Source organism: Thamnophis sirtalis, unplaced genomic scaffold, assembly GCF_051295495.1.
Source record: "Thamnophis sirtalis isolate CommonGarterSnake01/CBP01778 unplaced genomic scaffold, rThaSir2_p1.2 scaffold_13, whole genome shotgun sequence".
Lineage (NCBI taxonomy): Eukaryota > Metazoa > Chordata > Lepidosauria > Squamata > Natricidae > Thamnophis > Thamnophis sirtalis.
Window position 1 is genome coordinate 15,777,063 of NW_028261393.1, and position 71,467 is coordinate 15,848,529.

Below are 71,467 nucleotides of genomic sequence, written 5' to 3' on the forward strand. Positions count from 1 at the left end.
TGAAGAGTCAGCGCTTTCCGAAGACGTCTCCGTGGTCATGTGGCTGGCATGACTAAACACCGAAGTTGCACAGAGCGCTGTTACCTTCCCACCAAAGGTGGTTCCTATTTTTCTACTTGCATTTTTACATACTTCTGAACTGCTAGGTTGGCAGAAGCTGGGACAAGCAACAAGAGCTCACTTTGTTGCGGTTCTAGAGATTCAAACTGCTGATCTTTCTGATCGACAAGCTCAGCGTCTTAGCCACTGAGCCACCATGTCCCTTTAAAGTGACAATAAAGTTATTCTATTTATCATTGTTTAAACCAGAAGTATTCAACCTTGCAATTTCATCAGAAGCATAGTTTCTTTATGGTTTGCATGCTTTGTTGTGTATTCAAAGCGGTTGACTTGTTTTAACTACTCTTGGTTTTATGGTAGGTAATAGATTGTAGCACTTTTGTTTTGCTTTTCTAAACATGTTTTTTATAGGCATGTTTCTACTATAAACCAATTTGTAACTCAATGTTCACTCCATTTATTTCATTCCTCAACTTGAAATTTAACCAACTTTTGGTAAATCTCTGCATGTAGCACATTCAGTCACTACCCTCAACATCTTTGGCTGATTATTATAATCAACCCTTTAATTATTAGCATGAATCAGCCAAAGGAAGACAGTTTGTGTGAAACACTCTGTTTAATTTTGGTGAAGAACAGAGAACTATAGTGAGGTTTGGACAGTTTGGTGTAATGGTTAAAGTGCTGACCTATCAAACCAAGAAACAGCAAATTGTGGGCCCACTTTAGGCATGAAAGCCAGATGGGTGACTTTCAATCCAATCCCACATGGTTTTTGTTGTGGGGACAAACAAGGGGTGGGGGGATACTACAAAATCTGCTTTGAGCTCCTGTACAAAAAGACAGGATATATATCTCTAATAAATAAAGTGTTGATTTCTTTGGAAATGTATTCATTCTAATGTATTAAACTATAGTTTAGAACTACATAAATCTGGTTTTAGGTTTATCCTTGATGAATTTACTATGCTATGGGGGACTGCCAATATATAAACTTCTACCCTCAAAATGACGTTATTGGGCATTGCATACCAGAACAACTAGACACAAGGACTATGATGATATGACTATCACTAAGTGTTATATCTTATGACTTATGTCTTTTTATGATGACTATGATCATGATTTATCACTTATAGTTTTTATGTGCACTGAAAGCTTATGCACCAAAGACAAATTTCTAGTGTGTCCAATCACACTTGGCCAATGAAGAATTCTACATCAAACAATCTTTATTTTTCCCCAAGACCCCAGGTTGGTAATTAATTTGGTGATGATGGGGGAAATCATTTAATTATTGGCAAAGGGGCGGTTGCATTCTAGTATCTGTCCAATGGCACCTTAATAACAGCAAACTAAGCCTGTTCCAACGTTTGTTAACCTCAGCTACCCCTTTAAGATGTGTGGACTTCAACTCCCAGAATTCCCCAGCCCAACTAGGGAATTCTGAGAGTTGAAGTCCACACATCTTAAAGAGGTTGACAAATGTGCCTCTGCTGCCACCAATCAGAAGGCGACTGGCGCCATCAGCTGGGCATAACATTCATTTACTGAAAGTGGCATAAGAAGGGGTTCTTGTCTCCTTCCGGATTTGGCAGTTTCCATCAAATTCATGAAATGTAGTGTGATGGGATTAGGGCTGAAAATATCCAGAGGGCAGCATCTGGCAGCCAAATTCTCTGTATCTCTAGCAGTGGTGGATTAAGGCTCCCTGGTGCCCTAAGCACTGACAAATCTTGGTGCCCCCCCCACCTCCTCCTTTGTACATACTGTACAAATCTTCGTTGCATTTTTTTTCCTTTCTCAACTTTGTGGTGCCCCCTTTGGGCCTGGTCCTCTAAGCATGTGTTTGGTCTACTTAATGATTAATACACCACTGATCTCTAGCCTGCCATCTAGCAGCTATCTGGATTTCTGGTAGCTTTATAAGTGATAAGTGTGAAATTTCCCGAGCAGCAAATATTTGCAGCAACAAAATCGTTATTTGGATTAGAATGACACAGGGTGTGCTTTGAACTGGAGAAGGAAACTTTTAACGACTCGTGCATGCAATTAATTAATGAGGCCATTTCTGAGCATGTTTTCTTCGCAATTCCACTGCCTATTTGGAGCAAGTTAACTATATTGGGGGCAATATGCTGACTCTGTAAACAGCTTAGAGGGCTGTAAAGCACTGTGAAGCGGTATATAAGTCTAAGTGCTATTGCTACATATCCAACAACTGCAAAGCATGCAGATGCTATTAATACAGCAGCAGCAGCAGCGGCTCTGGCAGTCGGCAGATCCGTTGGGAAGAGCCGATCCTCGCTCGGCCAGAAACCGGCCTACCCAAAGGCTGCAAATGCAACCCTTTCCCCGCTCCCCAAAAGACGCACCAAACGCGGGAGCGCAAAAAATTGCTCTGCCTCTCGCGGCCCCTTTAAGAGAGAGGAGGCGGCCGGAAGTCCTGGCAGGCGAGCCGCTGCAGCTTCTGCGCATGCTCCCTCCCTCCTCCCTAGCCCCCCCTAACCCGGACTCGGCCGCTCGGAGACGGTAAACGGAGGGGGAGGGAAACGCAGGACGACGTTCTTGTTGCCGCTGCGCTACGGGAGCCGGGACGCAGAGTGCGTGGAGATGAGGGAGGGGGTTGCGTTGGGAGAGCGCACGGCCGCTACCCCGCCGTACGTGCCGCCGCCGGGAGAGCGGACGTCGCAGCGCCGCTGCGGGGGGGGGAAGTGGAGGGTGGGGAAAAGAGGAGGGGGAGGAGGCTGCGCCTGGCCTGGAGCGAGGGAAGAGGGGCGGGGCCACGGAGGGCTGAGGGGCTCGCGGGGCAGGCGAGGGGGCGGGGCCCGCGGGGGGGGGAGGCGGGCTTTCCCCTCAGCCGCGCGGGCGCGGTCGAACTCGCCCTCAGTGGCCAGTGTGCAAAGCCGTCCACGGGCGGCCCGCGCGCAGTTGTTCCTCCTCGTTCTCCTCCTCACGCCGCCGTCACCAACTCTCATTATCCCCAGCGGCCGGGCGAGCTGGGGATGATGGCAGTTGGAGTCTCCGGCCGTGAAGTTGGGCCCCGCGCTGAAAAAAAGAAACGCGCGGGCCGCTTTTGCTCTCCCCACCCCCCCCCCCCGGGCGTGGGGAGAAGCGGGGAGTGGAGCGAGTTTCGCCCGTAGAACTCGCTTCACCGGTTGAACTCGCCGCCTTTGATCCTCGGGGTTCTGAGGGACGGTTTGGCACTCGCGGTTTCCCGAGCCTCCCGGTCTAAAGCCCCGACTTCCTTCTTCCTCAGGCGGCCGGATTGAGGGGGTTCCTTCCCTGGCCGAACTACAAGCCCATCCCCGTTCAGTGACAAAATCGTCCCGGGTTAAAATCAAGCTCCTGTTCCCGGGACTGTTTAAACTCCGTCAAAACTCAAAAAAAGAGAAAATGAAATGATACTATATAGGTGGTGGTGGTGGCGGCGGCTGGACTAGAACACCCCCAAAGTCCCTTCCAGCTCTATTCAGATTGATTGATAACAGATAATAGATAAACAGGGTTGGAAGGGACCTTGTAGGTCATCCAGTCCAACCTCCCAAGCAGGAGACCCTGCCTTTACCATTTCTGTCAAGATGGCAGTCCAGTCTCTTCTTGAAAGCCTCCAGTGATGAAGCTCCCACAACTTCCGAAGGCAACTTCTGTTCCAATGGTTGATTGCTCTCACTGTCAGAAAGTTCCTCCTCATTCCTAGGTTGAATCTCTCCTTGGTCAGTTTCCATCCATTATTCCTTGTCTGGCCTTCAATGTGCTTTGGAGAATAGCTTTACCCCCTCCTCTCTGTGGCAGCCCCTCAAATATTGGAAGACTACTATCATGTCTCCCCGCGTTCTTCTTTTCACTAGACTAGCCATGCCCAGTTCCTGCAACCGTTCTTCATATGCTTTGGTCTCGAGTCCCCTAATCATGTTGGTTTGTCTTCTCAGCACTCTTTCTAGAGTTTCAACATCTTTTTTATAGTGTGATAACTAAAACTGGATGCAGTACTCTTAAGTGTGGTCTTTATAGATTGGTATTAGTACCGCACTTGATCTTAAATGTATCCCTCTGTTAATGCAATTTAGGATTGCATTGGCTTTTTTGGCTGCAAAATTGGTTAAAAGAGAAGCCCACCACCGGTTTTAAGTAGGATCCATAAGAAAAAAATAAAAATAGGATTACTGTATGTTAACAGCCTAGCTAGCTTCTCTCTGAGTGGCATTTCAATTTAATACATTTTTAGAGCAGGAGTCTCCCTATGATTTATGATACAGAATATTCATTACACTGACTGAGATGGCTTTAGATAACACACTTTGATGGTGGTTGGAGTTCGATGTAGGATAAATGGGTTTGAACAACTTGTTGTAATAGTGGAGATCAAAGTGGCTTTACCAAGATTTGGCATTTTTTAAATAAATGACAAATTATGATTTTAAAAGGCTGCCTTGATTTATATAGCAGAAAGCAATAAAAAGCAACTGCCTTCCATGCTCCCCTCTCTTTTTATGTCAATGCTAATGTGGCACAATGATGGGCTTGGGGTGGAATTTCTGGAAAACAATGCTTTTCCCAAAACAAAACAAATCACAGCTGAAATGCCCCTTAAATGTCCCTCTTCTATCACCCATTCTCTATTCAGTGTTAAGGGTTTTTTCTGTTTGACTTTTTAAAATAATGACAAAATTGATGACCTGGCACCATTATTTGAAGGATATCATTGTTGATTGAACAACTCTGTTTCACATGAACAAAGCTACTAAACCCTATTTACAAAAAATTATAATAAAGATGCAAATAATGTTCTTGTTTGCCTCAATTTTTGTTTTCCCATAATAATAAGCAGCTAAGGCAATTCTGAGCCTTCTGTTATATCCCTGCCAATATTTATGACACTACTGTAACTAATCTAAAATAATGCCTGTGATTTGCCTACTAAGCTTATAGAGTGCTGAATTCATTTGGACTTACCTAAAAGTTAATTAGGAAAGTTGTGATGATGTTTCTGCTTTTGTAAAAGTAAATTTCATTAACATCCAGGGGAATTTATTTGAGGCAGATACATAACATTCCTCTATAAAATAATTCTAGCTGATAACCATTGAATTAATGAGCAGTCTCTCATGCAATTTATCCTGAATTCAGACATGACTTAAAGAACTATTCAAACACGGGTCAAGTCATTTCAACCTTGCCTTTAAGAGACACAATAACATTTTCACATACTGAATACTTTTTAAAAATATAGTAGAATGACAAGTAAGAGAGGTTTAGAACAGCTCTAGAAAAGGTTATTAGACAGCAAGGTCATTAGACTTATATCTAACCTTCAGATTCAACACCACCACAGTGTATTTCTCTGGGTATCCTCTGAGGCAAAATGAGACTTACGTTTGTGTATTGCTAATGAGTTTTGTGCAGCCAGCAGGAGGGGCTGGTTTGTAGCAACCAGTAAGTTGAATTTGTTAGACTGATCATCTGATCCAGCAGTAACAATGGCCTGTGATTTTGAATCTAAAAACAAGGAAACTCATACACTCTCACTTATGAAATGGGGTTTTGTGTTAAAGTTCTTATTTCCAAAGAATCACGTGTATGATCATTCTTACTGAAAATCCCATAAATCCTTGCTTTCCCAGCTCATCTGCTGATTTGGGAGCAACCAATAGACAAAATTGAATTTGGGGGTTCTTTTGGTCATTAGTTTACAACCAATGTATTGTGGGAGGGGGTTTGATCCTGGTGTTCTGCTGGCAAAGGAACAAAGAGAAAGCAAAAGCAACTCCCACAATCTTAAATCATTTAAAAAGCAGCAAATGCCTCCCACCAAGCTCCAAGCCACCCATTACATACTTTTCAAACCCTTTGGATACCACATTAATCATTGCAACGTGGCTTTCCAGCTTTCTCTGTCTATTGAGTGACACTGCCCAGTGTTTCAGCCTAATTGGTTGGTTTAAACCAGTGTTTTTCAACTACTGTGCCGCGGCACACTAGTGTGCCATGACATAGTGTAAGGTGTGCCGTGGGAAAAACACTTTATATATAGTCAGTATAGGCACAGAGTTAAATTTTTTTAACATTTTCTATTGGTGGTGTGCCTCGTGGTTTTTTTTCATGAAAAAAGTGTGCCTTTGCACAAAAAGGTTGAAAAACACTGGTTTAAACAACCCCCCTCAAAAAAAAAAAACTGCCTGGGAACTCAGAAGCAAATTACCTAGATACTAGACTGTACTAGGTACAGTCTAAGCCAATTGTATATAGGACTGCATCCTTCACTTTCTAATGAATCCAAGTTTCCATTTAAAAAAATACCCTTTTTGTTTTCAGTTGGCTCATGCTTCTGCTGTAGTAGTTGCAGCCCAGAATATAGAAAGGGAATGAATGCCTGAGCATCTTTAATTGCTGTCACAATAACCTCTTAAACCTTACAAGAAAGCTAACAAGGCCAAGTCACTTTTGAATTCCCAAGGCAATAGTGGTAGATAGATTAGTCAATTAGCCTGAGAACAATCTTCGGTTGTGTGGAAAGGTTAAAACTATTAAGAGATGCCGCAAAGGTGCTGAGGATGTTTCTATCACATATGTGTTCCCTTTTGTCCTACTATTATAGAATATGATAATTGTGTATAATTAGAAATGACGGTTCTCCTCAACTCCCAAATCAAGATTGCCTCGGTTGTTTTGTTGTCCACTACAGCATACTTGTCACCCGGTCGCTCAGACTTCATGTGAACAAATGGCAAATGCTGAAGTAAGCATTCCTGTAGGAGATGTGGTTGTTGTGCCAACCGAAGGAACGGAGGGGGGAAACCCAGAAGATACCAAAACCCAGGTTATATTACAACTACAGCCCGTTCAACAAGGGTGAGTGACATGCCAGTAGCAAAATGAAATATCCCCAAGCAATTTTGCCCAAATTGAGGGTTTAGTGGACTGCTACAAGGAGAGTTGAAAATACAGGCATAAAAGAAGATGAAACTCTTGTGATTTAGTAGTTGTGCAGAAGACAGGAATTTTAACAAGAGTTTGAGGTATTGGGAGATTCTAAATATGCTTAAAAATATGAAGGAACACATGTTATAGATGCCTTCTCCATCATTAATTTTATGGCTGGATTTTATGGCTGGACAGAACCATAAAGTTAAGGACAATTTGGTCAACCCCACAGCTGGTGTAGCATTCCTAATAAAGAAGAGGTCACCCCTCCCACCCAATCAGTTCATTCCACTGTGAAGCAAGTTGTATCAAAACAAGTTTGACTGTTTAATAACAATTTCCTTTCTTGTATGAAGACTCGAGTCCTTTCAGCTGCAGACAGAGAACTTGATTATCATGATATTAACTTTCCTTGGAGATACAAATTACAGTATCCCTTATGAAATTGGTGGGAAAAAATACTGCTATGAATATTACTTTTTATATAATCAAAATAAACTACTATGCAAGGAAATTTGCATAATATTAATAAGTCCAATATATCAAACTAATATCGATAGGCCTAAAACAGCAGGTTATTTCCATATAAACCGATGGCAGTAGAATAACCAAAAGCTGAACCATTAAAATTAAAATTCTGGGTTGCTGCTGAAAAGTGCCAAATTCCATAAATACGGAATTACTAATGGAAAATCCCATAAATAAGTGTTACCCCTACTGATGTGAGGATCACATAGATTGATAGCGGGGAGATGTTCTTTCATGTCACCAGTTTTCAAATGACTGCATCTTTTGTGTACTTGCTATTTTTTACAGCAGAATTTATCAAGAGAGCGCTGAAACGAATGCGGCCGTGATGGCTGTAGAAACACATACCATACACAAACTTGAAGATGGCATCGGTGAGTTCTCAAGTGATAGCGATACATTAGTTTCATGTTTAGCTCAACTGTATTGCAGCATAATAGGGGTGCTTTGGATGAAGCCTGCAGGCAGCATGTGCAGTGGGTTAGTGCGCTGAAGCAGAACTAGGAACACATGATGAACTCAAGACACAATGAATGGCTTTAATGCAGCCACTGATTCTTAATCCATTGTACACCCCTGGCTTAATATTAGGAGGACAACATTGAAGAAGAAATACTACATCCACCATCTTTCCTCCAAACCAAAACTTTGCTCAGCAGAAGCGGAAATGGGCTGATCCTGAAGCATAACAGTTTCTGCAATAGTTATTTGCATGGATGATGGCTCCCCCCCCTCCCCCGCTCCATATCATTAAAGGAAATACCAACCTTTCTACATATTTGCATAAGGTGGAATAAAGCCTGTAGCACTGAGAAAAACTAGAATCCTTGGGAAAAGAGTTCTTGAGCTAAGAGGCCTTAAGAGCTTTATTTCATTGTCTCTTCTTGTGAAGGTGTTGCCTAAAGATTCACATTTCTGAAGCTCAACTACAGACACAAGGCAGTCCTTGTCAGGCTACTGTCCAAATTTCACTTCCTATATTCATCACGGGACGCGGTGGCTCAGTGGCTAAGACACAGCTTGTCGATCAGAAAGGTCAGCAGTTCAGCTGTTCAGTTCAGTTCGAATCTCTAGCACCGCGTATCAGAGTGAGCTCCCGTTATTTGTCCCAGCTTCTGCCAACCTAGCAGTTTGAAAGCACGTAAAAAATGCAAGTAGAAAAATAGGAACCACCTTTGGTGGGAAGGTAACAGCATTCTATGCTCCTTTGGCGTTGAGTCATGCCGGCCACATGGCCATGGAGACGCCTTCGGACAGCGCTGGCTCTTAGGCTTTGAAATGGAGATGAGCACCGTCCCCTTAGAGTCAGGAATGACTAGCACATATGTGCGAGGGGAACCTTTTCCTTTATCTTCATCACTTCAGAATGGCTGGAAATTTGCATATTATATTGGACATTCAAGAGTGTGAGAATGTGAGGCTAGTATCCCAAAGAACTGTATTTTCCCAAAAAATATTTTCTAGGTAAAAGCTAGCACTTTGCCCTTACATTGTAGTTTAATTTTGGCTTGGTGTATAATATGAGTATAGCCATTGAGATTTACAGTACATTATCCCATGATTTATAGCTGAGTTGTGAGTTGTATATCATGATTTATGGGTGTTAAACAAATCGGACTATGTATTAGTATAGTAACCCAGTCCATAAGAAACCCTGCCTTGTTAATGGCAATGAATCATATTGTCTTCTTTCATACTCTGAACTCTTCTGGCTGTTATGAAACTGTACTCTGATGCTTGTCGAAATACTATACATTATTTATGGATCCATCGTAAGTTGTAAAGATGAAACAAACTATATAATTTTATCAGTGTCTTTAAGAGAGAAGTGATGACTTAGAATGTGGCTTTCATGCAAGAGTATCCCAGGTTCAGATTTGGAATCTCCAGTTTAAAGATACACGATGAGAAAATGCTTTTTACAGTCCTTTTCAGTCTTTGGGTTAGATCAGGCAACTTTAAGACTTGTGGACTTCAACTCCCAGAATTCCCTAGCCAGCCATGGGGAATGCTGGCTGGGGAATTCTGGGTATTGAAGTCCACAGGTCTTAAAGTTGCCAAGTCTGGACACTTAGGGTGAAATGAGTCAGCATGGAGATCTCTACGTGTCTCTCAAACGTCTCCCTGTTTCTATCTGTAGATGCCAGTGTCCTTGAAAGCAGTGAGGAAATTGAGATTGTTTACCCCATTACCTGTGGAGATAGCAAGGCCATCTTGCTCTGGAAGAAGTTTGTGTGCCCAGGAATCAATGTCAAGTGTGTTAAGGTAAATAGCATGGTGAAAGTGACTTTGCCAGCTCTCTTCACTTTATTCTGTGTTGCTGGGTTTTCGGACAGTGAGGAGGTTGGGGAGAAACATGGGCCAGTCCTGAATTCTGAGGAAGGCTCTGATGAGGGCTCTGTGTCGGAGGCAGAGAGGGGGCCAGAGCCATATGCCAGTTATCAGTTGCCTTCAGTCAGACATCAATGAGGCAGATGAAAAGCTGGAGCCTGTTCCCAGTGTACGCATGTGCAGAGTTGCCAGATGAAGGGAACAGCTAAAGAACAGGAGTCGACTTGGGAGTAAGGCCATAGGTGGACGATGAATGGCCCTTCCCAGAGGAAATAAAAGAGTAGCGAAAGAGGAGTGGAGTTTGCAGGAGACAATTAGTTCGCTTAATTGGTTTGTGACTCTCCAAGAGTCCTTGCCAAGTTTTGCAGGTATCAGTCAGTCAGCTCTCCAAGCCAGATAAGGTCTGTAACTGTAAATCCTCCCTTGAAAGACTTTGGTGGATGTGAATGAGCAGAATTCACAGTAAACTAATAAAAGGGGTTTTTGTCGGGACAAGGAGTTTGCTTCATGCTCTTGGGAAACTTTGGTCTACATGGGGCTGCCCTTGAAGAGTATTCGGCAACTTCAGCTTGTCCAGAATGCAGCCGCGCGAGCGATCGTGGGTGCGCCTCGGTTCACCCACGTAATACCTATCCTCCGCGAGCTGCACTGGCTGCCTGTTGATCTCCGGGTACGCTTCAAGGTGCTAGTTGTCACCTACAAAGCCCTTCATGGTATTGGATCTGGGTACTTGAGAGACCGCCTACTGCCAATTACCTCCACTAGACCAATTAGATCCCACAGACTAGGCCTCCTCCGAATTCCATCAGCCGGCCAGTGTCGACTGGCGACTACCCGGAGGAGGGCCTTCTCTGTGGCTGCTCCAACCCTCTGGAACGAACTCCCCGTGGAGATTCGTACCCTCACCACCCTCCAGGCCTTCCGCACAGCCCTTAAAACCTGGCTGTTCCGACAGGCCTGGGGCTAAAGACTCGCTGCTCCACTTCGAATGGTATGATTGTTGTGCTTTTTTTTTTTTTTTAACTATGTATGGTTTTATGTTTTCTGTAACTTTGTTTGTTTTTCCCTCCCTTTGAGTTGTGAGCCGCCCTGAGTCCCCTTAGGGAAAAGGGCGGCATACAAATAAATTAAAATGAAATGAAATGAAAATGGTCAGAACAGAGGCATCCATCCCCCTGCCACAAGGACTTGGACACCACCATAGGAAGAACATTAGGTTATGTCTGCCATAATAGATATTTTTCTTGTGAGAGTCCCGTTCTACAATATATAATTGGATGGTAAAAAAATTCCCACTTATCCACCTCATTTTTATCCCGAAGCAGTTCTACATATTGCACAGTGTCAGCCTGGAATCACAAAGCCTAGGTTGTATTAACAAAGTCCTAGTGTGTCTTGATCACATATATCCATGAATCGTGGGTGCTGCCTTGAAGACTGAATGGTTGCATTATGTCCTTACCATGAGAAAAATAATTGGTTCCTTCCTCTTTTGATAGTTCAACGATCAGCTTATCAGCCCCAAGCACTTTGTTCACCTGGCTGGCAAGTCCACCCTGAAGGACTGGAAGCGAGCCATCCGCCTAGGAGGAATCATGCTGAGGTAACCTTGCCATGTACAGGTAGTCCTCAACTTACAACTACAATTAAGCCTCGAATTTCTGTTGCTAAGCAAGACATTTAAGTGAGTTTTGCCCCATTTTTCTAACTTTCTTGCCAAAGTCATTAAATCAATCATTGCAGTTATTATTCCTTTCCATATTCTATTGCTAGAATACATTTGGATGGAAATAAAGATATTTTTTTATGACACAGAACATGCACTTCATATTAAACCTTCCATTAAATTCAGTGGTGGGTTTTCAAATAATTTAACAACCGGTTCCCTGCCCTAATGATTTCTTCCAACAACCAGTTCACCAAACTGCTCAGAAAGTTCACAACCGGTTCTCCTGAAGTGCTGCGAACTTGCTGAATCCCACCACTGATTGAACTATATAACTGCTGTTGTGCATAAGCTAAATGGGACTGAGCATCATTTGATGCATTGCCACCAAAGGCTTTGTTTTTTTACATTTTCCTCTTAAGACAATTCTTTGAACTGATTTTCATCCCCCTCAGATGACTGTTCTGTTTTCCATTCATTGTGTAGGAAGATGATGGACTCTGGGCAAATTGATTTCTATCAGCATGACAAAGTGTGCACCAACACCTGCCGAAGCACCAAGTTTGATCTCCTGTTCAGCAGTGCCAGGGCCCCAGTACCAGGACAAACAAGCCTGGTACAGACTCCCACTTCTGCTGATGGTAGGTCTCTTTCTTATTAAAACCCTGCCTTCATTAAATTAAGTGTAAGTTGAAATAGAGTGGGGGGCAGATTTACATATCATCTTACTTCCCACTGCACATTTTGTTTCTTTTTGTGAGAAAGTTTTTTTTTTTTAGTTCAGCTACTTCAATTAATTAGAGCAGGGGTGTCAAACTCGATTTCATTGAGGGCTGCCTCAGGGTTGTGCTTGTCCTCAGTGTCCGTCCGTCCGTCCATCCATCTGTCCAGGGTGGGGGTGGCCAGTTTGATGTCTGTTTTTGCCTGTGACGGCCTCCTGCAGCCTTCTGCCAGGGAAAATGGAACCGGGAGTGGGGGCTGCGCATGGCCTTCCCCAGCTCTGCTTTCGTTAGTAGAGGCACCATGGGCTGGTTCTTTGCTGTTTCTAGGGTCTCCCTATGGCCAGATCTAAGCACCCTGAGGGCTGGATCCGGCCCGTGGGCCTTCAGTTTGACACCCCTGATTTAGAGCATACGTTTAATGTATAAGGCGAAGCCACACATGACAAATATTGGCATAAGTCAGGTGTGGCTTTTGAACATTAAAAGGAAAAAGACAATTTCTATAAAGCAGGGACTTTCAACCTCAACCACTTTAAGATGGTTGGACTTGAAACTCTCAGAATTCCCCAGGCAGGATTGAATTGAAGGACACAAATGTATAGTGTACCAATGTGGTAGTTACACCCAAATGTTTCTTCATTCATTGCAGCAGCTACAGAGTTTACGTAACATTTCAAAAGCAATGGCTTTATTGTGCCAGTCCCCAAGGATACGTTGATCAGTCCAAAGCAACCTTGCTTCACCTGCCCAATGTGGCACCTTGAAAGAGCAATTCTCAAAATGTCCAGCCAGCATTGAGACCATGCTGGCTGAGAATCTGATGTCCCCACATAAGAGTGTCAAATGAGCAAAGCTGTTAACTGGAAGGCCTGAATTCACACACAGTGCTAAGACCTAATGTGCTTTGTTTGCTTTCAGCTGCATTTTGTATGTCCCAGCCATTGCGATTTGGAAATTATGGTGTATGGCTTAACATAGGGTGTAAACCCTATCATCATGTCATATCATAGACTTACAGATGAATAGTTGGCTTAACAGGACTTATCCTGATATATCATCTAGATGTGTGGGTGGGTGAGGAAGTACTGTGGCAGCAGAGTATCAGACTGGTCTCCTCTTGTGCAGGAAGCATCACCCAAATTGCAGTGTCTGAGGAAAGTGTAGAAGAAGGGATTGAATGGAATTCTGCTATGACAGCAGCAGTCACTATGGCAACCGATGAGGGAATCAAGAAAGACCCAGAGGAGATATCAGGTTGGTCCTTCCCGTTTCTCTGTACAGCTTGCATACTTTTTTTTCATTTCCTCTGCACACTTTGGAAAGGAGAGGAAGTGGAGTAAGAGAAGCAAACTTTTGTCAGCAATGGTTGCATCCTTAGTCTTTCTGTAGGGTGCCAATTTGGGGGAAAACTGGTTCTAAACTTGACTCATCAGCAATGGCATGTACCTTCCTTGAACGATCCTTTGATTGTTTACACATGACAAAAGACAAAAGGCTTCTAGTGTTTTACTTGACATGCTCTGGAAGCTGTTTTCAGCCTGTTGCAACTGTTTGTGAGCACACATGTGCTGCAAGCATAATTTTTTAAGTGGTCAATGAACAGTCTACATCAGTGTTCTCTTCCATGACTCCATGGCGATGTACTGATTTCAATTCTCAGAATTCTAGCTGGGGAATTCTGGGGGTTGAAGTCTACACACCTTCAGTTAGCCAAGGTTGAGAAACACTGGTCTAGGTTATGTCTCGAGTGGGTGCCTTTTAGTTCAATGATACTTCCAAGTAAGAGTGTATAGGTTGGATCAACAAGTTAGCAATCCATTCCTTAAAGTGCTTGATCAAGTATAGTAGTTTGCTGGTCCCAGGAGTAGATATGTTGCTGTATAATTGCCAAACAGTTTTTTTTCTTTAAAAATGTTTTATCTTTCCATGGCAGAGGAGATGCTGATGTTTTGGAAAGGCATTGCTGATGTGGGCTTGATGGAAGAAGTGGTCTGTAATATTCAGAAGGAGATAGAGGAGGTGCTAAGAGGGGTACAGCAAAGGCTTGCCCAATCCCCTTTCCAGATTACCGGTGGGTAAGAGGTCAGCAGTCTCCATGTTGATATGAAATGATAACCACTAGGGCAGGCTTCCTGCCTTACAAGTAGTCCTTGACTTATAACAGTTCATTGAATGTCTGTTCAAAGTTATAACATCACTGAAAAAAGTGACATGTGCGTTTTTCACACTTACGATCATTGCAACATCCCCACGGTCATGTGATCAGAGTTTGGATGCTTGACAACTGGTTCATATTTATGACAGTTGCAGTGTCCCAGGATCATGTGATCACCTTTTGCAACCTTCTGGCAAGCAAGGTCAATGGGGAAGTCAGATTCATTTAACAACTGGGCTACTAACTTATTAACTGCAATGATCCACTTAACAACTGTGGCAAAAAAAAGTTGTAAAGAGGGACATTCACTCAACCAAAGTTTCATTGAGCAAAAAAAAAAAGGCTGGGCTCAATTGTGGTCATAAGTCAAGAACTACTTGTATTTATGCTTTGTGAATTATATGTCTCAATAGTACTTGTTTTGTCATTTTATTAACTACTCTCCAATGATAGCTTTCTTATGAGTAGCAATCTCAAAATGCAATGCAATCCTAAAATAATCAAAAATAGTGAACGTTAACAGGAAAACGCCAAAACCAATTAAAATCCATCGAAGTTGTAAATTATCTTTTTCCAGAAATGTTTTCATTGTCTAAATGTTTATCATAGCTCCTTTAGTTTCCAATCAGCTTCAGGGATGAATAAAACTAGAAGTATTGGAAAAATAAACTTCTATAAAGCATAAAGGAGAATATTTGTAGCTCAGAGTTGACATGCAGGGTCTTTGGTACTCTCTGAGCTTGCTTGTTTTCTTGCAGACCTTTCACGACCCAAACTAGGTAATATCATCAGTGCTAGGGGTAGTTTGGGTCGCGAACTGTCTGCAAGAAAGCAGACTAGACTAGTCAGATGACAAAGCTGCTGATGATATAACAACAACAACAACAGTAATAGAAATAATTATAAGAGAAAGGGGGGTCTTCCTGATCCTGAAAATATATCACTAGTGATGACAGGATGGTCTACCCCTGAGGCTAAAGGGGAAAAATATACTTCAGCGTGTTCTATATGTATTATTTTCTGCAAAATTTCTCATGCATTTTACATAATAATACATTTGGCACTTGTCGACTATAAAACTTCTGAGGCAGTCTCACGTACACTGTCATTTGCAAACTAAATTGGATAGAACAATTCCTGCTTTGGAATTCTTGAGCAAGTAGGTTGCTTAAAATTCAGGGAAATAATATTATTTTCTTAATCTTTTTTTTCAATTGTTAAATACTTTCTTCTTCATGTCAGTTTCCATGGCTGTTGTAGGTGCATCTTGCATAATCAAGAGAGCAAGTGCTACCAAAGTGTTAAGTAATCCTGCATGGGCAAACAAGGAATAGCTCAGGTCGTCCTGCCTGGGAGTTGGATCCCATTTAGAATATTAGTCAATATCTGTGAATGTCTTCCTGTAGATGCTGCTGTTCTAAATAATGTCGCTCACACTTTTGGTCTGATGGACACAGTGAAGAGGGTGCTGGATAACAGGAAGAGTCAAACAGACCAGGGAGAGGAGCAATTTCTTAACACTTTGGCAGGTAATTTTGAAATTGGAACTTTCTTAACTCATCAATTAATTGTGCAAGAAATACGCCTTGGTTGCTGTAGTACAGTGTTTCCCAAACTTGGCAACTTGAAGATGTCTGAATGCTGGCTGGGGAATTCTGGGAGTTGAAGTCCGGACATCTTCAAGTTGCCAAGTTTGGGAAACACTGCTGTAGTACATTCATATTCCCTCTAGTTTGCTATTTTCAGGAGGGTAAACACTCCAGACTTCATTAAGATTAAAGCTCATACATTGTACTCCTGCAGGTAATGGTCAGTTGGCCCTAAATCATGGGTGTCAAACTCGCCATGTCACGCCGTCACATGACATTCTCCCCATTCGCGGAGCTAGGGTGGGCGTGGCCTGTGCATGATGCATCTGGCCTGCGGACCACCAGTTTGACACCCCTGTCTAAATTAAGCATTTTTGTATAACATGCGTTCTCCTCCTCCTCATTTTTCCTCTTTTTCTTCCTCTTCCTCTCCCCCCTCCCATCCTCCGCCTCTTGTATTTTCCTTATCTTAAATACAGCAAATTCCTTACAATTACCAAAAAGTATGATTTAAGTCGCATTGAATACACTTTTATGTCTGTGGCGATTCTCAATCATCCAGGTGATGGTTGTCCCAATGGTGCAACCATCAAATGGTCCAAAAGAAAAGCACCTTTGGGACAATACATTTTTCCCTCTTCCCAAGAGGCATTAACTATATTCTGACCAGCATTTTTGCTGTAATATTTTTGCCGTTTTTAGTATACGTTGGAGGTTTGAAAACTTGCAAATGATGCCGTTTTAATTTTAAAGCTGCTGTTGTCTGCAGCTCTGAGATGGGGTTAAGCAGTACTTGGAGAGGTAAATTAGTTTCTCCTCTGCATCCCAGGTTTTTTTTTGTGTGTGTGTTCTCTAAATAATTGGAGTTATCCTCACGAGACAGCTATGAGCTGTGGTGGCGCTGTGGTTGGAGTGCAGTACTGCAGGCTACTTCTGCTGACTGCCACCTGACTGCAATTTGGTGGTTCGAATCTCCCCAGGCTCAAGAGTTACACTAACATTGAAGAAATGGAGGAATAGATTCATTAATCACCAGGCTCAAGGTTGACTCAACCTTCCATCCTTCGGAGGTTGGTAAAATAAGGACCCAGGTTGTTGGGGGCAACAGGCTGACTCTGTAAACCACTTAGAGAGGGCTGTAAAGCACTGTGAAGAGGTATTTAAGTCTGGGTGCTCTTTCTATTCCCATCCATTGTTCTGTTCTTTTGGCACAGGAGAAACAACTGAATGTTATACCTAGAAATTGTTTTCCTGCCTCTTGTCTTTTGTGCTGCTTGTGTGATAATTTCCAAAGCATTTCCTTGACTAGACTATGCCATAAATCCTTGCAGCACTAGATCGCCAGCTAGAAGACCAGAAGAAGATTGCCAGGGACCCATCCATTCAGAATGTGATCCTGATGCCCGTCAACACTCCAAAGCCTCCCAAAAGGCCCCGGTTAAAACGTCCAGCTTCAGCCACAGTTCTAAGCCCCTCGGCTCCCATCCAGCAACCTCAATTCACCGTCATCTCGCCCATCACCCTCGCACCCATGGGACAGCAGTTTTCCGTTAGCAACATTCCAATGGCCACGATCAGCCAGGGCTCCAGCCCGGTGACTGTCCACACATTGCCCTCCGGTTCCCAGCTTTTCCGCTACGCCACCGTGGTTTCTTCCTCCAAAACCAGCTCAACCGATACCGTGACACTTCACCCCTCCTCGAGCTTAGCCCTGCTGAGCTCGGCAGCGATGCAGGACAGCGGGACACTTGCTAATGTGGCCACCATGGTCAACCCCGTGGAACTGGTGGCCATGGAGTCTGGCCTGACTTCGACCATCCAGGCAGTCGAAGGCACTTCAGAGGACGGACAGACAATCATAGAAATAGACCCAGCGCCTGATCCAGAAGCCGATCCTGAAGAATCAGGGGGGAAAGCTGTGATTTTGGGGACAGAGTTGAGGACTGAGGAGAAGGTGGTGGCTGAGGTTGATGAACATCAGCATCAGGTCCATAATGTGGAGATCGTAGTCTTGGAGGACTAAGTCAGCAAGCCATCCGGCCTTGCTAAAAATGATTGTTCACCTCTTACTTTTTATATTGGTTTGACCCTCCCCCCCTTTTTCTTTTCTTTTCTACAGCCTTGCAGGTAAGTTCACAGGAATGCTGATCATCACTTTTAAACAGTCATTTTCTTTAGCGGGGAAAGAGCAGGCAGGCTGGGATGATGGTTTGTGGGAAAAGGAGAGAGGTCAGGATTTTACCCTGCCTGGTTTTATGGGGAAACAAGCCATTGCTGTTATCCCTCTGTGAGGAAGGATAGCAAATCCGTAGACCCAGATTGGAAGCTATCCTTCTTGGGATTGTCTGTCTCAAAAACAAAGTAAGACGGCTCCTGGAAATGTAACGACTGGATGAGTAATGACCTTAAAAACAAGAGCTTCCATCTTCCCCCTAGGAAGGGAGATTCCGTGTCCGTTTCAGACTTTTCAAGCATTTTTGGGGGGGGGAAGTCGCGGAAGAAACACAGCAACCTGATTGATCAGGTCACCAACCCTTCTTTGTGTTCGTTTTTCTAAAAAAAAAAAAAAAAAAATTCCGTAAGCTGTTTGCCCATTTGTGGCTTCAAAAATTGGATTCTCGGCTCTTCCTCTTTTGTACTTTCTCCAGCGGTTTTTCTTTTCCACTTGGTTGTTACATGATTTCTAGGAAATGCTTACGCTTTATGCCCATGCAGGCACATACAGGGAGAAACTAGGAACTGATACGGCGGGCAGACGCAGCGCCCAATGACCCCCCTGCTCTCTCAAGTACAGAACCAATAAGCCTGGATGTCTGTATACGGTGGGAGAATTGGGCTCAGCAAACAGGGCATGCCTGCCGTTTACTCAGCACTTTGGGAAACCATACCATGCTGGCTTAGGTGTGTGTGCGTGTGTGTCTGTGTGTCTGTGTGTGTATGTTTGATGGTCATCATTTTTTTTGTGGGGGGAAGAAATGATTACAGGAGTCTCTTCAGCAATGTGGCTGCCTGGTCTCCGTTTCTGTCGGGCTGGATGTGTGTGTGGGTTGTTTGAGTGTCTTCCTTAAGGGAAGAGAAAGGAGTGGGGGGGGAAGAGGGGGAAAGATTCCCTTCCCCATCTCCCTACTGGCCGTAACACAGTGCTTACGGTCTCCCTCTCCATATTTTAAGAAGTTAGAATTCAGAGTTGGAAGATTTGAAGGGTAAACCAGTTGAATTGTTTTAAAACAGCAGTTTAAAAAAAAAATACCCTACAGGAGTCGGGTAGCGCCATTTGTTTTATTTGGGTTTTCTTTGCATTAAAAAGATAAGCAAAAACAAAAGCTTAAAAGGACTGCTCGTTATGTTGAACATGGTCTCTGTTCACTTCTCTTGTTTTTATTCTCACTCACGGAGGGACTTTGGGAGTCCCCTTTGGAGCTGGACTGGCCAAAGGTTACCAGAAGGGCTACTCGGAGATCAGAATTCAAAGAAGGGTAAATGTGAGGAGAACATGTGGGACTGAGCACTTACAGGGAAGGGAGGGCCTGAAGCCACAAAAGACTCCCTGCTTTTCAGAATAAACAAGTCTTGCAAAAAAGGAAGTCCGTCTGTCTGCATCCATCAGCAATTACAGCGTCTAGGACCCTGTTCTCCCTGCAGAAAAGAAACCAAGCAGGGCTGAGCCCCTGCTATAAAGAAGGACTGCAGTGTCCTTGATTTATGATTATTTGTTTAGTGACTGTTGGAAGTTACAACAGCATTGAAAAAAAGTGACTTATGACCAGTTTTCACACTTATACTGTATACTTACACTTGCAATGTAGCATCCCTATAGTCACCTGATCAAATTTGGCTGCTTGACAACTGGCATGTATTTATGACAGCTGCACGGTCCCAGGGTCATGTGATTTTGTGACCTGCCCAGCCGGCTTCTGACAAGTAAAGTCAACAAGGGTATCCAGATTTGCTTAACAACCACACAATTCACTTAACAACTGCAGTGAATCACTTTAACAAATGGGGCAAAAAGGTCATAAAAGGGGGCACAACTTACTTAACAACTGTCTTGCTTAGCAATGGAAATTTTGGGTGCATTCGTAAGTTGAGGACTACCTGTACGCTATTCTCCTTTGGGTCATTAAAATCAAGTCAAAAGTCAGTGGGATATAATTAGTCTCGCTATATTTTTTTTTAAAGAATGTAGATAGTTAAAAAGAACCAGCAAAGTCAGCCCACTTTTTGATCATGTCAAAGCGAAATCATTTTCCTCCCTTTCTTTGGAAAGCTGAGATCACATATATACCAGAAAACCAAAGGGGAACTCCTATACCAAATGTTGAAATGGCATCTCTTGACAAGAAGGTGGTTACTGGCTTGTCCACTGCAGTGTTTGTTCCTGGCTGGGGAATTCTAGGAGTTGAAGTCCACGTTTCTTGAAGTTCCCAGAGCAAAAACACCAACTATGTTCCCTTTCTTGTGTGAAGTGAATGTGCCCCTTTCACACATTCACTTTCTAAAGCTAAAGAAAGTAGTACAGTGTATTGGAGTCGTCACTATCAAAAGCAGGAATAAAAAAAGGTAGATTTAGTGGGGGAAGGATTTAGTGTCGAAGATCTTCAACCCATTGTGTTGGGGGTTCAATCTGATCTCTTTTTGCTTTAGTACAAGGCTTGAACTCTACCAAGTGTGGGTTATTTAACAAAGCATGATTAAAATATGATTAAGCATAGTGTATGGATCTGATCGGAGTCCTTGTGCAAATGAAAAATGGCAGAAATTTGCATACCATCTTTGAGAACCCAGAACTTTTCACTTGTCCAAAGCTGGTCCATATTCTTCTTTTTACATATATATATATATATATATATATATATATATATATATATATATATATATATATATATATATATATATATATATATATATATATATATATATATATATATATTTTCCTTTTTATTACATAGACAGCACATACACACAACAATGAAAGAACAAAAACAAAAAAGAAAAACACACACACACACAAAAAACCCATCATCACATACAGCATGTCGTTTGGTTACAGGTGTTTTAACATTTATCATTCTTATACATTTATTATTTCATTTCCTAGGTTATAATATGCAGTTTGGGTTGCTTTGTTTACCATCCCTTCCTCCTATTGTAACACCACCTTATTTTCCCTTTCTTTTCTCTCTCCCTCCCTTCTCTACTTTCTTCCTTCTTCCTCTCCTTTCCCTTCCTTCTTCCTGTACCTTTCTCCTACTCCTGCTCTTCCCCTTCCTACCCTCTCCCCTCCTCTTTCTCTCCTTTCCATCCTCCTCTCCTTACCTCTTTCTTTCCACCCTCTCTCCCTTTTCTACTTTCTTCCATCCTCCTCTCCTTCCCCTTCCTTCTTCCCTTACCTCTCATTTGCTCCTGCTCTTCCTCTTTCCCTTCCTACCCTCTCTCCTTCCTTTTCTCTCCCTTCTATCCTCCTTTCCTTTCCCTTTCCTTTCTCCCTCCCTCCCTTCTCTACTTTCCTCCTTCCTCCTCTCCTTCCCCTTCCTTCTTCCCGTACCTTTCTCCTACTCCTGCTCTTCCTCTTCCCCTTTCTACCTTCTCTCCTCCTCTTTCTCTCCTTTTCATCCTCCTCTCCTTACCTCTTTCTTCTTTCCCCCGTCTTCCTTTCATTCTCTCCTCCTCTCTCCCTTTCTTTTTCTATTGTTGTTGGTGTGTCTATTTTAAATCTCAGTTTATGTTTCCTTGGAATGGTTTTTCCGCCAACTCAGACATAATTTGGTATCATTTCTTATTCCCTTACCTGTGCTAATCTATCCTAACTATATATATATACACTTATATAATTCTTCTTTAGTTATCACAGTTAATAAAAGTGTCTGCTCTAAGCCTTAAACTCAGCAGCACATTTCAGTGCAAAGGTCCCTAAACAAAAAATGTCTTTTTTCTCAACCAAGTTTTGTTTACTAAAAACAATACATTTGTAATGCTGCAAAATGATTTAATTACTTTAAGTAAGTATAAATGTTCAATATAGTGTTCATAGCACAGCACAACATGTAAACTAACATGGTTTAATAAGCACTATGTCTTATTTGGCTCAACAGGTCCAGGTTTTCATGTACCAGCTTTATACACTCGGGCACTCAAAGTATCACGCACCTAAAGCACATAAGAGCCAGTATGACTTGTGATGAAGGTGTGTAGGATCAGAGAGACACAGATTCAAGTCTGCCATCAGTCACAAGCACCCTGGGCTACCACTCTCAGCCCAGTCTATCACAAGCGTCTTGTGGAGAAAACAAAAGGAAGTTAAGAGTTGAAAGGGACCTTGGAGGCCTTCTAGTCCAACCCCCTGTTCAAGCAGACCATGTGTACCAATCCAACAATATTTTACAAGTCACAGTGACTGTGTTCCTGTAACGTGACAAACCAAAACAAAGCCCATCATGGCTTATGATATTATACACAATTATCAGCCAACTTTGGCAGATATAGAAAGCTAAACAGGCAAGCCAGTTTCTTCTTGGTTTAATCAGTTTTTTCCTGGTTTATACCTGGATCTTGAAGTCAGGAATTCAAGACTGGATGCTAGACGGTGAAGTCAGCAAAAGAGGAAGAAGGGGAAAGCTGCAAATTACACTTTGAGCTTGCCATGAGCGTCAAACTCAACTCCAGGACAACGTTCCCTTTCCCTCCCTTCCCCACTTGGGATCCTTCAGGTGGGGGCGATTTATTTGCAGACGCTAAATTAGGAATTAGGGCTCACTGACGCAATATCTTTAAATATAAAGAGTCGCTCGCACCGTTCCCAACTTCCTTCCCCAGGGCATTTCCTTTCCTTGCATTTCCAGACCTCCCCAAAGGGGGCGCTGCCGGCACCCTTTATTCCAACAACCCCACAAGCGCCATCGGCCATTTTACCCGTCGTGCTTTTCTCCCACCAATGCTAATCGCGGCTGCCGACACCGCCTCCTACTCTTTCCTTCCCCTCCCCTCCCTTTTTTTTTTCCGCCTGCCTTCGCGCCTGCTCCCTTAGAGAGAGAGCGCGCGCGCCTCTCCCTTCGCCTCTCGGCCCGCCTGACCGTCGCCTGGTGAGCCGAGCCGAGCCGAGCGGAGCCGAGTCATCCTGCCTGCCATTCGACCCCCCCTCTCCCCCTCACCTCACCACCCTCCTCCGCGGCTGCGCGCGAACTGGCGGGCGGGCAGCACCATAGAGCGGGAGTTGTGGGCAGCCGTCGGAGCGGCTAGAGCGCCGACGCAGCGCGAGGCGAGCGGGCGGAGCCGCGGGCGGGGCGAGCCAGTCAGAGTCCGCCAGGAAGCCGAGAGGGATCCGCGCGGTGTGTCTGCTGCTGCTCCTCCTTCTCCTCCTTCTTCTTCCCCGGACAAAGCCGCCACCGTTGCCGCCATCCCCGCCCCCTCACCTCGCCGCGCAGCTCGCCTCGGAACCCCGCCGCTGAACGGAGAGCCATGTCGGCCAGCAGCCTCTTGGAGCAGGTAAGCCGTGGGAGGAAGAGCGAGCGAGAGAGAGCGAGAGAGAGAGCGGCGCCCCAGGCGTGAGGGGCGCCACGCTGGGAAAGGCCCCGGCTTCAGGCCTAGCCGGGGAAGGGGGTGGGCGGCCAAACGGACGGAGGAAAGGCTCGCGCCTCCACTTCCCTCGCCTCCCTCCCTTCGCGAACGAACCCCCGCCGGGCCCGGCCTTCCTCCTCTCCCGTCTCCCCCGCCGGCAGGTCGGAGCGGCCTAGGTTTGGGGCTCGGCTTCTTTCTCCCCTACGTCCCTCCCTCCCTCTTTCCTTTTGCCCGGCCCCCGGCCTGTTCTTTGCCGCCGCATGACTTATGGCTTCTCTCCCTCTTCCCCTTTCTTCCTGCCTCGCTCTGGCCGCCGCCGCCGCGTCGTCTCCGCTCCAGAGACCGAAGGGACAAGGCACGAAAGGTGAGGAAGCCGTGGTGGTGGTGGGTGGGGAGGCTCCGTCCGGGGCGGCGGTTTGTGAGGGGGGCCTCGGGAGAAGGAGGAGGGCGAGTTTCAGCTTACGGCGGCGCCCCTTGTCTCTGCCATGCGTGGGCCCGGGTCCCTCGCTCCCTAGAATAGAACAGAACAGAATTCTTTATTGGCCAAGTGTGATTGGACATGCAGGGAATTTGTGTTTGGTGCAGATGCTCTCAGTGTACATAAAAAGACATTCGTCAAGAATCATAAGGTACAACACTTAATAATAGTCATAGGGTACAAATAAGCAATCAGGAATCTAAGGGAGGAAGGAAGCCTGGGGGTGTTTAACCCTTAAAAATGAGACCAACCCCCCCCCCCACACACACAAAAGATGTGACTTCCCAGTCTCTTGCATTACCTGCAGAGGGTTGCAACTCTGAAAACGGCCGGCTTGGCAGGCCAAGGATAAGTTTAAAAATGTCTCCTCTGTAAAAGGCAAAAAGCAGCCCGTGAATAGGTAGGTCCTTTTATCAGGCTGGGTAAGGGAGAGGTTGGTAGAGTACTGTAAAAAAAAAAGTTGAGTCAGAATTTAAAAAAAATCATTTACCAGAATCAGCCACTGAACCGTTTTTTAAATGAACAATTCAAACAATTGTTCAAAAACAATTCAAACAATTCATTAAAAAAACGGTTCAGTGGCTGATTTTGGTAGATGAATTTTTGCCCCCTCTACTCTTTTCCTCTTTGTATTCTCTCCAATTCGGCCACCCACCAGTATTGGCAGAAGGGTGGTAAGGAATGGCTTGGTGTGAAGACGACCCACTTCCGGGAAGGCTTTTTAAAAGCAAAAAGTGGCTTTTGATTAAAAGCTACCAGTTTTTAAAATTTATTGCACCTAAGTAGCTGGATCTGCAGCATTCAAACCAAAAGTGGGGGAAAGAATGGTCTGATCAGATATCAATAGATAAAAAAAGTAAATATGAAAGATAAGATTAGTTAACTTTCCTTCCTTGTTTTAATGAGTAGTTATAGCTTTAAATGTAGCCTTTGAAGGCCGAAGTGAGAGTAGTGCGCATAGTCAAGCTGCCTCAAGGGCCCAATTTATGGCTTCCAGAAGCAAAATTAAAACTCCTTGAAAGCCATGCAGGCTTTCTTTCTTTTTTCTTGAAATGCCTGTGAATGCAACGACGCAGATTGTCCAAAAAGGAAGTGCTTGTAAACTCTATTATGAATTCAAAAGTTTAAAATCCAAACAAAGGAAGGGAACTTGGAGGTCATTCAGCCTATTGCTGCATCTGCAGTAATAATATTGGGGGCGGGGTGACGAATCTGGTAGCACCTTTTTTTTTACTAGGAAATTCTATTAAAAGACAACTTGTTTGAACCGCAGCTGGTTTCCTCAGATGCATATATATATATATATATGTCTATAACATCCTTGAGAGAGATGGTTAGTTTCTGCTTGTAGAGAAAGAAGCTACAAAAATAAGTTCCCCTTAGGAATATTTCTCTGTTGTTAGTGATAATCCTGACTCTTGGTGCAGCAGAAAGAAGTTGATGTTGCTTTCTGCATGACAGCCCACGGTATATTAGATGATAGGTTCTATCCCCCCAACTGCATATGCTAGTCAACTAGCAACTAGCAACTTCAAGTCTCAGATCCTCATGGGGGGTAGTCACGTTACATTTATAGCACATCCAATTCCCAGGTTTACTGTAGTTTTTAGTAAAATATATTGGAACCATTTCCAAAGACTATATATTTGTAAGACTTAATTTAACCTCACTACCTACCACTAATCCCCAATGAAACAGATGGATACTATGAGAAGTGAGTGCATTCTCTTATCCTTGAGCAGTAATAACTAAAACATGCTCAGTTTCTGACAAAAGGTTCTTCAATTCTATACGTCTTAAATTATTGAACAGTAATATCAGAATTAAGTAACCTTGTTAAAACATTTGTTTTTAGTGCAAAATGGATCAGTGCATCAGAAAGACAGCTTAAATGATGATGATATTGAACCTTACTTGAGTCCTCAGGCCAGACCGGTGAGTGATATGTACTTATTTGTTTCATGATGCTCTTTGCTTTTATTCAATCTTTTTCTCATGCCATGAATTCATGCCAGAATTCAGCTTACTTCTCTGCTTTGATAATTTAGCTCATTCACTAATTAGCTGTTAATGCTTGCTAGCCGCTTATAGCACTGTCTTACACGTTATAAATCTTTTAAGCCTCTTCAGTGGAACCTACTTTGATACATTAAGGAATAATTTTCTACAGATTTGTCTGAATTTCTGAGTAAGTGTATTTAAAATAAGCTGACCAACTCTATTCCATGTATTTTTATTTATTTATTAAACTTGTATGGTGCTCATTTCTTCTAAAGGCATCTCTAGGTGGCTTCTAGTTCACCTTGTAGTGCAATTATCAGTTAATTTATAGAAATGAATTTTGAATTATGATTAAAATTAAGTACTTCACCTTCATTAGCTTTTGGATCTTAACCCACTTCTATTGAGACCATACATCAAGTAAGGTCTAACATTTCACAGAAGTTGAGAGCTAGTAAACTATATGTAGAATATGTCCTCTTACATGGCTGGTCTTGGCTGATTCCCAAAAGCTAAATAGGGATGAGTCTTGTTAATGTTTGAGTAGAAGAGCTAGGAAATATAACCTGTAAACTAAACCAGGAAGTAGAAAAAATATTTCCCAAAATCATAATGTCTTTTAGTCTTCAATAGTCAAGACTTAGTCAAAATAAATGCCCTTTTTATCTACCTGTCATTGTTCTAAGCAATCTTTTAGAAGTTTAAGTGTTGAGAAGATTTTGATGTATAGTTAGATTCAGTCTTCTAGTTTGTAAACTCTTAAAATTCATTTCCTTTGTTTACTAAAAGTGACAAATACTTTCCTATGTGCGAATTTTTGCCGGGATTTTGGGGGGGGGAGAGAATTTCATCATTTGGAAGAGCCATCCTAGGACTTTTTGCATGATGTTGGTTTATAGTGCCCAGTGACATGGTCATGTGCTAATATTGCACAGCAATGATTGCTCACAGCTGAGAAAGGGCATTGGTACTTACCTGATACGTCTCTTCTCATAGTGGGGGAGCCAGGATGGGTTGGCCTTATCCTCTCGTTGATTGGACTGAGTCAGATAAGCTCTTGGTATAGGCCCCTGGCCCACCCAGGCACTGCCCAGTTATCGGTGAAGAACTCTATCCGACCTGTTGTGCCATCCATTCCAGACCTTGTTAAGGTTTCAAACTTTTTATTGAATTATAACTTGAACATATTAGTACAACATCCATCATAACGCATGTTACATTATCATAACAGGGAGGGTCTGGATACTCCTCCCCCACTATGAGAAGAGGTGTATCAGGTAAGTACCAACACTCTTTCTCCATAGTGAGGGGAGGAGTATCCAGGATGGGACATACCAAAGCTAACACGTCCCTAGGGAGGGTAACATACTGGGGGCCCCTGCAACACTAAGCCTGGTGGGCTGTGTTCTCCGCTCTATGAACCACCTGTAAATTCCCTGTGACCAAACGAAGCCTCCACCGAGGCAAAGTTATCCAACTTGTAGTTCCTCACGAAGGGTGAGGGGGAAGACCCCGTGGCTGCCCTACATATCTCTGTCAATGAGGCTTGCGTTGCCCAGACTGCCGTGGTGGCCGCACTTCGTGTGGAGTGTGCTGTGATGGGGCTCGGTGACTGTATGCCCTGGGACTGGTAGGCCGTAGCAATGCAAGTCCTCAACCACCTGCCTGTGGTGGTGGAGGTCACCTTCTTGCCCATAAACGCTGGTTGGAATGAGACAAACAGGGCCTCGGACTTCCTAGTTGGCCGGGTTCGTCTGAGGTAAATCCTCAGAGCCCTCTTTACGTCTAGGGTATGCCACTTCCTCTCTAGCAGGTGAGAAGGGTCCGGACAAAAATTGGGCAAAATCAGCTCTTGCGACCTGTGGAAGCATGAACACACTTTAGGTATGAAGGAGGGATCCAACCACAACACCACTCTGTCCTGGTGAAAGATGCAGAGGTCCTCCATAGCGGACAGGGCCTGCAACTCTGATATTTGTCTGGCAGATGTGATGGCCACTAGAAACACCACCTTAAGGGTTAAAAACTTTAGTGACACTGTTCGCAGTGGCTCAAATGAGGCCACTGTCAGAGCGTCCGGCACCTTGTGCAAGTCCCAGGATGGGTACCTGTGGGTGGGTGGCTTGAGGTTGGACACCCCCTTCAGAAACTGCCTTACCAAAGGTTGTTGAGTGAGTGTCTGGGCTCTATTGCACAGAAGCACAGATGAGATGGCCGAGATTTGTCTCCTAATCGTTTTGGGAGCTAACCCCCTGTCCAGGCCTGCCTGGAGAAATTCCAGGACTAAGGGAACGGTGGCTCTCACTGGGTCCTGTCCCCAGGAGTTACACCATGTGGAAAAGACCCACCAGGTCGCACCATAAATGCCCTCCGTGGAGGGTCTCTGGGCAGCCTGGATAGTTTCTATTACCTTAGGGGAGAATCTTTCCTCCCTTAAGATGCTCCGCTCAACCACCAGGCGGTCAGCTGGAGCCATTGTAGTTCCAGGTGCTCCAGTGACCCCTGCCTGAGGGAAATCCTTTCCTGGGGGATCCTCCAAGCTCTGTCCACCAAGAGCGATTGGAGGTCTGCAAACCATGGCCTCCTAGGCCAATAGGGTGCAATCAGCACCACTGCCCCCTCCCGAAGAATTTTTTTGAATGACCTTGGGAATCAGGGGCAAGGGTGGGTATCCATAGAGCAGTCCCCAGGGCCATGGGCATCAGAGAGCATCTGCCCCCTCTGCCCCTTGGGTTTGGTACCTGGAGTAGAACCTCCTGGTCTGGCGGCTTGTGCTCCAAGGAGCTGCCGCACGCCTCTGCCGCCGGTTTTCCAGCTTCCTGGCACCGCTAGAGCCTTGGCTCTGCCCGTGGACCCCTTCCAATGAGGTAGGCCACGTGGACAATGGCGCGGGCGCTCTGCAGTGTTTGGGAAGCCACGGTTCGCTGCTCAACCCAGCGGGGAGCAGCGGAGCGCTCTGGCGCCCGGCAGAATTCCCGCAGCAAGGCTCACCTGGGCAGGGGTTCAGCACCGCCCTCGCTTGCCGGTAATTCGATTCGCGCCCCGCCGTGCTTGGGGAAGCTGCAACTCATCTCTTGACCCTTTGGGGAGCGGCAGAGCAATCCGGCGCCGCTGGTGCCTTCGCGGCAGGGCTTGCCTTTGGAAGGCTTGTGCCCTTTGTCTCCTGCTTGCCCTGCAAATTTCTTTTCTGAGTGATGCTTGTTTCACTCAGAGGTCTGGACAGCTTGCCGCTCCCGGGGCGGCTTTTGGCAATTCTTCGCAGCTCAGGGAGCTCAGCCTGCGGTTGCTGCGGTAGGGAGGCAGATGAATTTCTTTTGCTTTCTTTAGATTTCTTCGAATTTATCGGAGATCGAGGATGGCAAACCGTCCAGTTGAGGGACTGAGTCAATAACTGGGCGGAGCCTGGTGGACCAGGGGCGTATACCAAGAGCTTAACTGACTCAGTCCAATCAATGAGAGGATAAGGTCAACCCATCCTGGATATTCCTCCCCTCACTATGGAGAATTGGATTTGTAGTTTGAACATAGCTGGAAGGCATCAAAATGCTGTTACAAAGTGTTCTTTGGTCCGCAGCTAAGCATAAACCATAATATTTTTGTGCAGATTCTGAGAGGTCCTGTAAGGAAGGTAAACTACAAAATTGTAGAAGAATTTTCAAGTTACACAATCATAAAGGATAGTTATCAACTTTAAACTGATAAATAGTAGCAATATTTTGATCTGGAAACTTCACAGAAAACTTAAAGTTCCAGTTTAGGAGATAACTAGGGCAGGAGTCCCCAACCCCCAGTATGTGGATCGGCACCGATCTGGGGGAAAATCCTTTTTCCAGAACCAACCCCTGTTGCCCAAAAGGTTGGGGGCCATTGAGCTGCGGTGAACTACAATTTATACAACTGACTATACCTAGTTTCTGTCCGCTGCTAATTATTTCTGTTCCAGTTACTCCAAGTATCAGCTAAGTTGACAACAGGATCTATACTGTGGGGAAAAAAATACAGTATTGTGAACATACTTAAGGCATCTAATGTGGGTTTTCACATAATCTTCAATGAACAGGCCTTGGTATGAGGAACAGATCCATAACCATGATATGGAAAGTTACCAAGAAGTGTCAGGGTAGGGAACTAATTGACCTTTTTTCAGAAATTCCCACACAGTGGATTGCTGTGTAACTTATTAATTCTGGAACCTGGCTAATGTATACTTGGTTATTTCTGAACTCTTCCAAGATCCAGTAAATTGAAATGCATTGTCTTTTCTATTTCAAGCCACAAATATTTTCATTGCCCAGTTTCTTGGATACTTGTCAATTATAAAGATGTGCACATGAGTTGAACTTGCAATTGTGCTCTTGTAATTATATCCTTGCTGTTGATGGAATGACTTCCCTTCTTCCAAATATGTAAAAAACAAGAACAGACCTGTATATACAAACCTGCCCAAGTTTACGTTTACATAGAATAAGCTCTATTTAAAAGATAGGTCCTAAGGTAGCTTGAGTTAGTCATTATATGTGTACACACACACACACACACACACACACACAAACACACACACACACCTAGACACACATACATGTTGACTAACCATTAATTTGTAGGCTATTTTGTTGCTGTTTCATCATAGTTTGTTCCTAGCAGTGACAACAGAGCACTATCTCTGCAAGTTGTTGTTAGGAAAGGATGCAACCTTATTAACCTTTTAATTTCCTGTTGTAAATTGGAATAGCACTGGTTAAGCAATAGGCAAGAATAGTCTTCAATGCTAATCCAATTTTGATAAAATACTCATGCATTTGAGCTTTGTCATCAGAAAGCTTTATGAGGCATTGAGTCATTCTAGGAAGTTCTTTAAATGGTGAACAGTGGGGTGTTGTAGATATGTTGCTTATCATACACTTGCTGCAACAGGATATAGCCTTAATTGTGCAGTTAATGGCGAAATCCATTTCCAAGCAATTTCAATGAATATTTTGAACATTTTGGTGTCTGAGTACAGTACCATACTCAGTCTCACCCCTCTGTTTAGTCCTACCGTGAAAAATCTGATAGATTTGTTTAATCTCTTTATGTTATTAAAGCAATTGGACCTTTAGGAAGTTATTTTGTTTTTAAGTGCACTTCGGGCACACTGTTATTTGTAAACGTTAACAAATTAAAACCTTTGCCTAAAATTAAACATGAGTTATATTCAGCCATCTGATGTTTGGGGTTCAATTAATAGTCATATAGCTAATATAATTATGGAATTATATTTCTCTGTTGCTGTTATCATTCTTAAATATTTTGTTGAATGAAAGTGGGATAAATCTCAGTGTTGTCCTTCCTAGCCATTATTTTAGAGCAGTTGTTAGGCAGCTGCTTATCAGCATAAACTTTTTAAAATCAGACTTAAATGTTCCCTTAAAAAGAGAGTATAATTCCTTTAAGCATTTCAGGATCAAGAAATCAATAGGTCTAATTCTTCATTTAGTTGTTTGGTTTGTTTCTAGTGCTTATGTCTTATATTTATTTACAATATGCTATTTATACTTACACTTGAATACTGTAAACAGAAGATTGCCTTATACTGTTATCTGAAGCTGTTGATAGTGAAGAGTTGCCACTGATTTTTTTTTAAAATTCTGAGCTAACATACATGAGAAATGTGGTCGAATTGCAGAATGAAATAATAGCTTCTTTGTAGTCAGTGATTGTCTTCCCTTTGATGCAGTGGTGGGTTCCAGATCCCGTTGCAACCGGTACGGTGCAATGGGGCCCGTCGTCCCCCACATGCACACGTGCACAGCGCGTTCATGCATCCTTACCACTACGACGCCTCCGCGACACTCCAGCTGCTTGTTGGAGCATCGCGCAGGCGCCGTACGCTCCATGCACGAAAGCGCCAAAGAGCTCAAATACAGGTAAAGAGCTCGGGCGAGCGGGCCCTCCGGAGTGCCATACCAGAATGGTACCCTGCAACCCACCACTGCTTTGTTGCCAATTAATTCCATTCAAAACACACATTAGATATTTCCAATGGTTTGATTGAGAAACTATAATATTCTATTGCTAAGAAATTTGGTATTGAAACATAATAGGTGAACTATTCTTTCTATATATATTTTTGGTGTGTTCATTGGCTTGTAAAGGCATAACCCAAGATTTCACTTAAGTGATGTTTTAACTTGCATTACTAGTGTTACTTTAAAGAGATGGGTGGAATTCCTTTCTCAATTTAAACCATTTAAATAAACAATATTTAAATTATTTTTGGTCAGCTTACAAATAATTTAAATTCCAGTAGCTATTTAAAAAAAAAAATTAAGCAAGCAAGCTGGCATTAGTTGTAATTGATCTTCCTGTGTGTTTCATTCTCCACCTATACCTCAGTAAAGTGCTGCATAGATTAAAAAAATACAACCCCCACACTCACTAGATGATGTTTTGTGCCAAGAGTGAATTTCTTTTTGAGGTTTGGATAAGATGTAGGATGACTTCATTTTCTCTGATGCTCTGAAATCGGTATCTTGCTTTTGTGCATTATAAAGAATAATTTCAGCTTGAAAGGATAAGATGGAAAGAATGATCTACATATGGCTTTAATCTAGTTTTCATGCTATTATATGTAATGTTCAGTCTAACTCTTTAGTTCTTGCTGTTTTCTTCCAGAACAACGCATATACTGCAATGTCAGATTCCTACATGCCGAATTACTACAGCCCATCCATTGGATTTTCCTACTCCTTGGGTGAAGCTGCTTGGTCTACTGGGGGTGATCCACCTATGCCCTATTTGACTTCTTATGGACAGCTAAGCAATGGAGAGCCTCATTTTCTCCCAGATGCCATGTTTGGACAGCCAGGGGCCCTTGGCAGCACACCATTTCTGGGACAGCATGGCTTTAACTTTTTCCCAAGTGGAATTGACTTCTCTGCTTGGGGTAATAACAGTTCTCAGGGGCAATCAACTCAAAGTTCAGGATACAGTAGCAACTATGCTTATGCACCAAGTTCATTAGGTGGAGCTATGATCGATGGACAGTCAGCGTTTGCTAATGACACCTTGAATAAGGCACCTGGCATGAACACCATAGACCAAGGAATGGCAGCCTTGAAACTAGGCAGCACTGAAGTAGCAAGCAATGTCCCAAAAGTTGTTGGCTCTGCCGTTGGCAGTGGGTCTATTGCCAGTAATATTGGAACTTCTAATAGCTTGCCCCCAGCTACTATTGCTCCTCCCAAACCAACATCCTGGGCTGATATTGCAAGCAAACCTGCCAAACAGCAGCCCAAGCTGAAGACCAAGAATGGGATTGCAGGCTCAAGTCTTCCACCGCCCCCCATTAAACACAACATGGACATTGGAACTTGGGATAATAAAGGGCCAGTGGCAAAAAACCCTTCCCAGGCTTTAGTTCAGAATATTGGTCAGCCGCCAACCCAAATATCTCCCCAACCAATGGGTCAACAGATGAATAATAGTCCACCAGCAATGCAGCCTTCAGCAGGACAACAGCCACAACCTCTGCCACCTGCACCACCTCAACCAACTCAGTTGCCAGTTCAGCAACAGGCAGCTCAGCCTGCCCGTTGGGTTGCACCTCGTAACCGTGGAAATGGATTTGGCCAAAATGGAGTTGACGGCAATGCAGTAGGACAGTCTCAAACCACCTCTGGATCTGCACCTTTGGAGCCCCACCCTGTCTTGGAGAAGTTGAGATCTATCAACAACTATAACCCAAAGGATTTTGACTGGAACCCAAAACATGGGAGGGTCTTCATTATCAAGAGTTATTCTGAAGATGATATCCATCGTTCCATTAAATATAACATCTGGTGCAGTACAGAGCATGGTAATAAGAGACTGGATGCTGCTTATCGGTCCATGAATGGAAAAGGTCCCGTTTACTTACTGTTCAGTGTCAACGGCAGTGGTCATTTCTGTGGAGTGGCAGAAATGAAATCTGCTGTGGACTACAATACGTGCGCTGGCGTGTGGTCCCAGGACAAATGGAAGGGGCGATTTGATGTCAGGTGGATTTTTGTGAAGGACGTTCCCAACAGCCAACTGCGGCACATTCGCCTAGAGAACAATGAGAATAAACCAGTGACCAACTCCAGGGACACTCAGGAGGTGCCTCTGGAAAAGGCCAAACAGGTGCTGAAAATCATTGCTACCTACAAGCACACCACTTCCATCTTTGATGACTTCTCACACTATGAGAAACGCCAGGAAGAGGAGGAAAATGTGAAAAAGGTAACTGGTTGAGCAGGCAGGGAAGAGAAATAAAGGGGGAGGGTGGATGTTACTGTATAAGATCGAGTAAGTTGTGAACATCAATACCCAAGTAGATTTGCAGAGGTTATCATTAAGTATATAACTTGGGGCAATGGTATTTAAACTAGAATCTGCTCTAGCCAAATTGTAGTTAGTGTACAAAATTTGCGTAGTATAGAAGACATGACATTTAAGCATGTAGTGGCAGCAAATAAGACTTTTTCCCATTCTCCATGAGATGCTCTGGATAATAGTGCTTATAGTTTTGTTTGTGAACTGAATTAAGTAAACTGGATTATGGGTGGAAATGCTATTCAATCAATATCTTTGGCATGATTCCTGTTTATGGTGTCACAGTTTCAAGGAATTAGATCAGCTTTGTATTCTGCAGTTATTTCTTGAGGCACTAACTGATGAGGAATTGGTAAGCAGTATACCACCGAAGTACCTTAAAAACTGCTAAATGTATATTCTAGTTCAGTGGTTCTCAGCCCGGGAAGGGGGGAGTGCAGTGTCATCACAGGGGGGACCACCAAGGCTTGAAGAAATGTTATGATTTAAATTTTGAGATACCTCTGGGGCCACAAAAGGTATTTAAAGGGAGTCTAGTGAAGAAAAGGTTGAGAACCACTTTTCTAATTATTAGTGATTCTCCCAACTTACATAAAAGTGGTGTTTTTTCTTTTTTAAAAATTGTTGTACAAGAAAACCTTATATCTTGAGCATTTGGAATGAGCTATGTAGTTCTTGGTATCTAAGCCATTGACTTAGATACTGATTTATCTAATATAATCGTCTGTTTTGAAAAATCATAAATATGCCCTTTTTTTGCTCCTCTTGATATTTATGCTGAAATATGTGTTTTCTTATAGTGGGTAGGATTTACATTGTCGCATTGTAGTTAGGGTGTGGCAGTGATATGGAAAGATTAGTGTAGATATCATAGTCTCTAAATGAACAATTATCATTTGCAGGACTCAGAAATGTGACAACCTACAGATATAATATTTTTAGAGTAACCATGTCAGCACCTAGAAAAAGCAAAATTAATGTTAACATCTTGGAGATTCAAAGTAGTAAAGAAAATACAGGCGTGAAAAATAGCAGACCAGCAGAGATATATTACTTGGATGTACTTGACTAACTTTATTTTTTAATAGACAGCGAGTTTCATATAGTAATGAAGGCACTAGGTGAGAAACCAGGAGACTGAATTCTAGTCCTACCTTAGGCACAGAATCAGACAGGTGATCTTGGGCCAGTTACACACACACAGCCCTAAAAAGGAGACATTGGCAAACCGCTTCTAAGAGAATTGCAGGGTCTTTTCTGGGAGTCAACACTAATGTAAAGTCACTCCCCTCCCCCCAAAAATATTTTTTTTATCTTAAAGTATTTGATTAAGTGATTTGATATTTAAAAGTTAAAACTGAGAAAGTCCAGAATCTGCTCTTTCTAATTGGAATTGAGAATCATCAAAAACAAAGTATATGTATGTATCCTTTGGCTTTTTCTAAACAAAATGACTAAGCCAACATAGCTGTTTCAGTACTCCCTGTAGAATGAATTGTTTCTCACGGTACCTTAAAATGACAGGATTTGTATTTGATCTTCAGCATGCCAGTTTTGGATGACATGTACCCATCAGAATCCAAGCCTAGTAGGAGTTGGCTTTCAGATTTGCTGGACAGAACTATTTATTAATGTGTCTGTCCTGCAGCAATGTTTATCGAGAACCAGTTTCTGCACCATATAATTCTCTTCTGTTTTGGGGAAGAGACTTCATGCTATTTCTATATTCAGACTATAAAATGCTATTTCTAAGACTGATTGTTCTCACCATTGCAGAATAACGTTAAGTGATTATGTATTTGAAGCTTCAGTTTTTCAATTTGATTACATCTTTTTTTAAAAAAAGGGTTACACTATCATTGATTTGATAAATACTTGTTACTGTGTGACTCTCTGTAAATTGTAACACTATGATACTGAAGAAACTGTATTTCCAAGTGTCTCTGGATGTATAACAATGTCCTGAAACTGTAACATCTTATTGATAAGATGTTAGAACCCAGAACTGCAGCCTTAAAATGAAAACATTGATTGAATAACTTTATTCCAGTGTATGATGCAAATTCTCCAACTTTTAATTAAAGTAATTTTTCTATTTGCATTACAGTGTTATAAATGTTTCTGTATAAAATATTTTATGTTGCTTAATCGCAAAAATAAATTGTCTAATCTAGTATATACCGGCACTTCTGCTAGTGTTAGGATGGCTCCTAATAATTTATTCCCAGCTCATCAGTTATAGATGTAACATGTAGGGCTGTAATGCATATATTTTCCTAATATTCAGAATTGCACCAACAAAGCACATGTTTGAGCTTTAAGAATTTGCCTGATGATTGCAGTCTGCTTTTCATTTGCCTTTCTGGACAAAACACACTTAGGTAATGTAAATCAGATTAACTGAAGTCAATAATTGCCAGGCTAAGTATGACGAACAGGAAGCATTTTTCCTTTCCTTTTCCAGTATAATATGGTTGACATGAAAAGAGTGTTCATCGGCTTTTTCATGAGATTTTAATTTCATTTTTTAATAGAAACTTGTACTCACTAGGGCTAAGATTTTTAATAGCCTATATAGTAACAGCTTTAACTATATAGATTGAAGTAATCAGATACAGGTAATCCTCGACTTATGACTACAATTGACTCAAAAATTCTGTTCCTAAGTGAGATGTTAACTGAGTTTTGCCCCATTTTATGACTTTTCTTGCCCCGTTGTGTAAGGGAATTACTGCAGTTGTTAAATGAGTAACACAGTTGTTAAATGAATCCGCTCTCTGCATTTATTTTGCTTGTCAGAAGTTTGCAAAAGTGGTCACATGACCCTGTGACACTGCAGCCATCAAAAATATGAATCAGTTGCCAAGCGTCTGAATGTGATCATGTGACACAGGATGCTGCAATGATAATAAATGTGGAAAATGGTCATAAGACAACACACTTTTTTTAAGTGCCGTGTAACTCCGAAACAGTCACTAAACAAACTCTTGTAAGGACGGCCAGTGATAAGGAGAGGTATGAAGCAAAATGCCTTTAAGCTTTCAACTTGTAGCTGTTCTTTGACTGAAATAAGCTTGCTTGTTTGGGGATGTACTTGTAGGCATCTAGAGTGCTGCAAAGGGTATGTAGAAAAGTCATGTGTTTGGGACAATATATAAATGCTATTAAGAAAAAAAATATTTCTGTGTGCTCACCTGGAAGTTTCTGTGTGTTTCTAAATTTTAGGCTGGCTCTCAAGGACAGTTCAAACATCATTCTGCCTAGAATGCAAAAAACTAGGGCATAGAATAGAGAACAAGTAAGATAAATAACTAGGTATTGTGCAGAAAACCTAATTTTTAAAATTCAAATTGTATGACACCAGACTCAAGGTTGGGGGGAGGCTCACAACAATCAGTTTACAATCAATAAAACAAAAAAATACTAAAAATGATAAGTGTAACAGACCAGATACAAGAAAATAAAGGGTTTAATTCTCTCTCACCAAAGGCCTGAGAGAATGTTTGAATTGTGTTCATATAGACCTGTGATGGCGAACCTTTTCTCCACCGAGTGCCCAAACCGGAGCACGCGTGTGCAGAAACCCTGAGACCAGCTGGCCTGTGCACATGTATCCTCTGGTCTTCTGGTTTTGGCCAGAAACCAGAAGAACAGCTGGAAATGGCGCTCACGCTTACAGAGAGGGCTCTGCATGCCACCTCTGGCGCGTGTGCCTTAGATTCACCATCATAGACATTGGAAAAGCGGAAAGGACTTTTCTTTGGTACAAGATGTTAAATATTCCTTTATTTTCCACAGACACTTTACCTACCTTAGTTTGGTTATTGCAGGCTTACAGTTCATCTGAAATAAGGTTTTGCAAATAACAGAACAATGCTATACTGCAGGAGTCACCAACCCCTGGGCTGCAGACCGATACTGGCCTGTGGCCTGTTAGGAATTGGGCTGCACAAGCAGCGGGCGAGTGAACAAGCAAACATTCATCTCTGCATGCACAGGATCTAGATCAGGGGTGTCAAACTCCAGGCACCACGGGGCCACTCTGGAAACAGCAAAGGACTGGTCTGCGGTGCTAATGCCAGTGAAAACGGAGCTTGGAAGCCCATTTTTGCTGGCAGAGCCCTCTGGCCTCCATAGGCGGCCCCAGCATGAGTGACGTCAAGGTGGCCATTCCCACCCCAGTCCTCCTCTCCCCTCGAGATCAAACACAACCCTGAAGCAGCCTTTAATGAAATCAAGTTTGACACCTCTCATCTAGTTTGCAGACAAAACCATTTCTTTCGAAACCGATCTGTGGTGCCAGAAAGGTTGGGGGCTACTGTTGTACTGTACTGTGACTTGCAACGCATTTAAATTATATAATTGAATTTGTACAATAGTTAGCAAGACCAGGTTTCTCCTGGTAATGTAATACTTCATCGACTTATTGCATTTACAATTTTGTATTAAAACAAGGTTGAATTTAATGGGGGGGGGGACACATTTTATATTAAATGTGAGACGGCCTCTCAAATTTCAGGTTTGTATAAAAATCAATTGTTGAGGTAATGTCTCATCTGATTATTAACCTTTCTTGCCATAAGTCTGCTGAGTCATTTTGTATAAAAGTCAAAATTCTGGTTATTATAAAAGTTGGAATAGCCGTGTACTTTCTTTCACAGAATGCTGCATAAAGTTATGTCACTAGCGTTGTATTTTATGGCATATAACTTTTTCCTCTGTGTGTTTTCCAGTAATCTTGCCACTAAGTGGTGACTGGTAAATATTTCTCAGAAGCAGGAGCTTATCCCCAGGTGACCAGATCTACAATACCTGAACTAGGAGTATTGTTGAACTCTTTTCACAATGCAAAAACTTAAAATTGGATTAAAACATTGTAATATAAGTAGATTATGTTAAAAAAAATGTTATGGCCATCACCCTCTCCACTAGTCAGACAAAAAAGTATGGAATAAGATTAAACCCTATTTTGCACTGGTCGAACTGCCCACTTTCATTTATCTTAAAGCAGGGGTTGGCAACCTTAAACACCCAAAAGAGCCTTTGGACCCATATCCCACAGAAAAGAAAACACCGGGAGCCACAAAACCCTTTTGACATCTAAAATGAAGATAGCACGGCGTATATTATTTTTTTTAATCTTTATGTTATGTAAATAAAAAAAACAAGAGTGTGTTGTATTTATGAAAATAATGAGTGCTACAGAGGGAAAAAAATATTTCTGCATGCAATTCCGAAATGGAGTCTGATTTTGAACTAAAAAAAGGGGGGGTCGAAAACCTCAATAAATCGAGTGCCGGTGGGTATTGCACATTGGCAGTTGTGAGGCATATTTTGAGTGACGGAGCCACAGCAGAGGGATGGAAGAGCCATGTGGCTCCAGAGCTGCAGGTTGCAGACCCTATACTAAAGGATCAGGATAGAACAGTAGATATAGAGCAACTTTTTACCCTGAAGGAATCTTGAAATAATTTTCAAATCTCAGGGAATCCCTGCATAAACAATACGAAAATTTTATAGTACAATTCATGTCTGAGCTTTACAATTCCATGTTTCACAACAACAGCACCAATTCAGACTGAGCAAGTCTGAGCACCGTGGGAGGCAGGCAGTTGTATCGTGGTTTGTAGTATTGTGCAGTGATTTGATGTGGTTTTGTTTTAAATCACAATCTCTCACAAAATCCCAGTTGAGAAAGGCTGGAATAGAACAAGGAAGCTTTGCAAGCATTTCTCCCAAGTTGTCCTTTTTTAAAAGAAAAACACAAAACAGTACTTTACTGTGGGGGTTAATTTTATTTGTATGGCTTTTCCATCACACTTTTCAGTACAGTATGGCTTACCTGGAATAAATTGATGTTTAAAACTGTAATGCATAAAACTCCAATATTAATACACATGAAAAAGCAGAGAATGTCTTGTGAAATAAATGCTTAATCACATAATAAGAAACAAGACAAAGCATTGATTTTATTTTAACTGCATTCAAAGAATTCTGCTTCTACAAGTAAAGTGCTTATCTATTTTTGCAAATTGGATTTTATTTCCTCCCTCATAGCCATTCATGTGAACTCTGGCAGACTAAGATCCTTGTACTAAGAAACATTGTAGTCTACCTTCATTAATTTATCTGTCGTGTCATTTCAGACTTTAAACCTGCTGATTGGAATTTCTAGTTTTATTGGTTTATGTGCTGCATTGGAACCTTTCTGACTGAAGTACAGGATATAAATACTCTAAATAAATTCATCCCTAAGTTTAAAAGTTACCTAGTGCAATTTATCAAATAATAAAAGGCAATCCTTATCCGTAGGCTTTTAGGAAAAAAGGATGTACAGAACCAAAGTGGGGGAATGGGGACTGAAAAGGGAAAAACATCTAGGAGAGAGTTGGCTTGGTTCTAAGAAAGGTAGATCAGGATCTAAACCAGATCTAGCCTTAGCAACTTTAAGACCCATGGATAAAACTTCCTCATGCTAGTTGGGGAATTCTGAGAATTGATGTCCACAGATCTTAAAGTTGCCGAGGTTGGACGTCCCTAGTCTAAATACATCTTAAGACCCTATTTTGAGTAGGGAGAGGCAAGAACATACTATATTTGAGACATTCAGAAGTTCTAGTAGTGCTCTCCAATTTGATAACTAAAGGAGATTGTTTCAAAATAGGTGCAGCCATCTGTTACCAGCTCAAGGTAGAAGAAATAGGGATAGTTGGAGGACTCTTACACATGTTTCCTGTGTGATTTAACTCTTTAGGCCAGGGATAAGTAACCAGATGTCCTCCATATAGCACACATTCCCATACATTTTAGCCATCATGCCCAGCGGTCATTGATAAGACTGTAGCAGGCGGTTCACTGTTGTGCTAGCATTTGCAATTTAGCAATCTCCAGAATTTTATGCTAAAATATCTTCTATGAAAGCATTGACCAAACAGATCTGCCAATAGCTTTACCAACAGGCGATACTATATTGAATGAAACTTCTATACGTTGAGTGTTATCTTTGCTCTTTCAGCTGTATATAAGAAACAGCATTTGCATTGCTTTCATCCTGATCTTGATACTAGTGTGTGATAACCAACTGACATGGTGTTCTGAATAACTTACAAGGGATTGGTCATGCTTGAATAGCTACTAGATTTGCTTGCACTTGTTAGCAAGTGCCACTAGCCTTGATCTTTTAGATTGCATGAACATGGCTTCCTCTCAGACATAAGTCAGTAGAAGCTGATCTTCTTGTTATTTGCCACAGAATAAATAAGGAGCAGAGGTGTATCTCTGATGAGCAGGAGTGGTAGATTGTATAGATTAAGCCCTCTTTCAGAATTAACACCAAATAATAAATAATGTACTAGGAAGTTTTCTGTTCCGCCCGCACTATTCTAACGCTAAAATTTATTTTGTTGGCTGCCTACAGAATCTCAAGAGTTATGAAGTTAAAATTTCTAGAGAGAAACCCTACCTTGCATAATATGCCAATAAAATTTGGTAAGAAAAAGAAATTTAAGAGGAATCAGACTGATTTACAGGCTGCTTTTAGAGCTGCAGTTTATTCTCCTAAAATAGCTTCTTTTAGGGGGGATCTTGCCAGTGTGTTGATTTGAACAAAGTATCCCAAAGACGATAAAAAAATGATCACTTGCCTATTTCTATTAAGACTTGGAATGTAGATAGCAAATAATGCAACAGACATGTATTTACTTTTTCCACATTATAAAGTGGCATTTGTAATTGTGAACAAAATCATGGGGCAGAGTACTAGTTGATATGGCAGTTTTTACTCTTCTGACTGTGCAAAAATTAGTGTATGGTTTAGGTATGCAAAACACATTTATTTGCATGAGATTTCAAAGAATTGGAACGTGTTGGGAGAAGGTATAAATGCAAGGCTTTTTTTTAGTAACCAAAAGGTGCTTTTTTTTTTCAAGAGGCAACTGGACTTTCTGGTTTTTCTTTGAAGACATTTTGCTTCTTTTTTTCACCTCTGAAGAAGCTTCTTGGATGAGAAGCAAAACGTCTTCAAAGAAAAATCAGAAAGTCCAGTTGCCTCTTGAAAAAAGCTCCTTTGGCTCACCCATAACCTGGATAACTGAGAATCTCCATAGACTTTTTTAGTAACAAACTTAGTTTCAGAAGCTTATGTGTTTTAGGGATGAAAATTGGCAAAAAGCAGGTTTTACTAGCAGGTTTTACTAGCATGGTAGGTTAAGAATATGGAAAGCCGTCTCAGTGTTATCTTAAATCTTGTGGCATTGCAATCCATTTCAATACTGCTTTTCACTAAAAAAAACCTGTTTTCTTCTGTTCTCTTTCCTATAGGAACGTCAAGGCCGTGTGAAATAAACCGCCGGGCCCTTTCACAGAGACTGCAACAGAGATGATGCATCTCGGATATCTTGCAAAAGGAAGAAAGACTACACCAGAAAGAATTAGGACTTATTTCATTGACTCCATACAAACTCTTATAAACGTACAGTTTAAAAAAAAAATACTGAAATTTCACAAGAGACATAGGACTTTAAAAAAAACAAAAAACAAAAAACCCCTTCTAGGTAGAGTAGAAGTGAAAACTGTCCCCTTTTCTTTTGGCTTTGGTTGTAATTTCACACCATACGCTTTGGGGTTTTTGTTCCTTTTTCGTTTGTCTTTTTACTATGTTATCGGATTTTAAAATCCGCCAGTGGCATATGCCCTATTTTCTTTCCTCTAATTTTTAAATCTGCCGCTTACCTGGTTTCCTGGCCTTCTGAACCCCTCTTCCTCCTGATTTTTTTTGATATTTGCACTTGGAACACCGAGTTGTGACTTTCTTTTGGACATCCACCATGGGAAATGGAATGAGCAACTTTTTTTTTTTCCATGGACTGGAACAGGAATTTTATGAAGAATTCTGAGGGGTGTTTTTTTTATGCCTAGAAGATTTGAATGGGATTTGTCTACGAGGTCATGTCTGAGGGGGTGGTTCATTTTTTCCCCTCTCTCTCTCTCTTTCTCTCTCTCAAAAGCGAAATACGAAGAGTCCTAAGAAATGTTCTGTTCTTGTGCATTATATGGATTGCAGATTAAGTCTGGCTTGATTTGATTTGAAGGCTGAGAACAGTGGTAAAAACTTGTTTGTTTACAGGAAAATTAATTTTGGAAGGAAAAAAAAATATTGTAAACTGTGTAGTGAATGTTTCTTCAGTTTTCTTGTTAAGCCAATGAGGAATGGGTGATGCCTTTCTTTCACCATTAATCACTTCTCAATAATAAACGTGAGATCCTGTTGAGCATCAGTTCTTGGCCTTAGTATTTAGTGGGTAGGTGAATGTTTTAGTGCTCCTGCAGTGCATGATGAGGGGGAAAAGGTGCAGCCATGATCAGCCTGAGTAGTAGCGCTTTTCAATCTGCTGACAGCTCTGGAAGTTGCTGCTCCACTATTGTCTTGACACCAAATCTTCTACGTGATGTTAACAAGTGACATAGAATGAGCTATTTCCATATTTATAGGGCAGTATTTTTAACTCTTGGCCTACTTTATACTGTTGTAGAGGTGTCTCTTGTTTGGTGCTGTTAGCAAGAGGCCACTTTACATGACTAACTATTGAGGGCTTCCTGGTTACAGTAAATATGTGCTTGGAAACAAACTAGCAGAGCATGGCTGATGTTGACTTGACACCCGCCTCTCTCCCCCTCCCCCCAATTTTCATATAAAAACACATACAATAGTATGGGGGAGGGGGAGAGTGGGTGTGTCTGTTTTCAAACCAAGCCTGCCAAATAACAAATGCTGTGTCCTTAAAAAGTACAGTACTGTAATCTGTACACTTCTCTTTGACCCTGATGTGTTTCTCCATGAGAATTTCCTAGCGAAGATTTGTAGGATAATCAGATAAAAAATATCTGTCTTGTCAAATTCATATTTAATACCTTTTGTACCTGTACATTTCCCCTTTTTTCTGCCTTATCCATAATTGTCACTTTAAAGATTCCTCTTGATTGCCAATTTTATTTTACTTTTCTTAATCTAAATCCCCCATTTTTCATCCCATGAGATTGTAAAAGATAGCATGGGTAAGATGCAGTATTTGGGGCACATAGAAATAGCACTACTGCTACTACTATCGTTCTGGTTTTTAACATCTCTGATTCTTTTGGTGACAGATCATTTGAGCTTGGAAAACAACCATAAAGAAACAAAAAAAAATGTTTCAAAATTTCTAATTGATGTTTTGAGATTTTCCTTAGTTTCTCTCCTTTTTGGGGTTTTTTTTTTTAATCTTAGTCGTTTCAGAATAATAGTGTCAAATATTTTATAGCATCCTGCAGATGAACTCAATATGGCCTCTTATCTGGGCAAAATTATTTTATTTATTTATGTGCTTGCTTGCTTACAGGGCTTATAAGTCACTGTCTTCGGCTGATTCTGAGCAGTGTACAACTCCCTAGTTTGTAATTGGGATTGAAAATAAACAAATACAATCAGGTTAAAAACCAACACCATACATCACCATCCTCATCAAACTGGGAGTCAAGATCAAAAGTAATAAAAGCCAACCCATCATCCAGAGAATGGTTAAGACATTCAATTAAGGTTGAGGATATATGGATGTTACAGCTGGTTGTGTCCTATAAGTGCACAGACTGAAATTCATACCAACTTTGGCTCATGACCAAACCAATGTGGAATTACCACACGGCTGAATGTATCTGCCATTTTTTCTTCTAAAGCCATTCATTTTCTCTTGCTCCTTTGGTAATCTGCTCCCCCCCCCCCCCATTTCTGATGATCACTGAAACACTTATGCCAAAATATCTGTGTTCCAATGCAGAACAACGTTTAATAAGGAAATTGGAATTTGTATGGCTGGAGGAGAAAACTTTGTCAAGTACTATACGCAGTTCTATGGTGGGTGCTTTTGCGTGTTAAATTCACTCAAACACATGTGGGACAGATGGTTAGACTCTGAACCTGCATATAGCAACAAATGTTTTATCAATATGTGTGTTTTCTTAGTCCATCGAATTGAAATGTAGGGCTTTTTTTTAGAATTCCTTGACTGAGTATCAAGTAGCTAATTTGTGGAGTGTCAAATCCTTTATTAAACACGTGGAGTAGGTCCTGCAATTCAGAAGGACTTACAAAAGTCAGGTAAATTCTCCATATGATGACTATACAGGTAGTCCTTTATCTATGGCCACAACTGAGCTCAACGTTTCTGTTGCTAAATAAAGATCATTGAATTTTGCCATATTTTATTACCTCTCTTGCCACAGTTAAGTGAACCAGTGCAGTTGATAAGTTATTGACCCAGTTGTTACGTGAATCTGGCTTCCCTATTTACTTTGCTCATTGGAAGGTTGCAAAAGGTGATCACATGACCCCGGGACGCTGCAACCGTCATAAATATGAGTCAGTGCCTGAATTTGGATCACTGCAATGTTTGTAAGTGTGAAAAACATAAGTCTGAGCCAGTGATTAAAATGCAGTACTGCAGGCTACTTTTGCTGATTGTGGGCTGGCTGAATTTTGGCAGTTCAAATCCCACCAGGCTCAAGTTTGAGTCCACCTTCCATCCTTCTGAGGTCGATAAAATGATGACCCAGATGTTGGGACAATAGGCTGACTCTGTAAACCGCTTAGGGCTGTAAATGCACTGTGAAGCGGTATATAAGTCATAGCACCATTGCTAATTTTCAGTGCCATTGTTACTTTGGACAATCACTAAATTGATAGTTGTAAGTCAAGAACTATCTCTACTACCAGTGTGTATGCTGCAGTTGTACTTCAAAGTGCTGAAACTGGGTAATTAGAAAAGAATGTGAGTTTCCAAGCTAAGGATTGCAAAGGAGTTCTAAATACTACCATAAATTACAGGTTGTGAGTAGGTGATGGATAATGACCAGTTCCTGGAAACTATGCCTTGGTGATATGTCTTTATCCATGCCTACAAATAGCAAGTGTATATTTGTTTGTTTTTAGAAGCATAACCCAGCTTTTGATTAAAAGCAGAAGCGTTTATAGCAAGTCGTATGGTGTCCCCTCTCCCAATTTAGTCTGCCATGCCATATGCACAAGGTTTTCTTTTAGTCTTTTACCTGATGAATGGGCCCGATGCCTATCTGTGCTCAGTTTGGCAACTACAAGTGATCCTTGACTTACAGCCTTTTGGTTAGTGACCACTCAAAGTTACAACGCACTAAAAAGTGATTTATGACTGTTTTTCACATCCTCATGGTCACGTGATCAAAATTTAGGCACTTGGCAACTGGCGTACATTTATGACAATTGCTCTGTCCGGGGTGCTGTGATTGTCATTTGTAAACTTCCCAGCTGACTTCTGACAATTCGGGTCAATTGGGGGAGCCTGGTTCACTTAGTGACCTATTAATTCACTTAACAACTGCAGTGCTTCGCTTAACTGTGTCAAGAAATGTTATAAAATGGGGCACAACTCAATAAATGCCTAGTAGTAGTATAGCCTTCATTGTCATCGTACATCATGTATTCAACGAAATTGGTTTTAGCCTCTGGTTCAATCCATGACAACAAATACGAACAACATAAATAGTATAAAGAATAATCCCTATGCAAGTAATTTGGATAACAAAAAGAAAAACTATCATACGTTTCTGCGGAGTGATTGTGGTTGTGTTTAAGAGTCTGACAGCCCAAGGATAGAAACTATTTTAAAAAACCTATTTGTTCGGCTGCTATGCTTCAATGTCTGCTGCCCGATGGTAGAAGTGCGAAGAGACCCTGGCCAGGGTATGAATCATTTCTGAGTATCTTCCTTACTCTGCTAAAGCAGCGAGATCTGGCAATGTCGTCCAGTGGTGTTGGGCTCAATTGTGGTCGTACGTCAAGGACTACCTGTCTCAGGTTGGTTGCAACTGGATGCAAGCAGTAGTATTTCAAAAGGGAAATTATTTCTAATGAAGTCAACAGGTGGAGCTAAGCTGGTCTTACCTTGTGATTTCTAAGGCAAATGGAAGCTGCCTTTTCGTGGAGTCAGGCTCCTTGGTCTAGGAATCAGGATTAAAGTACAACTTCATTAGAACTGTCATCTGGATAAATAAACCTTTGCATGTTTATTTGACTGAATTTATTTATTTTGAAGGAAAATGATGCCTGATTATAGACTTTAAAAGTTTCTTGAAAGAGTAACGGTAAGGGTTCCCATGCACATGCATGCTAGTCGTTTTTGGCTCTTGGGGGCGGTGCTCACCTCCGTTTCAAAGCCGAAGAGCCAGCGCTGTCTGAAGACGTCTCCGTGGCCGGCATGACTAAACACCGAAAGCGCATGGAACGCTGTTACCTTCCCACCAAAAGTGGTTCCTATTTTTCTACTTGCATTTTTTACATGCTTTCCAACTGCTAGGTTGGCAGAAGCTAGGACAAGTAACGGGAGCTCATTCCCTTACATGGTGCTAGGGACTTGAACCGCAGAACTGCCGACCTTTCTGATCGACAAGCTCAGCGTCTTAGCCACCGCATCCCTTTGGGTGAAGAAGAGGTGTTAGCAAAAGCCACTCTTGTCATGTGTCCTGCTTCAATTCCACTTGAACACTGGGCAAGCTTCTCATGTTAGGGTTCTCAAAACCAACCCGATGTTTGTTTGCAAAGCAGGTAGTGGAATTCTGGGAGTTGGAGTCCACCCATCTTAAAATGGACATGGTTGAGAAACACTGGTGTATTTAATAACAAGGCTTCTTACAAGGTAATGCTGAATGCCCCAGGATATTTGGTCATTGAGAGATTTGAATGCCTAGAACTGAACTTGCACTACCAGCGGCCAATTTACAAAAGAAGGCAGGGAAAATGAACCCTGCTATATCCACAGCCTCAGCATAATACCTGATACGGAGTTTAGCTGCACCATTGTACTGCCAGGAGATAAGTGGGTTGTAAGAATGATCTTGCAGGGATCATTCAAGGGATGCGGTGGCTCAGTGGCTAAGACGCTGAGCTTGTCGATCAGAAAGTTCGGTAGTTTGGCGGTTCGAATCCCTAGCGCTGCGTAACAGAGTGAGCTCCCGTTACTTGTCCCAGCTTCTGCCCACCTAGCAGTTCAGAAGCATGCAAAAATGCAAGTAGAAAAATAGGAGCCACCTTTGGTGGGAAGGTAACAGCGTTCTGTACCCCTTCGGTGTTTAGTTATGCCGGCCACGTGACCACAGAGACGTCTTCGGACAGCGCTGGCTCTTTGGCTTTGAAACAGATGAGCATCACTTCCTAGAGTTGGGAACGACTAGCACATATGTGCAAGGCAGGGGTGGGTTTCTCACCCCGTTCCAACCGGTTCAGTTGGAATGAGGCCGGCGGCGTCCTCGCGCATGCGCGCGGTGCGCACGTGCACGCACACGCCACACGCATGCATACTAGCATCTGTGCGATGCTCCAGCTGCTCCTGGAGGATCGCGCAGGCACTGTATGCGTCCTGCGCATGCGTGGAAGCGCAGAATTCGGCAAAACCGGGTAAGGAGCGGGCGCGGGTGCGCGCAGGTGCGCGGGCGCGGGGGGGGCGTTTGCCGTTCCGGAAGTTAGTTACTTCTGGGTTCGGCGACCAACCGGATCGCGGGGACCGCCGCGAACCGGTTGAAACCCACCCCTGGTGCAAGGGGAACCTTTACCTTACCTAAGAATGATCTTATAAGATGCAATCCAGGAATGTTTGGGCTTTTTTAGCCATTTATTCAAAAAATTAGATCGATTTCTCTAGGAGTTTTTGTCCATTATATAAAAAATTTCCATGTATTTCATGTATGTTACGGAATCACAGTCTCTGCTGAAGCCCAGTGCAAACACCTGCATGCGAGGTGTCTCAGATTAAATCCCTATCAAATTCAGGTAGAGCTGGAAAGTCCAGATTGTCTGTGCAGCCTGAGGCTCCAGATCAATGTGTCACCTTCAGACAATTCCCGAATTGCACTATGAACAACAAATGTTAGATCTTGCAACTTGTACTTACTTGGCAGGGCTAAGATAACAGCTTCTACTACATAGATTGAAGTCGTCAGATACAGGTAATCCTCGATTTACGAACACAATTGAAATCAAAATTTCCGTTGCTAACTGGGACAGATGTTCAGTGAGTTTTGCCCCATTTCATGACCTTTCTCGAGACAGTTGTTAAGTGAATCACTGCAGTTGTTAGTTAAACCAGTTGTTAAGTGAATCGGGCCTCCCGTTGACTTTGCAAAAGGGAATCACGTGACTCCTGGACGCTGCAACCTTCATAAATATGAGTTGCTTGCCAAGCATCTGAATTTTAATCACATGATGCTACGATGGTCGTAAGTGCAAATAATGGTCGTAAGTCACTTCCCCCCCTGCTGTTGTAACTTCGAATGATCGCTAAACAAACTGCTGTAAGTTGAGGACTATCTGTACTTGTTCTTGATTAGGAAAGCTTGGTATGGCTTGGCAAACTATGAAGATTCTCAGTCATGGTTGTCCCAAAGGTGCTTTTTCAACAGGCAACTGGACTTTCTGTTTTTTTCTTTGAAGACATTTTGCTTCTCATCCAAGAAGCTTCAGCTCTGACTGGATGGTGGGAAATGGAAGGATTTATACTAGTGTTGTTGCCCGCCAGTGGATCTGGCAGCAGATTCGCACAGTGAGGAGTTTGGGGAGGAACATGGGCCAGTCCTGGAATCTGGGGAAGGCTCTGATGAGGGCTCTGCATCGGAGGCAGAGATGGGACTATTTGACAGTTATCAGCTGCCTTTGGAGTCAGATATCAGTGGGGCAGATGAACAGCTGGAGCCTATTCCCGGTGTGCACATGCGCAGAGCTGCCAGGAGAAGGGAATAGCTAAGGAACAAGGGCCGACTCCGGAGTAAAGGCACAGGTGGACGGTGAATGGCCCCTCCCATAGGGAATAAAGAGGAGCGAAAAGGGAGGGGAGTTTTCAGGAGACAATTAGTTCAATTCATTAAAGTGAAGATCTGTTCCTGACTTCTTGTCAAGGAATTGCTGCTACAGCGTGGTGGCGTTTGGAAGATAACGGCCTGGCAGCTCTCCAAGCCTGATAAAGGTCTGTATTTGTGAAATCTCTTGAAAGACTGTTAGCCGGGACTTTGCTGGAGAGGAATTCCCTTTAAACTAAATAAAAGGGGTTTTATCGGGACGAGGAGTCAGCTCCGTGCTTTTGGGAAGCCTAGGTCAAAACAACTAGGAAGGATTTTGACTGGCTGTTCCTGGTAAAACAAATTTTAGGTTCTTGTTTGATGGAAACAAGCATTCCTGTGATTGTCTGCACCTGTATAGACCAACATAGAGACCACTGATCTAGTTCTAGAAACTAGAAACTAGAAGCAGCCTCTGTTACATGGATACATGAAAATAGCACTTAAACATGTTTCTGGGAATCAGCATCTTCTATCCAGATGGTTCTTGCAACTCCTGGGCCTTTCCCATGTTTTCAGAAGTTGATAGATCAACACCAGTGCCAAACTCTAAAACATGGGTGTCAAACGTGCCACGTCACATTGCTATCACGTGATGCTTTTTTCCCTTCGTGGAACTGGGGTGGGTGCGGCCCGCGCATGACGCATCTGATCTTGCCCTCATGCCGCCACTTTAACACCCCTGCCTAGAAAGCACTAGATATTTCTTGTTGATTTTGAGCAGCTGTAGGGAACTTGGTAGGAAAAGCATCTCCTGTAGCTAGGGACTATGGGGATGATGGTGCAGGTTGAATCATCTTAGCCTTTAGTTTTATTGGGAAACTAAAGGCTAAGAAGGAAACTTACTGCATCACTCATTTTGCTCTGGGTAGTGAGATGGGGGCATGTAAATATAATAAATTTCTCCCTAGAAAGGGCAGCACTTAGAGATACGGTGTATTATACTGTGCAATATAAATATTTGCCCAATAGACTCTGTTTTGCTGTTGGTGAGGCTTAGAAAGTGACAGCTGAGCTCTACGGCAACAATTTGGGAGAATCGATTAACATTTAATAATAAACACTGAAACATTTAAAAAAAAACTTAAAACAATCTGTAGTGAGTAGATGTCACTAGGCTCCCTCGAAATGTTTTAGAATTATGTACAGCCTTCAATCCTTTTAAGAACTGTGTTTTAGCACAAGTTTATATATTCTTCAAACCAAAAACAACTTATCTTCTCCTGGATCTTTGCACTGTATTATTCTTTTTTTAAAAACACCAGAGCTAAATAAGTTGGCAATTACCTGGGCCTTAAATTTCCATATTTGTAAATCTACCTGGATTGCCTTCATTCTGTAGATTTTTATGTGCGGCACTGGGAATAAATATTGGTTTGATTTTCTTTAGTCACTAAACCAGGAGCCTTCCTATTACCCCAATTAGAATAGAATAGAATTCTTTATTGTCCAAGTGTGATTGGACACACAAGGAATTCGTCTTTGGTGCATATGATCTCAGTGTACATAAAAAGACAAGATACATTCATTACGAATCAAAGGTACAACACTTAATGATAGTCATAGGGTACAAATAAGCAATCAAATTAAATCATAAAGATACAAGCAACAAAGTTACAATCCTGCAGTCATAAGTGGGAGGAGATGGGTGATAGGAACGATGAGAAGATTAATAGTACTGCAGACTTAGTAAATAGTTTGATAGTATTGAGGGAGTTATTCGTTTAGCAGAGTGATGCTGTTCGGGTAAAACTGTTCTTCAGTCTAGTTGTTCTGGTGTGCAATGCTCTTATCGTTATGAGGGTAGGAGATGAAAAATTTATGTCCAGGATGCGAAGGGTCTGTAAATATTTTCATAGCCCCCCCTATAGAGCAGGCCCTTAAAGAAATCAAATGAAGCAGGTAGATTCATTTAACAGAAACCTTTTGTTGAGTAACCAAAGTTACAACTGCACTGAAACACATGACTTACAGCTGGTCCTTTCCTTTGCGCGACCATCACTGAATCCTCCTGGTTACATGATTAAACTTTGACCACCCAGCATGTATTTATGATGGTTACAACATTGGGGTTGGTGGGTGGGGGAAGTCTTGTGATCACCATTTGCAACCTTCCCAGCAAAGTCAGTGGGGAAGCCAGATTGGCTTAATGGCCACATCAGGGGTGGTATTTGACCAGTTCAAGCGAACTGGTAGTGGTGACCTGCGGGTGGAGGTGGACCTGCTCCATCGCCCTGGCTCTCTGTCGTCTTATTTAGCCACATTTTCTGTGTAAATGTGTTTTTATTTTCCATTTTCATTTTCGTACAGTCACATATATACTGTGCACAACCGGGGCCATATAACATTAAACAATAAACACAGCCATTCCTCTTGTCAACAATACCCCCCAAAATAGAAACCCAATGTACCTCTTCGACCCTCCATACACCCTTTCTTTCGCCCCCCTCCAACTTTCCATCTTCCCTCCATCATTCCCCTCTACCCTACTTCCCCTCCCCCTCTACCACTCCTCTCTCCCGGTACACTCCCTCCCTTCCTTCTCACCCTCCCTCCAATCCTCTCTCCCACCCTCTTTACCCCTCTTTCTTCTATCCCTCTACTCCTCCCTTCGGTGTATTTCTACTATTAATATATTCAGCTTGTCCTATTTTTACACTGGAATTAATTAATTAATTAATTAGCCACATTTTCTAAGCCATACACATGCGTGCAAGCCACATGTGCAAGCCAAGTGCGCGTGAGGAAGGCGCATGCTCAGGAAGCGAGAGTGCGCACGCGCACGCTTCCAGTTTCGGTGCGCGGCGAACTGGTGGTAAACTTACGTGAGTCACTGAATAACTGCAGTGATTCACCTAACAGCCATAGCAAGCAAAATTCGTAAGATTGGGTGCAGCTCCCTTAACAACCGCCCTGCTTAGCAATGGAAATTCTAAAGTCCCCATTGTGGTCATATGTCAAGGACTTCCTGTACTATTGCAGGTGATGCTGCTGCTCCTAGACGAGGTTGTAGTTGGGAGAAACGGTGGTATTGATGATCATCATCATGCTTGTTTTTAGACTGAAGTGATTGGAAGGGTTGCCCTCATAATTTGTGGCTGCTCCCTCACTTGGAGATTTTAAAGAAGATATTGGACAGCCATTTGTCCAGAATAGTATAGGGTCTTTTGTTTGTGCAGGGGGTTAGACTAGAAGACCTCCAAGGTCCCTTCCAACTCTCTTATTCTGTTCTGGTTATGTTATATGACCAAAAGTAACCCCCCTTTCTTGCTCTTGAATGCCTCTCTGTAAATCGGATCAATTACTTTTTGAGCCACCAGATGGCAGCACTGCTTTGCTCCCCGGAATCTCCTTTTCCATTGACTTGACAAGGAAGGCAAGCTTGGATGCGTCTACTCTATGACATATTCGCTAAGTCCAACTCACCAGGGACAACTTGCCGCAAGACAAGAGTTACACTAACATTGAAGAAATGGAGGAATAGATTCATTAATCACCAGGCTCAAGGTTGACTCAGCCTTCCATCCTTCCGAGGTGGGTAAAATGAGGACCTAGGTTGTTGGGGGCAATAAGCTGACTCTGTAAACTGCTTAGAGAGGGCTGTAAAACACTGTGAAGCTATTGATATTAAAGAAAAGATGTCAAAGGAGGGACAAAACAAAATGCGAGTGACAGAAATGAAAATACTTTTTAAACTATTTTAAGTCATTCAATTGAATTGTTGAATTGTCCCACAGCAACCTGTCCTGTGGTGAGTTGTGACTGCAGCGGGTTGGCCCATTCCGAGCTTGGACTGTGCCTAGAAAAGTGGATCTTCATCTTGGAGGGAACCACGACTGGGGCAAAATTCAGTCTCTCTCCACTGTCTGAAGCTTTGGATTCTGCAATTCCATCCATCCTTCCAAGTACGGGCAGAAGGAACTTGCTGGAAATGGAATGATTTCCTCCTCGGGGAAATAGCAATATTTACTGTTGGTAGAGAACATTTCTGGGGGATAGGACATATTGGGAAATATTTCAACTTCAGATTGGGAATCGCCCCATATCTAGCATCCCAGACCTTTAAATTGTTCTGACCTAGGCTTCCCCAGCAACACGAAGCCGAGTCCTCGTCCTGATAAACCCCTTTTATTTAATTTACAATGAATTCCTCTCCAGGAAAGCCTTTCCTCTCCCTCCGTCTTTCAAGATATGAAATGCGTGAAGCTGGTGTAAGGAAGGAGCAAGAGGAAAGCAGAAGAACAGTAGGGGGACTTCTGAGGGTTGTTTCCCTCAGGCTCCAGCTCGGCGTCTTCTTCTCTGCACCAGTGACTGCTCACTCATTTGCATTTATGCAGAAGATGCAATTTATTTATGGAGCGATGGCCTCCATGCAGGGCAAAGCAGTGTGTCTCCTTCCAGGTTGTCTTCTACACTCTGTGTGATTAATTATCAGCTCCTGTTTTTGAACCAGGACCAAGGAGTGAGTACAATGCCTTTCTCGAATGAACGGAACTCAACTTGCTACAGTAATCAATTGCAGCTTATTTTTCAGGCATTGATTATTATTAAATGCAACGGAGTGTGGGAGCTAATCAGGAAAAAGAACTGATTTAAATAGATACACACGCACGTACACACACACACACATCTAGAACAACTCCAACTTTTCCAGATTATCTGGTAATTATCTGTAATCATATTTTACTCTAACCTATAAGAAGAGCTTACGGAATAAGCAAAAGACTTATTTATGCCCCCCACTTTACAATCTTAATCTAATGCGAGTGTCAGAACTACAGATGGATAGTAAATAAAAGTTTGGTTTTATATATGAGGATGGGAGTTTGGATCCCGTGGTAACTAATATAACATGCAGTGGGGGAGAGAATCATGTTCTTATTTCAATCATGGTGACTCTGGGTAGCTTTTTCAGAAGGATTCCATTTGAATCCTGAATTAATTCCAATTAAACTGAACATCAAACCCAGTGTAGGAGAAGAGCAGACAGAGCTGGGGGTGTGGGTGGAGTTAAGTGCATCATGAGCTTAGAGTTGTTGCGTTCCCACAAGTGCTCCAAGTTGAACTCCCCTTGAATTGCATTGATCCTTATCTGGTGCCAATTTGGTCTGGAACTTCAGTCAACCAGATTCTTGTGTCTAGGTTTGAATAAACCTTCTCTGTGCCAACCTTATGAATGGTCCTGATTCTTTTCCACCTAACATCCAGTTGGTTAGGGAAAGAATGGACCACCCGATACCCCACAATTCCTGGACGGTCTAACCAACAGTTTTGAGTCTGTAGGAATTGTGTTCCTAGGAATCTGGATGAAATCAACATTAGTCAGCCTGGTTGGTTGCAGCCTAAATCATCACATGCAACCTACACCTCCTTTGCTGGTTGATCGAAATATTTCACCATTGGTGTCCAACATCCAGCTAGGCCCATTTTTCAATCGGCAGCGGTCTCCACAATAGACCTTCAAACCCTACCTCCATCATACCTCCAACTGCTTTCTGGATGCTGCTGCCACCTGCCAGTTCTGTATCTACCAACCTTCCTCCTTCAGGTATTTTTGCAAGGATGGGATGGTGGGACATCGAATATGCAAGTTAAGATCACAGACTAATAGATGATTGGGTCCATACTGCACTCAGCTCATTTATCCCACACTGAAGTATTGGTAACAAATGTCTCCATTTGTTATGGGTGATCCATGGCTGGAGGTTTTCAAGCCAAGATTGGACATCCACTGGTCTGGGATGGAACAAGATCTCCTACCTTGGACAGGACATTAGTTTAGAAGGCCTCCAAAGTAGGGGTGGGATTGAAAAAATGTAGCAACTGGTTTTCTGCTACGGTTGCTGGGTGGGCATGGGCGTGGCCATGGTGGGCGTGGCCTACCTAGCAATAGCAGTTAGACTTATATACCGCTTCATAGGGCTTTCAGCCCTCTCTAAGCGGTTTACAGAGTCAGCATATCGCCCCCACAATCTGGGTCCTCATTTTACCCACCTCGGAAGGATGGAAGACTGAGTCAACCTTGAGCCGGTGAGATTTGAATCGCCGAACTGCAGTTAGCAGTCAGCTGAAGTGGCCTGCAGTACTGCACTCTAACCACTGCACCACCTTGTCTCTGGCCTCCTACACAATGGTGGGGGCACGTTTTCACCCTCCCTAGGCTCTGGAGGCTTTCATTGAGCCTTCAGGAGGGTGAAAATGGCCTCCCCCAAGATGTGGAGGTATTCCGGAGGACGGAAACCAGTGGTGGGTTCCAGCTGGTATGCCCCAGTATGGGCACACCGGTGCCTGCTGGGAGCAGCAGGCACTGTACCGGAATGGTGCTTTGGAGGGCCCACCCACCCGCCTGCGTTCCTTACCTGTATTTGACCCAACCGGGTTATTTGCATATGCGCACGCAGTGTACGGCACCTGCGCAATGCTGGAGCATCACAGCGTGGTGGGTGTGCATGCTTGTACAGGGCATTTGGTGGACGCCCAGCCCCATCGCAGCATACTGGTTACGATGGGATCTGGAACCCACCACTGCTTGGAACAAGCCCGTTTCTGAACTTTCGGGAGGCCGTGCACTTACCTGGCATCCAAAACGGGCCGCGTGGAGACTCCTGGGAAGGGAGGGGCAGGTGGATGCAATAGCAATAGCAGTAGCAGTAGACTTATATACCGCTTCATAGGCCTTTCAGGCCTCTCTAAGCGGTTTACAGAGAGTCAGCATATTGCCCCCAACAATCTGGGTCCTCATTTTACCCACCTCGGAAGGATGGAAGGCTGAGTCAACCCTGAGCCGGTGAGATTTGAACCGCTGACCTGCTGATCTAGCAGTAGCCTGCAATGCTGCATTTAACCACTGCGCCACCTTGGCTCTTGCGGCCAGCCAGTCCTTACAACTACCGGTTCGGCGAACCAGATGTAAAATTAGCATCTGGCTCAGGCGAACTGGTCTGAACCAGCTGAATCCCACCCTTGCTCCAAAGTCCCTTCCAGACTTATGACTTATGCTCTGTTTGCCCTTTCTAAGAAAATCCTGTCTTTCTTGAAGAATTTCTCCCTTGCCTGGAGCAATTCCAATAAATCTTTCCCGCATGCCCCTCCCACTTTCCTGCCATAAACTGGGTGGAGAATTTTGAAAGGTCCTTTGTTCCCAACTGCCAAAGTCATCTCACAGAGACAGTGATTTGCGCTGGTTGGGGGCGGGGGGTGGGGGGGAAGCAACCTGAGAAGATGAGCTTTCTCTCTTTCTATAAAACGTTCAGCCTTTTATTCACCCAGTTTTTATTAGGTTAAAGGAAATAAAACCGAAACTTTATTGCAAGGAAGTCTTGGGAAGCATCTGGCATGAAATTTCAGCAAAATGGGCCCCGGCATTTAGGAAGCGTTGTATTTCTGCCACAGTTCATGGAATGCAGCTGATTTGAGAGCCAATGTGATCGACTTAAATTCTGATTGCATCGGAGCTATCAACAAAAGAGAATTCGTCACATTCTGTGATCCGGGGAGGGAGCGGAATTAACAAATAAATATGATGGAGAGAGAGTTAATGCACTAAAATTACAGGATGGGTTGACATCGTGAACCATATTATTGGGGGCAACCATGTTGGGGAGAATGTGTGTTAACCAAGGCTTGTAACTGGAATGTGAGTGGTTCACCAAAATGTCACCATGCTACTTTAGGGTGTAAACCTGCTTTGCAGCCATTGCCAACCCAGCCTTGTGGAGCACAACTTACACTGCGGTTTGTCAGCTGCACAGAATGTTCCTTGTGCTTTAACAGATGCCTCGTGTGCGCAATCTGGTCTTGCTGGCAAACTTTGGAGGCAACACCGGTGAAGTGTGGTATGAAAGCAGAGCAAAGTGCTGACGGTGCTTAATTACTTGGAAGAACTTCTAGAACAGGTTGGCGAGAGCAATTGACGTATTTGTTCAAATCTTTATATCGCCGCCCATCTTAAAAACAACCCTGGGCAGCTTACAACCAATCAGAAGGCAGAAAACAATACAAAATTGTGTAAACAATAAAACTGAAAATGAGGGGAGAAATCTGGCAGCAGAGCCCACATTCACATCCCACCCCAGTTTCATTCTGCCACAACACCTGGTTGAAGAGCCAGGTTTTAAGGCAGGGGTGTTCAACCTAGGCAATCTTAAGACCTGTGGACTTCAACTCCCAGAATTCCCCAGCCAGCCATGCTGTTTTAAGGGCTCTCCAGAAATAGAGAAGGGTGGAGCCTGTTGGGTCTTAGAGGGAAGGATATTCCATAGGGCAGAGGCTGCAATGGAAAAGACACACTTCCAAAGACCCACAAGAGGGCAACATTTAAGGGAAGTTGTTAGGAATATAATCTAACGGTTGGGTTGGCAATATATAAACCATGTAACAATGTTGTACCTGTTTCTTTAAATCATACTGTAAAATATGATTGGTTGCTGTTTTCCTCAATCGGCCATAAGAGGGAGCTAGACGACTGTTAGCTCTCTCTTTGTTCGTTAGATGCTGGGCTGATCTGATCTGAGTGTTTTTGGAAGTTGGCTGTTAGAAAGTGCGGTGAGCTATTGTAAGTTTTGCAACTGCTAGCAAACTTTGAGTACTGAACTGATTATATGATACTGGACTATGTTATTTGGATTATCCCTTAACTGAAAGACATTGATGACTGACTGTCTTATCCGTGTATGACTTGGACAGTTTGATGGACTCTGATACCTCTATTTCCACAAAAGTAAAAGCCTATTTAAACTGCAATGTCTCTGTATGCTGGTTTGTGTGTTCTCCAACACAACTCTCACAACCCTTCTCTGAACGTACTCGCTCTCCCAACGGGAAGCTTACCTAGCATAAGTGATCAGAAGCATGCCCATCCCTCTCTATGTACTCTGGTGAGATGGACAAATGTCCTCAGGTCCCACAGATAACTTGGTCCTATGCCATGTAAGGTTCCAAAGATAATAGCCATCATATTGAATTGCACATGGAAGAAAACTGGAAGACAGTGTAGTTGATATACCAAGTGTGACATGGCCAAACCAACACTGTTTGTGCCACTATATTCTGATCGGTTGTAACTTCCAAGTAGTTTTCAAGGACCGACTCGTATAGAGCATATTGCAGCTAAGACGTTGAGCTTGTCGATCAGAAGCTCGGCAGTTCAGCGGGTCAAATCCCTAGCGCCACATAACAAAGTGAACTCTCGTGACTAGTCCCAGCTTCTGCCAACCTAGCAGTTCGAAAGCACGTAAAAAATGCAAGTAGAAAAATAGGGACCACCTTTGGTGGGAAGAGCCAGCGCTGTCTCCATGGTCATGTGGTTGGCATGACTCAATGACGAAGGTGCACGGAACGCTGTTACTGTCCCCACCAAAGGTGGTCCCTATTTTTCTTCTTGCATTTTTTACATGCTTTTTGAATTGCTAGGTTGGCAAAATAAGTAACGGGAGCTCACTCCCTTATGGGTCGCTAGGGATTCGAACCGACGAATTGCCGACCTTTCTGATTGACAAGCTCAGCTAAGACAGCCACTGAGCCACCGCGTGCCTCGCTTCTCCACTTCCATTTTCTCAAAAGCAGACTGACCTAAATTGGTATCCCTGAACTTATTCCCCACTCGGCTTCCTAGGAAAGTGGTTGCTATGGAGAAAAATGACCAATGGGCTTTGGGAAGAGGCAACTGGAGGAGGAATTATGATTTCAAAGTGGGCTGACCACAACAGGAAATATTGAAGGCCACTTAAAATCCTTGCTTTAGAGCAACATGTAGCCCGCAATGCACAACAAGATCTTTTGTGGAGCCATTAATTGGAGTCCTCTGAGTGGATCTGCTGCTTCCTTGATGAGTTTAGGTCCTCCTGTTTCAATAGAAATTGTTAATGGATGCATTTTGCCCCTCTTAGGCAATGTAACCTGGTCTTATGAGCTGCTTGTTGATAGAAACCAGCAGAATCCCACTTCTACACAAGTAAGTACTACTACATCTTTTGCAGTCCAGCAAAAGAAGCATTTATTTGTGTCTGGTATGATTCACTGTGGTTTCTATAATGTGCCCTCAGCCTGCAGGGCACAGATGATATTTTAGATGATCTGGGTAAGCCAATGCTAGAATTAAGTGTTGGTGTTTTTTTTTAAATCAGGGCAACCTGATGTACCCAAATATGGGACTGCTTCAGAGGTAGGTTCCTACCAGTTCGCACCTATTCGGTAAAACCGGTTCGTCAAATCTACCGAACCGGTTAGAAGAGGTTCCACCAGTGGACCCGGAAAGCAGGCCACACCTACAGAAGAGGTTCCAAAATCTTTTGAAACCCACCATTGGTCCTTGGATATGATTATTCTACACTATCATGCTCCTATTTATAAAACTCAGTGCCTCTGTGAAAGGTAAGGATGACTACTGCGTTTGTGGTGCAATCAGAACATTGCGTGTGTTGAAGTTGTTTTAACGCAAACCAAAGATGCCTTTTAAAACACAAGTTTACATCATATTCTTATGCATGCCAGTGCTGTGTGTGAGGTAATTTAAGGTGGTTCTGACAAAGTGTCGTCGGCATCTTCATATCCGGTCACATGGGTGGCAAGCCACTCCCATCCGGTCACATGGGCAGCAAGCCACTCCCACAAAGGAGGCCACACCCACAGAGTAGGCTCGAACAATTTTTGAAACCCACCACTGGACTGCTTCCACTTTCACCTTTCAGCCCCAGTCCAGGAGCCTTCGCAGGCAGTTGCTTTTGTGACAAACTATTTATGTGTTAAATTTATATTTACTGATAAAGAAATAAAAGGACACTAGTATAGAACTATTTCAAGCTATTTAGCTCTCGTCAGCTAGCCATACCCTTACTGGGATTCGAACCCAAGCTACTTACATATTAGGTAGATGTATTGACCTTTAAGTCAGCCATCACCAACTGGTGGTCTGTGGAAAATCTTGGTGGTCCGCAGAAAAATTATTTTATATTGCACTAAATCAGGGGTTCTCAAACTACGGCCTCTGGGCCGGATACGTGCAATGAATGTTTGTGCTGCTGCAGAGAGTCTCCCCTTTTGGGGGTCTTTTTGTGCAGGTCAGAGGGAGGCAGAAATTCCAACTTGGGGTCTGCTTCAGCCTCCTGGTGTGGAACTTTGGGGAAAGGCTGGAGGGAAGCACCGCTGGTGGCGAAGAGCCAGAGGGCCTTGTTCCAGTGGGACTCCATCATGGCCTGGTACTGGCTGACCATCTCAGCCAGCTGAGCCTCCAGGCACTGGTACCTGGCCTTGCACTCCCACAGGTCTTCCCTCTGCTTGGAAAGCCTATGCTCGTAGTCCTCAGTGAGGTGCTTCTACTGAGCCTCCTCCTCGGTCAGATCCAATTTGAACTGAGCTGTTTTGCCAACTCACCCAGTCACATGACCACCTAGCCACGCCCACCCAGCCAGTCATTCGGCAGATCATATTAATGGTCCGCGGGATTTAAAATTATGAATTTAATGGTCCCTGAGATCCAAAACATTGGGCGACCTCTGCTCTGAGCCACGGGCTCTCTCCTTACTTTGTCAGCTATACCAAGGGAGAGATTAAGCATTTAAAAAATAAAAAATAAATCAGGGCAACCTTGGTCTACCCAAATTTCTTTGTGGATAAATATAAATTTAACCAATGATAGAATGTTTGCATTGTGATAAGGCTTTGGGCATGTCTTCATTTCTAGTTAGGGTAGATCAGATCTCATGCTAACAATTCCAATATCAGAGAGATCTGGAAAAGGAGGGCCCTTTAAGAGAAAAGATTGGATGGGAAACATCAAAGGCAAAACTCAAGTATGGGTAGGTTATCTGGAAGTTGCGTCATGGCAACTGGATTTCTTTTTGGTTTGAAATGTTTTGTTGCTTCTCCAAGAGTAACTTGGTTAAGGGGACCCCATAGAAGTGTTTCAAGCAACCACAACAATGAAAGTCCAGTTGCCATGATTTGCAGACAACTCTAGCTGTATGACTGAGAGTCATCAGTTCAAGTAGATTAATACTCCAGGGTAGATGGAATTCAAGGGACGCAATGGCTCAGTGGCTGAGCTTGTCAATCAGAAAGGTTCAAATCCCTAGTGCTGCGTAATGGAGTGAGCTCCTGCTACTTGTGCCAGCTCCTGCCAACCTAGCAGTTCAAAAGCATTGTAAAAATGCAAATAAAAAATAGGGACCACCTTTGGTGGGAAGGTAACAGAGTTCCGTGCTCCTTCAGCGTTTAGTCATGCCAGCCACATGACCATGGAGACGTCTTTGGACAGCACTGGCTCTTCGGCTTTGAAATGGAGATAAGCACTGCCCCCTAGAGTTGGGAACGACTGGCACATATGTGCGAGGGGAACCTTTATCTATGATTTGATTGCTTATTAGTAACCTATGACTATCACTAAGTGTTGTATCTTATGATTCTTGATGAATGTATTATATTTTATTTTTCTTTATGTACCCTGAGAGCTTATGCACCAAAGACAAATTCTTTGTGCGTCCAATTACACTTGGCCAATAAAGAATTCTATTCTATTCTATTCTATTCTATTCTATTCTATTCTATTCTATTCTTCCTGTTGCTAATGCAAGGAGTTTGCCCATTTTCAAGACGCCAGTAATGTGTGTGTGTGTGTGTGTGTGTGTGCAGCAGTGAGATGTTTGTTCATTCCTGCTAAATACGCTGGGCTCTGCCCAAGAGTGTCAATCTAACAAAGCCTGCATTCGGATTGGTTCCAGCGCGGCTGGCATTATGGCGGGAGAGCTGCCGTCTTCCCATTGGTTGCTAACTTGACAGCTCTCATATAAATAGAGTTGTCAGGCTGTTTCGTGTTGGTTCTGTTAGCAAAGTTAATAAACGTTGCTGCATTTATTCTGTCTCCTCGGTTGCCTTATCGTGAAGCTTAACAATTCCCTCTGTGCGAGCCGCTCTTGCCACATGGAAAGATGGTGGTACAGCTGCTGCGTAGGCTTTTAGTCCCGGCATACAATTTACCAGGAGGGAGGAATTCAGATGCAATTTCTCTGAATAGAAACTAGAACATCGGTGTGGCGCAGTGGTTAAATGCAGCACTGCAGGCTACTGCTAGATCAGCAGTTCAGCGGTTCAAATCTCACCGGCTCAGGGTTGACTCAGCCTTCCATCCTTCCGAGGTGGGTAAAATGAGGACCCAGATTGTTGGGGGCAATATGCTGACTCTCTGTAAACCGCTTAGAGAGGCCTGAAAGGCCTATGAAGCGGTATATAAGTCTACTGCTATTGCTATTGCTATTGTTCTGACCCAGCTCCGCAAACATGACAAACCGTCTGTATTTTAAGTCAATAATCCTGCAAGTAGGTATTAGGAGCGCCAGCATCGAGAGTTTCTGTCTCAATGTAGGCTAACAAGTATGTCCAGCAGGGAGAGGAATAATTGTCTGCCACATCTATTCATCTCCGCCCCCTGCCTTTTATCCCAAGAGCTAGGGTGAGGCTTCGCTAGCAGCAGTGGCTCTTCCATCCCAAGGATCAGCCCGCAGATTTCCACTGCTCTCCTCTCCTCTGTCTTCTCTCCTCTTTCTTCTGTGCATTTGCATGTCAGGCACTGGACCCAGCTGTACCTCCTCTTCCTCATCAGCCACCTCCAGACCTGGACACTGTTGACTCTCCATCTGAGGTCTGATGAACAGCCAAGGCTCTGCCTCTCTCTCCCTCCCTCTCTCTCTCTTTCTCTCTCTTCCCCTCCCTCCCTCCCTCCCTCCCTCCCCCCCCTCTCTTGATGCTGACCTTGACCACCACACTTCCTCCTCTATTGCTATTCCCATTCGAGGAGACCTCTTCAGTGCGCTTTGGATTGTGTTTGACTGGGGGAGCGCTGGTCTTTAGACAAGCACAATCCAAAGCGTTCTGAAGAGGTCTCCTCAAATGGGGATGAAATATTTGCAACCAAATCACCACGCTCCGAGCTCAACCCAACATCATTTGTAGGTGCTGTTTAACATATATTGCTGAATGTTATACAAAAAGTCCTCGACTTACGACTACAACTAAGCCTTCTGTTGCTAAGTGATACATTTCTTAAGGGAGTTTTGCCCCATTTTGCAACCTTGTCGCAGTTGGGAGGGAGCCGAGGTGGCGCAGTGGTTAAATGCAGCACTGCAGGCTACTTCAGCTGACTGCAGTTCTGCAGCTCGGTTGTTCAAATCTCACCGGCTCAGGGTTGACTCAGCCTTCCATACTTCCGAGGTGGGTAAAATGAGGACCCGGATTGTTGGGGGCGATATGCTGACTCTGTAAACCGCTTAGAGAGGGCTGAAAGCCCTTTGAAGTGGTATATAAGTCTAACTGCTATTGCTATTGCTATTGTTAAGTCACTGCAGTTGTTAAGTTGCTAACACAGTTGTTAATTGAATCCGGCTTCCCCGCTGACTTTGCTTGTCAGAAGGTCGCAAAAGAGGATCACATGACTCCCGGGAGACTGCAACTGTCATAAATATGAGTTGACAAGCATCTGAATTTCGATCACTTGACCAGGGGGATGCTGCAACAGTTGCAAGTGTGAAAAACGGTCATAAACAGAGGTGGGTTGCTCCCGGTTCGGCCCAGATCGGGTGAAGTGGTAGTAGCAGCGTCAGGAGGCTCCGCCCATCCACCCAGATGCTTCTGTGCATGTGCAGAAGTGTCACGCGTGAGCATGCGCACAAGGCGGTAGTAAAAAAAATAGAAACCCACCACTGGCCATAACTCACTTTTTTCCGTGCAACTTCAAATGGTCGCTAAATGAACTTTTGTAAGCGGAGGATTACTTATATGGGGCCCCCAATGGACTTTTATGGGTAAGAATTGAAGTGGGAATTTCCATTTCAAGCTAAGATTTTGGTTCCTGGTGGGTTGTCAGTTATATGTGTTAAAATAATGTGTAGAAGATCCGTTCAGACATCTGGAAGGCTGCAAGTGACGGGAGATTTCAAAACGTATGCAATTTCTTATGCTAATCGTTCATTTTACTGCACAGCTTGCATTTTTCTGGATTTTAAAATATGTTTCAGAATCCTTCATTGTGTTTTCAAAGATGCAGCAATTTTGTCAGTTACCGGGCTGATTAAAAATCAGAATATATGATAACGCAAGCAATTCGTTTCTCCCCACTTGCAGACAGGACAGCAAATAATCGTTGTTTAAGGAGATTCAACACAAGAGTCATTTTATTAAAGGGTGGGGGAAAGCAGATACTTTATTTATACAAAATGCAGTCATTTAAAACCTAGCATATCCATGCAAGAAAAGACACATTGTTCTATAAAACCCTGTCTCTGTGACATTATCCTTTCCCCTTGCCATGTATACATGCAACTATATCTCGACTCTTTGGATGGCGAGGTTGAGAATATTTCATTTTAGCACAGTTCAAGTCATTGAATCAGTTGTTACATCAGTTCAGCATTATAACCAGTGGTGGGATTCAGCCGGTTCACACCTATTTGGGAGAACAGGTTGTTAACTTTCTAAGCAGTTCGAAGAACCGGTTCTTGGAAGAAATCTCCTTTTGTTTCCCCCCACCCCCCACTTCACAGGGCTAATCCTGTAAGGAAGGCAGGAAGGAAACATTCTGGTGTTGTTTCTAGCCTGATCTTTATTGCCCTGCTTACAGAAACTGCCTCTCCGGTTAACCCTTATCACATTGTCACAGCTAAGATAAAGTGCCCATGGACCTGAGTGGCATTGAGTTGGCCATGCCCACATGGTCACATGACCACTGAGCCACGCCTACCCAGCTGGTCATTAAGGCAGAGAACCGGTTGCTAAATTATTTGAATCTCACCACTGATTATAAGAGCTATACTTATTAAGCCATTGGACTGGCTTTGGAGAATCCTGGGTCTTTACTCAGCCTGGAAACTCAGTTGGGCAACTTCAGGCCAGTCATTTTCCATCAATCCAACCTACCTCAGAGTTGTCGTGCACAAAAATAGTGGGAGGGGGGAGTTATGAATGCTTCCTCAGCTCCTGAGCTTGGAATATAAACTGAGCAAATAAAGGAATTTTTTAAAAAAAGAATACATTACCTTATAGCAGTGGTTCCCAAACTTGGCAACTTTAAGACTTGTGGACTTCAACTCCCAGAATTCTCCAGCCAGCTCTGCTGGCTGGAGAATTCTGGGAGTTGAAGTCCACAAGTCTTAAAGTTGCCAAGTTTGGGAACCACTGCCTTATAGGACACAGTGTTCTCAAGCCAGCATAGACCCACCATGTATGTCTTAAGGTTCATTAAAATGAAAAGATCAAACTGTCTGAGAGTCGTTTGCAGGAGTGAACACAGGAAGTTCTCAAAACAGCCAAGAAAATGGCCGGAAGGAGGCAATTGCAGCTCAGCGTGTTTTTTTTCGGCGTGCCTCATTTGGATGGGGCTTTGATCACATCACTGAGGTTGCCATCTTGAAGTGTTTGACTCTACCTTTATGGGCACCCTTGGTTCTCTGTGAGAAAGATAGGCAAACCTTTTATGGCCCTGGGCTCAAAAGTGTGGAGAAGAAAGCCATAAAGCAAAGAACTCAAATGTGTGCAGGGTTGTCTCACACTCAAATCTTTTCAAAAAAGTGTTTAAAGGTGTTTAACTAGATGGCTAGATATAGATAGATAGGAAGATAGATAGATAGATAGATAGATAGATAGATAGATAGATAGATAGATAGATAGATAGATAGATAGATATAGGTGGATAGATATAGATGATAGATAGATAGAGATAGATGGGTAGATAGATAGATAGATAGATAGATAGATAGATAGATAGATAGATAGATAGATAGATAGATGGATAGATAGGTGGATAGATATAGATGATAGATAGATAGATAGATAGATGATAGATAGATAGATGATAGATAGATAGATAGATAGATAGATAGATAGATAGATAGATAGATATAGGTAGATAGATGATAGATAGATAGATAGAAAGATAGCTAGATAGCTAGATGATAGGTAGATAGATATAGGATAGATATAGAAGATAGATAGCTAGAGAGAGAGATGGATAGATAGCTAGAGATGGATAGAGATAGATAGGTGATAGATAGATGATAGATAGATGATGAAAGAAAGAAAGAAAGAAAGAAAGAAAGAAAGAAAGAAAAAGAAAGAAAGAGACAGAGCAGTGTGGTGACCTAGTGATGAAGATGTTCACCTCCCATTCAGAGGGCTGAGAGTTCAATCCTAGGTAGCAATAGATAATTCCTAGGGTGCAAAGAAATATATATATATATGCGCGTGTGCGCGCACACACACACACACACACACACACACACACATACTCTGTGTGGCATCAGGAAGGGCATCCGTCCAGTAAACACTCAGTTCCATCCAGTTTTGACAGAAGATTAGATAGATAGATAGATAGATAGATAGATAGATAGATAGATAGATAGATAGACAGACAGACAGACAGACAGACAGACAGACAGACAGACAACCCCTCCTTAAGGTGACAGGCAATTCTGCTAATATTTTGGAAATTGTGCCATTAAATTCTGGCAGTAGAACCCGAAGAGGGCTTGTATATGGCAGGATCACTGCTGTCTTTGTAAAAGAACTCAGAACATCAAATTAATTCCGTTCTGCATCTGGCAGGAATTGTGCTACACACACAAGAAAAGCAAACAAAGGCTTTAATTGTTGCTTGTTTAAGGATTTTTAAAGCCATGTTCAACTAGGCACTGGCTCTTGTCTCATCAACTGGCTTCGGAGGGCGGTATAACCTGAAAAAGGTGGGCTAAAAGAATACATTTTTAAGTGTTCAGAAGCCGTTACTGTAATTGATAACTTGCATTGAGAATTGGGGTGAACAGCAGACCCAGGTCTCTCTGGGTGATAGTCAAAGATAATTATGATGGCATCCACAATGATGCAGTCAAAGCTCAGCTTGCCTTTTATGAACATCAAATGTGAAATGCATATTAAACACGGAGGGCGTTTCAGTTAGTCTGTTATGGACACAATCTTCTCCCTTTTTTAAACTATCCCATGAAAACCTCCTCGTAGCAGATGAAAGAGTGTATCTTTATCCAACCTTGCAACTGAATCCTCACTTAGAAAATTCAGGTGGAAAAATTCCCTTTTCAGCCTGAAGAAATAAATAAATAGCAATATAGCAATAGCAGTAGACTTATATACCGCTTCATAGGCCTTTCAGGCCTCTCTAAGCGGTTTACAGAGAGTCAGCATATTGCCCCCAACAATCTGGGTCCTCATTTTACCCACCTCGGAAGGATGGAAGGCTGAGTCAACCCTGAGCCGGTGAGATTTGAACCGCTGACCTGCTGATCTAGCAGTAGCCTGCAGTGCTGCTTTTAACCACTGCGCCACCTATAAAATAATTGTGGCTCTCTTTTTTTTGACTATAGTAAGGAGTCTTACTAAGTCTTAGCTCAGTGGCTAAGACGCTGAGCTTGTTGATCAGAAGGTCGGCAGTTCAGCAGTTTGAATCCCTAGCGCCACGTAACGGCGTGAGCTCCCGTTACTTGTCCCAGCTTCTGCCAACCTAGCAGTTCGAAAGCATGTAAAAAATGCAAGTAGAAAAATAGGAACCACCTTTGGTGGGAAGGTAACAGCATTCCTTGCGCCTTTGGCATTTAGTCCTGCCAGCCACATGATCACAGAGACGTCTTTGGACAGTGCTGGCTCTTCGGCTTTGAAAGGGAGATGAGCACCGCCCCCTAGAGTTGGGAACAAGTAGCACATATGTGCAAGGGGAACCTTTACCTTTACCTTTAAGGGGCATAGCACAGCTAGATGGCAGTAAACATGCACCAAAAATCCAAGCAGGATTGAACCTGCTTATCCTATGGGTGGGTGAGCACCAGAAAAATATCCCAAAGCTGTAGACTAAACTGGGCATTAAAAAAACAACAACAACCCTCCAGCAACTTCAGAAAAGACCAGTTGCAAACTTCTTCACAACTGCTTCTAGTTGAGAGGAAGATGTGCTCTCATAAGTTTATCTGGAGTCAAGCTTTACCTTACCTTAAAGAGCTCAACAGGAATACCATCCCTTCTATTTTTTTTAAATCTATTTCTGACTCCGGGAGATGGTATTGAACTGGCAGGAAGATTGGGGGGAGCATTCCAATGCTCTCCAGCTGTGTTGTATGGCAACTCTTAATCACCTCTGGAAACAAGCTACGTTGGGATTACCAGCACCAATTTGCTAATCTCTGTTCAAACAGCCGAATCGATGGGAACTGTTTACTAGACCAGTGTTTTTCAACCACTGTGCCGCGGCACACTAGTGTGCCGTGACATAGTGTAAGGTGTGCCGTGGGAAAAACACCTGCCTATAGTCAATATAGGCACAGAGTTAAAAATTTTTAACATTTTCTAATGGTGGTGTGCCTCGTGATTTTTTTCATGAAAAAAGTGTGCCTTTGCACAAAAAAGGTTGAAAAACACTGTACTAGACTACTAAAATGGATATGGAGCAGATGCTTCATGGCTGGAGATTTTCAAAAAAAAAAGATTGGACTTTGTTCAGGATGGTATAAGACATGGGTCAGCAACCCGAGGCTCTGGAGCTGCATATGGCTCTTTCATCCCTCTGCTGTGGCTCCCTGTTGCCGATCAACTCCACAATTGATAGGGCTTTCAATTAGGTCAGGAAGAGGAAAAAGCCATGCTAGGAGGAGACTGTATGGTGGGGGAGCTGGACTTCCAGTTGGCTCCAGAATTGAATGGGGGGGGGGCTTCTGTTTAGGGCCTTTGTGGCTCTTTGAGTGTTTAAGGTTGATGACCCCTAGTATAAGATCTCCTGCCTGGGCCAGGAGGTTGGACTGGAAGACGTCCAAAGTCCCTTCCATTTATGATTCTATGCTTACACCTAGTGACAGGTGGGCATTTTGGGCATTTTTACAAACACAGCCGCCACCAAAGTGGTCGTGGGGCATAAAAGGGCAGGTTGCCTGCCTTTAGTGATGATCTGTGGTTTTCAAACATTGCATGCTACAAGCATTGAGCCGACATCTGAATCCCATGTCTTTCTACCTTCACTGTGGCTGTCAAGAACACACAGCACAAGCTGGAACTTCTTTCCTTTACTCTGGATGCCTTTTAGGTTTGCTTGTCTGTCTGTCTGTCTGTCTGTCTGTCTGTCTGTCTCTTTAAAAAAAACTTTTTCAAGCAGCTCTTTCTCCCCTTCAGAATCATCAAATTGGAAGGTAATAGCAATATAGCAATAGCAGTAGACTTATATACCGCTTCATAGGCCTTTCAGGCCTCTCTAAGCGGTTTTACAGAGAGTCAGCATATTGCCCCCAACAATCTGGGTCCTCATTTTACCCACCTCGGAAGGATGGAAGGCTGAGTCAACCCTGAGCCGGTGAGATTTGAACCGCTGACCTGCTGATCTAGCAGTAGCCTGCAGTGCTGCATTTAACCACTGCGCCACCTTGGCTCTTATAGGTAAGGTAAGGTAAGATTACCTACTCTTGAAGGTAAGCTCAACTCCTCAAAAGGTAAGATTAGGGCCCCATGAGCTCAACTCCTTGTTCAAAGCAAAAAAATAAAATTAAAGTGTCCCTGGCCGTATGGCTCTTCGGGCACGGCTCAAACATTCCCAAAGAGAGATGACTGTTTCCACTATCAAATTGCTAAAGAAGTTGCATCTCATTGTGTGCAGCCTCTGATATGACTTGACAGGACATGAACTGAGTTGGTGACCATGCCTGTTTTTCCTGGCCACTGAAAGAGGAGACAGATTGCGCCCGGTGATTGCCCTGCGCTGTTTTCCTTGAGCAGAGTGGACTCCAACCTGTTTTTCCAAGGCATTTTGCCATTAGCTAAGCCCGGGATGGCAAACCTATGACATGCGTGCCAGAGGTGGAATGCAGAGCCCTCTCTGCTGCCACCCAGGTCAGATCTCCATGGCATTTCTTTCGTAAGCTTCTGTTTCCCCTCTTCTAGATTAGCTGTGAGAGCTAAAAAGCATGGTAGATGTTTAGAGTGCTGTTTTAATTATTCATACCTACGTTTCCTTTGTCTGGCTGTCCATTTTCAGATGTTTGTGTGGAAAGCAGAGAACTGACTAAGGAACTTGACTATCTCTGGTCTTGTTTTCACCTTCATTGCAATAATGACAGTTCTGGTGTCTACTCAAAAACCAGCCTTAGTTTTGGCTTCCTTCCTTCCTAAGTTTTCTTCCTAAGACACCTTTTTACAAACCCAAGGAACATTAACGGAAATTCAAGAGAAATCCAACAATATTCGTATTTTCATCCATCCAGGGAA

The 71,467-nt window shown here is 43.1% G+C and overlaps 2 protein-coding genes across 6 annotated transcripts; both read left to right on the forward strand.

The window, feature by feature from the left end:
• Positions 1-2,503: 2,503 nt before the first annotated feature.
• On the forward strand, positions 2,504-19,298 carry GMEB1 (glucocorticoid modulatory element binding protein 1). Of its 5 annotated transcripts, none has more exons than XM_087727123.1 (10): positions 2,504-2,592; positions 6,746-6,912; positions 7,801-7,886; positions 9,653-9,777; positions 11,343-11,446; positions 11,996-12,150; positions 13,357-13,485; positions 14,165-14,302; positions 15,793-15,915; positions 17,307-19,298. In XM_087727123.1, exons 2-10 carry the CDS (start codon positions 6,785-6,787, stop codon positions 17,996-17,998), a joined length of 1,680 nt encoding a protein of 559 aa, XP_087583249.1. In that variant the 5' UTR covers positions 2,504-2,592; positions 6,746-6,784; the 3' UTR covers positions 17,999-19,298. The 5 variants fall into 5 exon arrangements, with proteins under 5 accessions (XP_087583249.1, XP_087583252.1, XP_087583250.1 ...); XM_087727126.1 differs by having other exon boundaries at positions 7,804-7,886; XM_087727124.1 differs by lacking the exon at positions 2,504-2,592 and adding an exon at positions 2,606-2,663.
• Positions 19,299-23,131: 3,833 nt separating this feature from the next.
• On the forward strand, positions 23,132-43,617 carry YTHDF2 (YTH N6-methyladenosine RNA binding protein F2). The gene is made up of 5 exons (XM_014051770.2): positions 23,132-23,457; positions 23,869-23,893; positions 25,863-25,942; positions 32,663-34,249; positions 42,662-43,617. The coding sequence occupies exons 1-5, from the start codon at positions 23,431-23,433 to the stop codon at positions 42,683-42,685; spliced, it is 1,743 nt and encodes a 580-aa protein (XP_013907245.1). The 5' UTR covers positions 23,132-23,430; the 3' UTR covers positions 42,686-43,617.
• The last annotated feature ends 27,850 nt before the right edge of the window (positions 43,618-71,467 follow it).

Coding starts and splice junctions, on each gene's coding strand:
- YTHDF2 (XM_014051770.2), top strand. CDS start 23,431: ATGTCGGCCAGCAGCCTCTTGGAGCAG. Junction 23,894..25,862: donor GAAGGGACAAGGCACGAAAG/GTGAGGAAGCCG, acceptor ATTTGTTTTTAG/TGCAAAATGGATCAGTGCAT. Junction 25,943..32,662: donor TGAGTCCTCAGGCCAGACCG/GTGAGTGATATG, acceptor GTTTTCTTCCAG/AACAACGCATATACTGCAAT.
- GMEB1 (XM_087727123.1), top strand. CDS start 6,785: ATGGCAAATGCTGAAGTAAGCATTCCTGTAGGAGATGTGGTTGTTGTG. Junction 13,486..14,164: donor AGACCCAGAGGAGATATCAG/GTTGGTCCTTCC, acceptor TTTCCATGGCAG/AGGAGATGCTGATGTTTTGG. Junction 14,303..15,792: donor ATCCCCTTTCCAGATTACCG/GTGGGTAAGAGG, acceptor GTCTTCCTGTAG/ATGCTGCTGTTCTAAATAAT.